General features: G+C 33.2%; 1 protein-coding gene across 12 annotated transcripts; it reads right to left on the bottom strand.

Moving 5' to 3' along the window:
- Window positions 1–11,445: 11,445 nt before the first annotated feature.
- ACR3 (ACT domain repeat 3) lies at window positions 11,446–34,489 on the bottom strand. 12 transcript variants are annotated; one of them, XM_006847160.4, is made up of 9 exons: window positions 34,145–34,489; window positions 33,744–33,796; window positions 30,271–30,372; window positions 30,141–30,186; window positions 27,426–27,540; window positions 17,082–17,149; window positions 14,669–15,274; window positions 12,266–12,370; window positions 11,450–11,959 (listed from the first exon to the last, which is right to left on the bottom strand). In XM_006847160.4, exons 3-9 carry the CDS (start codon window positions 30,345–30,347, stop codon window positions 11,636–11,638), a joined length of 1,341 nt encoding a protein of 446 aa, XP_006847223.2. In that variant the 5' UTR covers window positions 30,348–30,372; window positions 33,744–33,796; window positions 34,145–34,489; the 3' UTR covers window positions 11,450–11,635. The 12 variants fall into 12 exon arrangements, with proteins under 12 accessions (XP_011624381.1, XP_088706874.1, XP_088706879.1 ...); XM_020668828.2 differs by having other exon boundaries at window positions 30,271–30,363; XM_011626079.3 differs by lacking the exon at window positions 12,266–12,370 and having other exon boundaries at window positions 11,446–11,959.
- Between the last annotated feature and the right edge of the window lie 26,459 nt (window positions 34,490–60,948).

Below are 60,948 nucleotides of genomic sequence, written 5' to 3'. Positions count from 1 at the left end.
TCTAGTTTAAAGCAAAAATTAGATTTTATAGAAAACTAATGTTTGACTGCATTTGATTAGTTAGATCTATTAGTATTGATTGGTAAAATAAAAAAATGATATTTTGTTTGCAATATGTTTCGTATTTTTAAATTCTTACCCCTATTTTTTTTTTATTTTTTAAAATATAGTCCAATCGACTTGACTGACACTCAAATTGATTTTAACTGGGCTGGTTTAGTTTTTATTGTCCGGTCCTAATAACATTGAGTGGTACTGTTTATAAGTGGTTTAATACATTAAATTGTTGTATGTTTAGCTTCCCGTAGCCAACCATATCCGCACTCTGTGCCTTCATTTTAGATTTTTATGCATTTCAATTTTGTCAAAAGTTTTTGTGCTCTTTGGGGATCTTACCATCCGTTGCTCCCGCATGTAAAATCCAATATGCAAGTAAGCTTTAAGACCCCATATTTTAGAGATGTAATATATTATAAATGTCATCTAACTTGTAAACTAAATTCAATAATTAAAATCCAATATGCAAGTAAGCTTTAAGACCCCATATTTTAGAGATGTAATATATTATAAATGTCATCTAACTTGTAAACTAAATTCAATAATTATTTTGAGTATGTGCTTCGAAAAAACCCAAGATTGAATAGAGACTATCCAAATTCTTTGAAGGTGAGATCTAAGTGTTAAATAACTAAAATTCTAATATTTATTTTTTTAAATTAATCAGTTATTCGTAGGTGCATTTTGGAATCCCAGACCAAGAAAATCCTCTTGGCTCTGTGACCGGCAACACAAAAGATTGAAAGGCGAGGTTTGTGCATGTGCATACTGTATGCATGAGAGAGAGAGAGAGATGTGCATACATTGAATGGTACACCACGGATTATAGGGTGCTTTTGGTATGTTACACCATGGAGCATCCATTGTGCCTGGGCATATTTGTTGCCTTATTTACAAGGCAATGCCTTAATATTGCTCAAGCTTGGTTAGGGATAGAATTTTCTTAGAAAATTTTCGTTGTTTGATGATGGATGTATCGGTTTTCTATGTTTGTTTTCTAAGGAAGGATGATTGTTGTTGTAGTAAGGAAAGTTCTTTCTTAGCCTTCCTAAAACTCTACATGTTTTCTTAGAAAGCAGCCATGTACTTATTAAAGAGCAAAATTACTCTCTCAAAATGATGGTGAAGCTTTTTTAACGAGCAAATATTTCAAGAATCAACTGTACCCTTAGCCCTGATTAGATGACAATTAATTTTATCTGAAATATACTATTTTACCTGAAATTAATATACTCTATGTAATGTTATTTTCTTTCTTAGTTGGCACGTATATTGTGTTATATAATATTAGTTTATCATTTAACTTTTTTGATAATTTTCTATTATTTTTTGGCTAAAATATGCGAATTTCAGGAAATTACTTTTAATAAAGTAAAAACACATTTTTAAAAAGATCAAATTATATGTAAAATTATATTTAAGGGTAGCTGACATAATTTTATAATTGACACTACCAAACAACAAACAATTTATTATCAGAATTAATTTTATTAAAGCAATAAATTATCAGTTATAATAAGTTCATCCAAACGTACCCTGGGGACACTCTTTAAAATTAGTAGTGTAACAAGCCTTATGCATATAAGGGTGTGGTTTGTATAAGGCCGAGGCCTTAAATAATCAAAGTAAATTACACCTTAAAAGCCTTCAAATAATATTGAAAGACGACGTTTTAATACTCGAAATCTTTGTGATAGTTTAAAAATTTATTTTTACCTTTCATTATAAAACTCAAAACTTTTAAAATAGTGTAAATTGAGCAGATATATGAACACTTGAAAATCAACCATTCAAAAATGCATTACAAGATGTACTATTTCTTAGATTTGAAATCCATTTTTTCTCATGTCTGTACATCTTGAAGTGGAGATGAACCATTTGAAAATTTTTAGATAGGGAAACAACCGTTTTTTTAAGTGAATCTTTGAGGTGCACTTTAATTTGAGCCCTCACCCTTATATAAACTTTTTCCTGCATTATAAAGCTTTAATAGAGGGAGTCTAATGACTTATTAGAAAGCTTTATCAGAGGTGAATAAAATATCGATTTCTCTACAACAGGCTTACCGAATTCGTGGGATACACCTTTTTTTATGATCAAGTAGCTTCTCGGGTACATCACCCAATTAAAATGTTGAATACGGTACATAACCCTACACCAGTCCTACAAATCACCTAAACTAAGTCGGTCCCTTTCCATTAGTAAAGGGTGCGGTTTGTGTAGAGCTGAGGCTCTAAACAAAGTAAACTACACCTTCAAATAGTGTTGAGAAATGCTGTTGCAATATTGGAAATCTTTGTCATAGCTGTAAAATGACAAATTATCCTATAGGACCCTCTCCCATCTATATGTATAGGATCCTAAATGATCACCATTAAATTTGAAACGGATATAAAAAAAAGTCAAGTCTCACACCTATATCATAACTTTTCTAGATATCTGTATCAACTTGAATAGTAATCCTTTGAAGTCCTACAGATATGGGTGGGGGAAGGTCTTATAGGATCAATACTCCCTTAAAATATATTTCATCTTTAATTATAAATTTAAAGCTTCAAAAATAGTGTAGATTGAGTGGATCTATGAGAGCATGAAAATTTTGAAAATTGACGGTCTAAAAATGTATTACAAGATGCACTGTCTCCAAAACTTGAAATCCATTTTTTTCTTATGTCCATACATATTTATGTCAAGATGATCAATTTGAGGATATTTTAGTCCAATAAAATGTTTGCGGTGGGCTCTAATTTGATTGCTTAGAGCCCCTATTCTATATAAACTTTTTCCGTAATGCACCTAATGCTTATAACTTTAGTGGAAGTGAAATATTTGCCATGAGCTCTAATTTGATTGTTTAGAGCCTCCGTTCTATATAAACTTTTTCCTTAGATTCATGCACCTAATGCTCATCACTTTAGTGGAAAAGAAAAGTTCAAAAGAATAAGAGTGGGCCCCTTGGGTGCCGTCCAAACTCGAAGCCGTGATAATGGGTGAAAGAGGACACAATTTGTGCGCTGGAATCCAATTCTCTCCTGTCCAAACTCGAAGCCGTAAATGTGCCAGTGTAGGAATCCATTTCTCTTTCTCTCTCTAAAAAAATATCTCTTTTTTAAAAAAATTGCCATTTTTTTCTCTCTCTAAAAAAATCTCTATTTTTTTTTTAAATGGCCATTTCTCTTTCTCTCTCTAAAAAATTCTCTTTCTAAAAATTGGTTTGCTGTCAAGAGGAGAGAGAGTGATCCCATCCCATCTCCCTCTATCTCTACTTTATAAAGGATAAAGTTTATATAAGTTTGCAAGTCTATACTGTTGAAGTAAGGTGCACGTCAAAAATGCTAGAGAGTGTCATAGTGTTAGAGAACCCTTCAATCGATCATCTAAACCTAAAGATGAATTAAAGTGAAAAAAAAAGAAATAATGTCAAATTCAAAAAATAATGTATTTTGTAACAAGTTATTTAGACCGTCTATTTTCAAGTATTTATTGATCTACTAGATCATTATCATTTTTTAATTTTTAAAATTTATAATTAAAGATAAAAATAGATTTTCAAGCCATGATGAAGTTTCGATACCGGAACGATATTTCTAAGCAAATTTCAGAGGTGGTAGGCCTTACTTCTACATTACAAACCTCATGCAAACCTCAACCCTTTATAATTTGGGAGGAGAGAGAATGGTGCGTTGTTTAGGTGCATCTATTTCTTGAGGAAGAGAGTCTTGTTTTTAGTCGTAACATGCACCTCACACGAAATTGAGTCTCTATGCATCCTCTTTAAAAGTTTGATCCCTTTTCTTTTTCTTTTTTCTTTTTTTTTTTTTTTTCTTTTTTTGAATGGAAGGTGAATGATCATTCTTGTTGAAATTTTTAGTACTGTTTTTTAGATAAAAACAAAAACCCCCATGGCTTTGTAACAACAAAAGTGGATCCCATGCAAGCAAAAGCTGGTTTTATTGAGAGGTCATTCGCAACCTAGGAATTTCAAGACCCTGATAGAGACCTTCAAATTGAGCATCTCTACCTCAACTCGATTTGATAAAACATACATTTCAAGCTTTAATGACAGTCTATGGTGTAACAATTATAGATTCACTGAGAGTATAGCATTTTTTGAGCTTTAAATTTCATAATTAGAAGCAAGAATTTTAAGAATTTTCTAATCATGGTATTCTAAGAATTTTTTATACCGACAAGGATTTTTATATGTAACTTTACTTTTTAGCAGTTTTGTTAGATTCGTTTCGAGGTCTTCTTCATTTTGATCGGAAAAATGAAGTAATTCGTTGTTGCTTCAGCCGATTCAGAAGAAGACTTTGGAAGTTTTTAAAAAAGTAATATTAATAAAATCCATATTTACATAAAATATATATACAAAAATTGAAAATAATAAATTCAATTTAAAGAAAAAAACAATTCTATGCCTAGGCCAAAAAGCCTGAAGTTTCTGTCGAAGATGTCGAATTAGACCAAAGTGGGCTGAAATGGCCCAAAGCATGTCGAAGCAGATGTACTAGAGCTTTGCTTTGCTTCGATCCAGGCTGAAAATCCAAAGACTTCGGGTTTTTTTGGCCCTAACTAAGCGAATTTAACAACATTGCTTATTAGCATGAAACCTAACATGGCTTTTTAGCATGAAACCTGAAGGGGGGGATTATTCCTAGTAGTCTTGTCAAAGTCTTTTCATGTGGAGATGGATTATTCTCTGAATATTTGGCAACATTACGATATGGAAGAGGTAAAGTGACAGCTCAAGTTGCAGCCAATGCTTTTTAGAGGAAAAGATTAGCCTAAGTTGCTTGGGCACCCACCATGTTAGCAAATAAGATAGATAATTCACAAGTTGTATGGGCTACTACTCGAGCTTTTATTCATGACCCGGCCCTGTTTTTGCTTAATTTTGAGTCTTTTTTTTTAATTTAATTTTAGTTAGGCTTGGCACAACCTGAAATGAGCTAGGGCCGAGCTGGCCCACCAGCCAAGGCCCTTGGGCCTAGCCCTAGCGTGTTGTCAGTCCTAGCTACTGTAGGTCCAACATTATTGGTTTTTTTTTTGGAGTTTCTTGATCTTTGGAGATTGAGAGGTAGATAATTTAACAGAAAAAGAAAGATAATTAACAATAGTTCCATTTAACATCAAAGAATATTTGTCAAAATGCACCTTAGAGATGAAGTACGTAACATTTTTTCACCCTTTTTATTTAATTTCAAAATACCTTTAAAATACACATGACTTAGAATAGCTGCAAAAAGCTAAAATATTTAATAATTGGAAAGTTAAGTATATTTTGATAAATTTCCCTAACATCAATAAGCATAAAAATGCAATTTAAAAGGTGTTCCTCTTGCAATTAACCGCAGAAGAAGTTGGAATCAGTGTTCACAAAATCGAACCGGAGTGGTTAACCGGACATGGGTCGAAAGCGGTTTAATCTACTGTTTCATCCGTTCTAACCAAACAAGTCCCAGGCAGTAAAAAACATGTTGAAAAAAATTAAAAAAATACAAAAAAAAACTAAAATATGAAAAACATATAAAGAATGATTAAAACAAAACACATTCAAATGAAGTTGAAAATTAATGAAAAAATGGATTTGAAAGAATCGATTTGTATCTAGAGGTATTTTTAAATTTTTCTGAAAAAGAAGTGAAACTATAAAACTGAGTATTAAAGACCAAAACAATTTTTAATCTTACCATAATGTAAAGAATATTAAAAAATATATTACAAACAAAATTTTTTATTTTTGAGAATTTATATACATTTTTGTGGACTTTTTTAAAATACCGGTTGATCATGAAAACCACCCAAAACCGGAGCAGGTCAGTGGCCGATTTCGATCTAACTGGGCAGTTACCGATTAGATCGCCCGATTTTTCCAATAGTGGTTAGACTGTATAAGACAATAATGAAACAATATGGTTATTGGGTTATCACCCTCCCTCCAATGGATTGGGACCGATGTTTAAAACAATTGATCTGTGAGGCATATCGTCCACATTCAATCTCGGTTCGGATTGGCAATCCGGATCATTCTCGAATCATTTCGATCGGTGATCCAAAAAAAAAGTAAGAAATAAAATAAAAATTAAAATAGAGGTTTATAGGGTGAAGATTTAACAAGGACAATAAAAAATATTAGATAAGCTTAAAAAAAAGAAGCTGGAAGGGTATTTTATGGTTGAAACGAGCCAAGACCCATACCATTCTAGAAGCGGTTCGGTCTTGACCGATTCCGCATCTTGATCAATAACCTGGACTAGAAATCATCGGTTTCTAAAAACACTAGATTGGACAGTAATGGTGCGAGAGTGGTTCGCATGCATTGAACGGTAATAACTTCGGTGAGACACAGTCTTCACCATTGCAGTTCAAACCAATGATGCAATGGTGAAGAACCCCCAATTGAGTATAGGTCACATAGTATTATTGTCAAAGCTTTTTTCCAACTAATTGGAGTTAGGAATACGAATTTTGGTATGCTCTTTTACTCTATTAAGGGCCATACCCTTAGTGAGGAAGCAAATACTCTTGGTTCATGATTCATAATCAGTTTTGGTAAAATTTTACGTTGGTTTGGTTTCCTATCTACCACAACCGAAGTCCTTTATTCAGGCATAAGACGGGTTTAAAAGAAAGTTTAAGATGGGGGTGTCGAAAATGATAGATTCAAGTTTTATTTACACATGGGGACCTTTCAAATTTGGGATTGTTTCAGGTTTTTTTAAGTGCCACACATCTTGTTGACTGATTTAACAACCATTTATCCACACCTCTTGACTGATTTAACAACCATTCATCAATAAATGGAGTCTCGAAACTGCTTTTATATAGGTTGAAGGATACTTTTGTACCAATGCAAGCGTGTGAAGTGCATAATTTTCACATGGCCTGTCTTTCCCCTTGGTGTAATGAACACAAATGAAGAAAATGTCTCGTTCTTTTTAATCGGGGAAAGTTTATATAAGGTGTCCACCTCGTAGAGATGAGGTGCACCTAAAAAACCAACCGAAAAAGGTTATTTTGTCACTAGCGAAATGATCATCTTAACCTCGATATATATAGATATGAAAGAAAAAGTAATTTTGAAGTCCGAAAAATAAAGTATCTTATAACGCATTATCTAAACTATCTATTTTAAATATTCTCGAGTGTTCATAAATCTATTAGATTTGCACTATTTTCGGAGCTTTCAATTTCATTATTGGGGTGAAAAATATTTTAGGCTATGATAAGAGTTTTGATACAGAAAATACATCTTTTAATGAGATTTTAGGGTAACCTTACTGTGATTATTTAAGATTCACGCCTTATACAAACCTCACCCTTCTAATAGTTCAACATGCATTACTCTCTTTATATCAATACAAAATTTCACTTTCTAAAGACTACTCCATAACATACACCCCCTTGAGACTTATCATACGAAGAGGTAAAGATCCAACGGCAACCGGAGAGTTCCTTACACACCACGTGGATTATTTAGGGATTTTAAGAAGAGTGCGGTTTGTTTTGTGCCCAGGCTCTAAATAATCAAAATTAGAGGCTGCCTTCAAATAGTATCGGGAAATGTGGTTTCAATATTGGAAATCTTTGTGATAGCTTTAAAATATATATATATATATTTATTTATAAAGTCTAAATATTTAAAAATAATGCAGATCAACAGATCTATGAAAACTTGAAAATCTTGAAAATTGACGGTAAAAAAATGTGTCACAAAGATACACTATTTCCAAAACTTGAAATCCATTTTTTTCTCATGTCCATGCTTCTTGATGTCGAGATGATCAATTTGAAGATATTTGGGCATCAAAACACCTTCTTCTAGTGAAATTTTTTAGGTAGACTAAAATTTTATATAAACATTTTCATTTTTAATAAGAATGAAGTTTCTATAAGGCCTAGGCTTTATAAAAACAAAATAAAATGTCACCTCAAATCCTCGTTCGAAAAGCACTTTCGGTATCGAAAATCTTCATAATGATTCTAAAATCAATTTCCAACATCGACAATGAAATTTAAAACTCAAAAAATGGTATAGATCTTGTGAATCTATGAATACTTATTTTTAAGGCAAAATAGACGGTCTAGATAATTTCTTGTAATATACACTATTTTTAAAGCTTGAAATCCTTTTTTTTTTTTTTTACAATCATAATGAAGCCCAGATGATCAATTTAAAGGTTTTCCAACGCTTGAATTGCAATTTATAATGAGTTATGAGGTGAGGCTTTACTTATTTTGTGGGGCTGCAGCCTCATCCAACCATTTTCCTTTAATAAAATAGGCATGGGAAATAATAGAAAAACATGTTTTTCATTTATAAACCCTATCAAACCATTTTCCTTTAATAAAATAGGCTTGGGCAATAATAGAACAACATATTTGTCATTTAATGAAAAAGTAGAAGAGGATATATGGATGCACCTGCACAGGATATATGGATGCACCGAAAACTAAAGCCTAGGCAATAATTTCCTAATTTTCGAAGGCCTTGTATGATTAAAGATTCGTGATTTGCAAAACAGTCATGCAATTTTAACTTAAAAGCAGTGTTTAGAGTAACCTTCGTCCTAAGCGAGTGACTCAGGCCAGTCTGGACTTGCCCGAGTTTTTGTATGGCAAAAAGCGCTAAAAACGTTTACAAAATATAAAAATATGAAAAAATATAACGAAGGTAATAAAAGTAAAGTAAAACCAAAAGCAGCATTAAAAAGTCCAAATAAGCTTAAAATATATGGAAAAAATGAATCTAAACAAACGGATCTACAAATGGGGAGATTTAAAAAAATTCAAAAAAAAAAATTTAAATAAATTATAGCTAACAACATTCATCAATCATTTCCAAAAAAATCCAAATTATATAAAAAATATAGGGATTTATGACCTCTTTGAGGGTATGACCCTCAATAAAGCAAAATGACAGTCCAAGATTTATGTAGCCGATCTCAATTAGTTGGGGAAAAAACTTTGACAATGATAATGATGATAAAAGAAATTTATGAAAGAAAGACTAATGTGATTTTGCCGGGGGATATATTTTTTTATTTTTCTTCTTTTTACCCATTTTCATTTCTTTTTTTTCAACAAAAGCTCACTTACAAGTAGTCTTATTACAATAACTCTTGCTTCAAAGAAAAATAAAACTAACAAATCCAAAATCTTAAAAGCCTTGATGCCATTAAACCAATTTTCTTTAAACAAAGAAAATATCCACAATTTTTATGCTTGGAAATATAAAGATAATATAATTAAATATGACAATAAACAAAAAGAGAGTATCAGATATTATCTCAACTGGGCTTATTACACCTCACACCGAGTCACTACCATCCGCTGGCGCGGAATCAACGATCAACCCTAAATCTCAACCGGTAAAGCAAGTTTAGGCCAAACCTTCTAATGGAACTATGAACCCCTTTGTCACAAATCTCAAACCCTGAGGTGAATACCCTTAGCAACCTAGTGTGAAATAAATACTTATCTTTTTACCATAACCTTATATTCTAAAACTCCAATGAGAGATGAGAGATCATGAGATGGTTGAGAGAACCACTATGAGAGATATGATAACTCTCGATAGCCTATAATGTGGGAGAGAGAGATCTCAAAGATGAGAATGTGGGAGAGAGAGTCTCAAAGATGAGAGGATGGGGCAAGTTTCCTTTGAGATTCATGAGAGAGATAAACTTTTTTTAAGAGCGAGAGATAGAAAGATAAAGTACAGAGATTTTGGGTAGAGACAACTCTTTTTTATAAGCATTGAACAAAATTATGGTTTTTTAGGGTTTTCCTTGTCTCTTCATGTGAGATTGAATATGAACCATTGATCTTGGGTAGCTTGTGGGGTGAGAGATTTGAACCCTCCAATCCATAGATGGGCCATCAACATTATAGAAGGTGTTAGAACATTTATCCCCAGTTCCTTAACCATTTTCCATCAATAGAAATTCAATAAAATAATTCCATTCATAATATAGTGGTACCAAAATTATGCATAAGACTTCTCATGCATTCCAAAAATACTTTCAAAGCTTCCTCAAGGCAAAATCTTTCGAAAACACTTCAAAGCTTTCTCTTCAAGCCAAAGCTTGAACTAACGTAAGGAAAGTTTCATTAGGGTGGGGTGTGCCACCCTAGGTGATACTTCATGGGCCCTACCCACATGTAATGGTGGGCCCATTAATATATTGGGCCTCCCATATAATATTAAAATTGTTTATATGATTTTTAGAAATCCATAAAATCAAATTTGAATATTTAAATCTATCTAAAATCAGCATCTCAGTTATTATAAATCCAAATTTGATAAATAAAATATTTAAAGCTCTAGAAAAATTCAAATAATATTTTTAAAGTTCATATATCATTAAAACAAACATAATTAAATTCATTAGATGGGAAAATGATCCATATGATCAAGGAATTAAATAAATAAACGTTGAGACACTCTACCTTCAACTGTGGACTACGGTCCACACTTATTTTATCAAACCAACTCAGTGTTTCTCCTAACCTATAGTTCATGCAGAGGCACATTAGTGGGTCACCAAAGTCTGGCCAATGAGCCAAGGGGTCGTAATCCCAGTTTGTGGATTTCAGGTTCTCCCCTAAAGACGTACCAAGGTCATCTAGACTTGATGCGACCATAGCTCATATGGCGCATAGAGGTATCTCTCGCACATGCATAAGCTTCACCCTGAAAGGTAGTTCGCTTCTTGAAATGACTATCATATATGCATGTCATGTGATGATTCACGGATGAGGCTTTGGCCCCCATCCCTAAAGACCACCATCACACATAAGGGTCACACAGTCCCTTAGCTCACTTATCTAGACATACTCCCACCTCATCAAGGAATGACCTATTAGAATCTTTATCAGATAGTTTTCTATATCTATGTAACATAGGTTTTTTTCAACTGACTGGCCTAACTCATCAAGTTCAATCCGATATCAGCAAACGTCGTTTGTTTAGTATGGTCCACGAGGGACCACACTCCTATAGAATTCATACTCCACTATATCTTTTAATTTTACAAGCACCACACTCACCCAACAATTTATACGCATTCTTATAATGTTGTACAATTTTTTTATGTAACCCGAGTTGTACATACAACATGGGGCAACTTGGCCTCACTCATAGGGCAAATATGCGAGGCGTGAGTCTGTTAACACTGCTAAGAAACTTTTTAAAGCGCTTCCTGGCAATAAAAAAAGGTAATTTAGACACTTAATGGGGCTTTATGCCTTTATAAAGCATCTGCAAATCTCATTGCGAATGTGACAGGCACTAGTTGTTGTTTTGATCTATTTTAAAAAAACACGTTACTTTCTAGAGAAAGTTCTCACGTTTGAAAAGTCGGTTTTTGATGCAAAATCAGATAAGTGCCGCCTAAAAGTGAGATGGTTTTTTTTTTTTAATTTCAATTTTTTTTCAAAAGCCTAATGAATTACATGTTCAATCATCTTTTTTCTCACCCATGTAAAGAGATAATGGTGTCTGAAACACACAAGTCATAGTGGGTTTTATACATATATACAATATTATCATCATTCAATTTTGCCATATTTATCATGCCAAGAACCGTTCAAAGAAGCTTCCGAACGAGAATCGAAATTTCGCATCTGCATTGGAATCCGATGGCTTTGCAGATGCAGGAAGATTTTTCACATTGAGGAGCATGGCGTTGCCGATCTCTCGGCGCAAGGCCTCAATGGTCTTGGTGTCCACTGGCTCACCAGTGGAAGCATACCTCACGTAAAACACGTTCATTGCCTTGCCTCCGATCGTCGTCACACCGGCCCTCGTCACAGACAACCCGTTCTCTCGAAACACACGGGTGACATCCGACAGTAAGCCCACTCTATCGGAGGCGCACATCTCCAGTGTGAGTCCCTGGTGATTGATTTGAACAGTTAAAAATGTCCTTAGTTTCTACTGGTGGTGAAATGGAATGGAATCTAAGATGTCATTTCCTTTGGTTTTATAATTTATGGTTAGCTTCATCATCATCTGATGTTGTTCTCTAACTATTTGAGGTCGGCTAAATAATGTTCTCTAACTATTTGAGGTCGGCTAAATAATGTGTTGACTTATTTATTACTAAATTCAAATGTTCCCTATTGTGCAAAAAAAAAAAATGTTTACTGACCTTTTTATTATCATTGGTTTGATTGTTGAAATCTAGAGAGAGAGACTTACATTTGAAACTCTTCGTTGAATGGCAGCTTCGAGACACTTAATAACCCTTTGCTTTTCACTATCACCATCAAGAATGCATCCATCCTTGTGGCGTATGTAGTACTCCTGCGAGACCAAACCAAGCCTCCACGCATTATCCCTCCACCGATCGCCTTTTATACAGGGTGAGGTTTGTATAGGGTGACTAACCTTATACTATTGAAGTAAGGTGCACCTTAAAACTTCGCTGAAAATGCAGTTTCGGTGCCATAGAGCGAGCTTTGATATGAAAGTCTATTGTTTCCTCCAATTATGAAATTTAAAGTTCCAAAAATGATGATGATCAAGCAGATCTATAAATACTTAAAAATAGATGGTTCAGATAATATGTTGAAAGATTAACTATTTTTAGGAGTACAAATCCATTTTTCTCATGTCTATTAATCTTGAGGTCGAGATGATCGATTTGAGAATTTTCCATCATGAAAACAGCCTTCTCTAGTGGGTGTTTTATGTATACCTTACTCATACAGTATAAGGTTGACACCTAATATAAATTTTTTCTTTTTACATAATCGGAAAGGTTTCTATACTTCCCATATAGAAGGTATATACTTCTCCTCTTATGCAACGGTTCAATTTAGATCAAATAGGCTGATCCTTTGATCTAATCCGATACCTTAGAGTATTTTATTTTTAATTTTTTCTACAAATTATATGAATATGAAATTTGGTACGTGACATCATCTCAATGGAGCGCACCTAAAAAGAATAGTAAAAAATATTTTTGAAAAAATATAATGATTAAAATGCCCTTAAAACTTTAAGCGGTATTTTGATCATTTTATTTTATTGGGAAGACTTGTTTTATATTTTTACATGTGCAAGTTTAATAGGAGTGGACACCCAGCATTTTGTAGTGAAATATTTTGTAGAAGACTTAAAAAATAAAATAGTGTAAGGTGTGACATTGTGATTGGGGCCATCTCACCAATCCATTTAGAATGGATGGTTGGATAGGGGAAAGTATATGAGTTTTATCCAGTAAAAGAAGTATAGAAAACTTGCCCTTACATAATAGCATAGTGAGGTACTAGTAAAGGGCAAACTTTCCTTACTTCTCCTATAGTATAAAACTTATATATTTGTCCAACTGTCCATGTTAAATGGATGGCTCAGATGGCCCTAATCACAATGTCACGCCTCTACACTATTTTATTTTTATTTTTTTCTACAACACATTTTGACACCAAATTTTGGACGTCGACTCCTCTCTTAAACTTGCACCTGTAAAAAATATAAAAACAATATCCCAATAAAATAAAATAACCAAAATACCCCTAAAACACTCAGGGGTATTTTAATCATTATATTTTATTAAAAATATTATTTGGAATTTTCTTTTTAGGTTCATCCCATTGAAATGTTGGCACATACCAAATTTTATATTCATATAATTTGTAAAAAAAATAAAAATAAAATGCTATGAGGTGTTAGATCTTAGATCAAACGGTCAATGACTCACTTGATCTAAATTAGACGGCTAGTTGAAAGGGGAAGTGTATATTTTATATACAGTAGGGGAAGTATAGAAACCTGTAAAACCATATTATCACTAAGTTTAAAAACATTTCAAACTATGGAAGGAGCAAAATGTTCATTTACTCCCTCAGGTAAGTCCAAGTATTATAGGACTCTAAATTTTGGAGGTGCACGCTCCTCAACGACAACTTAAAAAAAAAAAGGTAAAAGAATTTTAAATTTTGCTTTTTCAGTGCCTGAAAATAATAACATCCTAAACTTGAGAGCATCCCCTTTTCTTACATGAGATTAAAGTGTTGAACTCGAAAATTCACTTAAATGAATCCCAATATTTTAGATTAATTTTTTTTTCCTAAATAGCATTTCACTCGAGGGAGTAAATGGATAGTATGGTATACATGCTCATCACTTAATACTCCATATCTGTACTCCCAAAGTTGAGCACTTTCACGTATACTTTTAGCTCATTAATGCAAAATGTTTGACTATGGAACAGTATTTCAGTATGGAGCCCCAGAATTATTTACTTGAACTTGTATTATGGTTGCTGCATTAAATAGAAATAGATTGATAAAATACTGTTGGCAAAAGATTAAAGCCATTTTTAGTTGGAACTACTAGATGTGTGATATGGATTATTTCTATATCATTGTTAACAAATTTACTTGTAGATTCCTAACAATATTAACTTCCCCAATCAATTAATTGAAAATTCCTCTCGTGAAAGTTTACTTTCAGAGAGAGATAATGACATTAAGTACTAGGTAGGATAAAGGAATACTCCATAAGCAGTGTACTAGTAGGATAAGGGAATAGCCCATAAGCAATGTTACTGTAACATAGACAGACATGCCCACAAAGTGAGAGAGACAAAGAGAGTACCTGTAGGGCATGTGGCCCCTGTGAGACAATGGAGGCATGGAAAACAACATAATGCATGTCTGTAAGCGTGCACACGGTGTCAAATAGGAGCTTTGGCCGGTCCTTGCACCGCACATTCACCACAGAGTACCCCCTCTCTCCGCATGTGTCCACACTCACCAAAGGAGCCTCTTCCTCCTCCCCTTCCTCCTCATAATCACGGTCCGCAAACATCATCTGGTGCAGTCGCCTATCGGTATGCATGAACCCCAACGAGAAGTTGGTGCGTGCACTTCGCCTGTCTCCATCACGCCCCTTTAACACATTACGAAGTTGCTCTTCAACTGCTGCGAGGCGTGCTGGGTCATCTAATGGGCGAGAGGTAGTACTGTCTGTCACGTACACAACACAAGCAATGCGAGTGCGGTGGGTCCACACCTCTGCAGCCACCACATTGCAGTCAAGACTTGCGAGAATGGCTGAGATCTCAGAGAGGAGGCCTGGGCGGTCGCTCCCCACCAACTCGATGGCGGTGGGGCCCCCGTCAATGGACTCTGCGACACCTGCTTGCTTACCTGGCCATGTCCGAACCTCAGTGGCACATGTTGTGCCCCTTGCACCCAAGGCCTGTGATATATAGGGAGAGAATTATCAATTGAACAAAATGAAAATAAATTTTGTAAGAGCTCAAGTAAATTTCCCTGTTTCGTCGTCGGAGGTGAATGATGTTGATGACGACAATGACGACGATAAAGATAATGATGGGCAAACGGAGAAAGAAAGAAAATCAGCTGACTTCTTTAGGAACTAAGGCAAGAAAGAGTTTTAAGAAAGAAAGTAAGGCATTTAACAATAGGATTCGTAATAAGGCATTTAACAATAGGATTCGTACACATGAAGCATACAAGCAATAGGAGATTACTTAAATTGTTTGCTATCTTGTAAAACAAGGATACTAAGAAGCAATAAGTGTTATTCAAATGATAAATTGAAGGAGATATGGAAATGAAGTATGGAGACAACAATCGTTAAATATTGCGAGCAGCATGAGAAGCATAAGAAAGCGTTGGCCTCATTTACATTACTAATATAATGCTTTATGAGTGATTAAGAATTTTCCTCATTTTGACTTACAGAATACCTAATCTGGTTTGGAGCCCGGAACCTCAAGGTTCAGACAACCTAGAGTAATAAACTTGTGGTCCAGGTGGGGTCTACCTCGACTCTTTGGGTCTAGGGTGAACCTCGAGCCCACCTAGACCCAGCCACGATTCCTCTAGGACTGGCCGTTCAACCTAGGTGCAGCCTTCGACCTCTTGGGTTGGGTCCAGGTCAAGTTGACCAGTCTTTGACTAGAACTCGACTTGGGAGATCTAAGGCTAGACCAAGCCTAATAGAGTGCAGCCCCCCTAGACTTAGACCTGACCCGACCTGCTGGGTTTGATTGGCAGGTTCAAACTCATAGCCAGGGTTGCTAGGTTGAACTAAACCAATTTACAGGCCCGTCGCGTCGACCAAACCCGATTGATAGCCCTTTGAAAATGTCCCCCTCCCATTCATGAGTTTCTCTTAAACAACCTTTCATTTCAGGACCGCTTATTCTAGAACCCATCGTCTTATTCACGATGACTGGCTACAGAATCATTATCATCTTAAGAAAATGCAAAACAAATACTAAATAAGAGAGAAAAAAAGAAAGAAAGAAAAAGATGCATTTACATGGACAAAGTAATCTCAACGTAATGGAATAGCTTGATGATGAGACGATTCCTCGAAGGTAGTTTGATAACAGATATAATCTAAGTGCATGCTCGATACATAATATAGTAAATTTAAGTTATTGCTGTTAACTTGCTATAAAATTAATAGTCTCTATAGATGACATCACTAATTTTCCGATCGATTGCATAACACACTTGGTATTGTACATGAGTGCCCATTTACAATACCAGGTGTTTCACAGCCACAAAGAATCTCTACTTCATAGGAGAAATATTTGTTTGACCACATCAAAAATAGGAAGTAGTGTAGCCCAGAAATTTAGGAAAAATGTTCTAAACCAGGTTTGCAAGAGCATTTATGTTGAAAACTAGGTCTTACTAGGCTCTAATGCAAACTTTTGGATATGGAAGTATTAGCTATAGAAGAACCCAAGTAAAAGAAAATTTTAAAACATGGACAAGCACCGAAGTTAATTTTCTCTTTTGGAAAGAGAAAGTTTAATACAAAACAAGGAACAAGAGGCAAATGCATCTAGTAAAAAATTGAGACTAAACATGAATATTTGTATGTGAAATGATCTGTTAAATGGAAAAGTCGATAAATTTTTTGAATTGTGTCATGTGAAAAGTGACAATAACATAATTTCTTTGCTAGAAGACATTTGTTTCAAAAAACTGACGCTGGTGGTGATGTGAGTAATCAGTTTTTTTACCTTCTCAATATATTCCATGGTTTTGGTGTCAGTCAATTTCTGTCCCATTTGATTAGTGACATGGAAAACTGCATCAAAGACAACAAACCATAAGCTACCATAATATTCCACTTTCTTTGTGATTCTGTGTTCTTTACGTTCTCTAAACTTATGAGCTGATAAGTGACATATCCAGCACACTACATAGGGATAAATCAAAATTCATTTCTAGATTATCTTTCTTTAGTATATTTTTTGCTCAGTATGTACATAAACAAGTGCCCCAGAGCTGACGACCAAATTGTATCGCATTATTGAGACTGGGTCAGTTTCGATGGATCACTAAATTGAGACAGATCAGTGACTCCGCCACTTTTACTTAGACACACACATCAAGATTAACAAACTAGCATTGGTGTTTTCTTTCATAATTTTTTTTGTAAAATTCCTCTGTTTTTCAATCTTAACAAAGATCCGAATCAGGAATATTCTAAGTATTACAAAGGTCCCAATTTATAGGAATAATTGAAGTACCTACATTATTATTTGGAATGTCCCTTATCCCTTAGGCATTAAGCTGAGTGTTAGACACCCCCTTGGTTTCTGAGGAGGAGCTCAAGGGTCGATTCTATCCCTAAGAAGAAACCACAAGCTGGCCTACCCAAAAGTAAAAAAGAATTGCAATCAGGTCGAATTCACAACATTCAGTGATCCTCTATTTCTAAATTTTCGAATGTTTATTGGAATCCTTGCTGATTTTACTTTTCAGTTTCCTTCACCTTCACCGACAAAATCCACCCAAATTTGAGATACGGTTGAAATTTAGCTCTCTGTTGTAAGCCAAGTCGGGGATTCAAAAGATGTAGCTTTGCTGCAACCAACTAAGAAACGATTGGACCCATCGTAAAGAGGGTCTGTATGGCATTTGGGTTTAAAACAGTATGTTACCAGCTTCTCAATAAGCCAATGGTGACGAATAACAACAGATGGTTAAGAACTGTCACCTGAGTTTTGGTAGCTTAAACCCAAACGTACAATAGTATTAGTTATGTACTAGGAAATTATCAACGGAAAAGTGTTTGGTTTGTCTTTTTTGTGCGGGCCCCGAGAGCTGCACTATCGAGTTATAGTCGATGGTTTAGATGGAACCAAAACTGCCACATCTGGATTTTCATGATAGGGGACAAAAATTTGTACCATCCTATCAATAGGGGCAGTCTAGATTGTAGTGCAGGTTGTAGGGCTCAAACCAAAGTTGGTTGACTATGGCCTGTAAATAAAAGTTTGAATGAGAAAATTGAATTGCATTCTATTGCTTTACATGGTGATTTATATAAGTTACAAAAACAACATCTCAAGATTTGTGGGATTGTGCAACATCCCTATATTTGTGGGATTATTGAGATAAGAAGTCACCAAAGATAGAAACTACAACTACTACACATAATTTAGTCAAACCATGTGTGTTTGGATAGGAACTAATATTCCAATACTCCCCTTCAAGTTGGAGCATGAATGGAGATGATGCCCAACTTGTCAGTAAGATAATTGAACCGTTCGCGCCTAAGGGCTTTTGTAAAACTATTTGCCAATTAATTGGAAGTGTGAAGATATGCCGTCTAAACTAGTACAAAGGTGATCTTTTCACGAACAAGGTGACAATCCAGATCTATATGCTTTGTTCTTTTATGGAAAACTAGATTGGTGGCAATGTGTAGAGCATATTTGTTATCACAAAACATCGTAATGGGCTGTGAGTGGGGAATACCAAGATCAGTGAGCAGATATTTTAGGGAAGTTAACTCACTGCATAGAAGTGCGATAGAGCAGTATTCTGCTTCAGCAGAAGACCGAGAAACTGTGTTTTGTTTCTTGGTTTGCCAAGTTGGGCTATCACTGAGTAGAGTACAATAACCACTAGTAGATTGTCGAGTCATCGGGTAGCTAGCCGAATCAGAATCACGATATCCAGTCACCTCAAGTTTACTGAAGGAGGATAAGAGAATGTTATGTCTTGAGGTAAACTTGAGATACCAAAGTAATCGTAAGGATGCATCAAGATGAGGTTTTCGCGGGCTTTGCATAAATTGACTAAGGATGTAGATACTGAAAACAATGTTTGGGAAGCTACTAGTCAAATACGTCAATCTGCCAAGGAGCCTCATATAAGAAGAAGGTTCTTCAAAAAGCTCGTCATTAGTAGAATTTAGATTTAGGTTTTGCTCCATGGGAAACTTTGAATGTCTTGCTCTAAGCATGCCCATGTCTTGAAATATCTCTAATGTATACCTATGCTGGCATAGGAAAAGGCCATTACTGGACTTGGCTACTTCACTGCCAAGAAAATATTTGAGTGGACCTAAGTCTTTGATATGAAATCGAGACTGGCGAAAGACATTGAGAATAACAATTGCAGATTGGAAGATTCGTTCCTATCCAAATACACATAGTTTGACTAAACCGTGTGTAGTAGTTGTAGTTTCTATCTTTTGTAACTGCTTATGTATACAATCCCACAAATATTGGGATGTTGCACAATCCCACAAATCTTGGGATGTTGGGCTTTTAACTTATAGTATCAGAGCCGGCATTTGCCATAAAGAATCTTCCAAAAGGGCCCACACCAAATCAGATCCAATATTAAATCTCTAAACAACTGTATAGTCCCCACTCATCCTATCCACCTCTGTATCAAATTTCGCTGTCAAAGATATTTGCATGTGCGCTCAGTGTATTAATCTTCATAATGAAGATATAAATTTCCTATATTTAGAACAGGCTAGATGGAGGACAATCATAATCCCACCTAAAATTTTATAGGAAAAATTACAAAAACCCCCCTCAAGTATACTTTTTATGCAACTTACCCCACAGCTAACCTTTCCTCTCACTTTTTTCCCCACACCCATCTTTCCTCGCAAAAACCCCCCCAATCCAAAACAAAAGAAAAAAAAGACTGAACTACCCCCTCTCTCTCCTCATGGCTTTTACCCACGACTCTCTTGCCATGCGCTCAGGCAGTCCTTTTAAATGCTCCGGCAATGAAGACACGCGCTCCGGCAATGTAAGGACTCGCTCCGGCAGTACACCTTCTGGAGCCATAGCGCTCCGGCAGTTGAATAAGTCGCTCCAGCAATGAGGACACACGCTCCGGCAGTACACCTTCTGGTGCCACATCGCTCCGGCGGTTGAATAGGTCGCTCCAGCAATAAAGACAAGTGCTCCGGCAGTACAAATACGCGCTCAGGCAGTACACCTTCTAGAGCCACATCGCTCTGGCGGTTGAATTGATCACTCCGGCAATACGCTACTTGGGAACGTCAATTGACTTTTGTTTTTGTAGGAAAGGATATTTCCATCCAAAAAATAACAACTTTTTACCTTGGGGGGCTTTTTGCAAGGAAAGGTGATTGTGGGGAAAAAAGTGAGAGGAAAGGTTAGCTGGCGGGTAAGTTGCATTGATAGTTTACTTGAGGGGAGGTTTTGTAATTTTCCTAATTTTATATGCAAAGCATAAATTTATATACTTTAAGAACCAAAAAATAAGCTAGATCAAGCACTATGATCTTTCTGCCCAAAGTTTTAGAAAAAGGTTTTCCATAACATTGCAAAACTTTATGTTACTCTTACATAAAACCTAAGATTGACTTGGAAACTTAGTTTTTTTTTTTTAGGTAGATAAGACCTAGAGATCTTTCTCTTCCCTAAAACCTCTCGAACCCAAAAAGTTGTTTTAGGTTACTTTTTTGCCTATACCTATAGCATCCTGTTTTTAGAAATAGTTAGGCCACTATAATTTCTAATATTGAGAGACTACCATTATTTTATTCTACAATCTCTCATGATAGGGTTTTTATCTAGTTTCATCATCATTATCATAATCGAAGCCTTTTTCTAACTAATTGGGGTCAGCTACATGAATCCCGGTTCGTTGTTCTGCTCTATTAAGGGTCATACCCTTAATGAGGCCATAATTTCCTATATTTTTTTTCCTTACTTCCAACCATGTCCTTTTGAGCTTACTCATGCCTTTTTTAGCCTTCCACTTGAACTAACTCATACCTCGTAACATGTGTTGTTTGCTATATCTCAATACACATGGAATAGATGTTACTGGTTAACAAGATACACAAGTATAACTCATCTTATATTAGACTACTCATACATATGAGCATTTCTTTAAAGTACTCAACATTGTTGGACACGTGAGACTTTTATCCTACCATGTACTAACTTTTTTGTCTAGGGGTATTTTAGATAATTAATCAAGAGTAAAGTAGAAATTATTGATAAAAAGTTAATCATTTATTGACTATAGTAGAAGATGACATTATCCACATGATGTGTGAAATCATCTACATGTAGCAATGATTGCTTCTTAACCACAGTAAAATGAACTAAGGACAAAAATACCTTTTACTCAAATAATTTTGTTTGACAAAACAAGGGGCAATAAATGCCCAAAAATGCTGAATATATTAAAAAACACTCATGTACATGAGTACCCTAACATAACCCACATAAGGGCAACTTTACATCTTCTTGAAATGCACATAATGTACATCTTGGGAATTCCTTCACATGGATCTTATCATTAGGATTTTTTGTTTTAGGTGAGTCAAGTGGGGGAGGGGGCCCCTAGCCTCGGTAGTAGTAAATATTTAACCTAAAGAGTCAAGAGGCTCATTGTGCCCCCCTTAATCTTTGGCCTAGTGGCACACATTCGAGCTTGGCTTAGGTATAGGTCCGGAGGTTCGATTCTTCGATGAACCAAACAAGCTGATTACCCTTTCCCTTCCAAGAGTTCATAGTAGATCTACTCTTTCATCACCGTGCTTTAAATATGGTACGGACATTTTTTTTGTGTTAATGTTATTAGATCGACTATTTTATCACCCTGCTTTAAATATAGCACGGACATAAATTTTCTTCCCCCTTTTTTTAGAGGTTATTGAGAATCGAAATTGAAATGTAGTGTCGCCAACATCAACGACTAACGAAAATAGCGTTGGAATTGAGAATCGAAATTGAAATGTAGTGTTGCCAACATCAACGACTAAATTTCGGGTAGAGACTCGCCATCCCTACTAAATTACCCAAAAAAAATTAAAAAAATCAACTACTAACCAATCGAGCCGAAGCATGATCGGCGCATTCCTGATAAAGAATTTGGAGAACTCGTTATCAAAAGTTTTACATATGGGGATGTAGTCCGAAAACCCTTGTCTATCGATGTAGGTGAAGCCCTCAAAGATGATTCTCTTGTGAGCCAAAACCACCATACAAAATAATTTAGTAAGTTAATAAGTTAACCCACAAAGTGGTTAATTTTTTTTAAAAAAAGCTTGAGTTAGGGATCTTCTCAATAATAATATTAAAAGTGAACAATTTGCCCTTGTTAGTAATTCTGAAATTGGGGGCATCTCAGTAACCAAATTGCTATTGTTTTATGCCAGTAATTCTGACCTACCTCGTTTTTGGATAGTTTGAGTCCTTTAAGTTAAATAATCGAAATGTTTTAGCATGTTTCCGGTTTCAAAACCTGAACATGTTTCAGGAACCTGGAAAAAGTACAGGACTTTTGGCTCTATAAATGCCCCATCTTGTCCACGGTTCCAAAGCTGGAACAATATATTTAATTCGTGTTTCTAGTAGTAATTAGTAGCCAAATTATCAAAATGCTCTCTTGTTCAAGTTTCCAAATATAGAATTAAAAAGCACCTTATTTTCTGACGAAACAGAATAGCCACCTTATTGAAATTATTTTAAAAAAAGCACTCAGCTTTATTGGTAGAATGGATGATTTGAGCACTTTGATTGAGTTTTTGAAATGGTTTCACATATTTTCCTATGGTTGTCTTTCCGAGTTGTTTAATAGTGAGTTTCTCGTGAAAATCCACCACCCAAATTTTCTCAGCAGCAAAAACGCGCAAATTCATCAAAGAGAGAACCTTTTCGCCTGATTAATTACCTACTTTCTAGAGAGAGAAACCCAATTTGTTTGCCCGGGCTACAGCCATTCACCACTCTTGCCAACAGCGGAGCAACCAATGTCTTTTAATCAACCGAGCACCCAGTTTGGTTGCTCTCGGTTGTCTACAGGGCGAAGAGAAATGGCGGAGTTGGTTTTGGGGATTTATAGAGCTCTACCGTATTTGCATTACCGGACCGCTGTTATTCGTTTAAATTAAAAAATCCACCGGTCCGGTATTCAGTTTACGAGAGAGAGAGAGTGCAACTTGGAGACAAAAAAAAAATGTCCGGAAACGGGGGGACTTATAATTGACCCCCCTCACTATGGCTGGTATATAAATTTGTTTAGATAAAAAGAGAAAAATAGATGTAATAGTTTAAAAATGCATAAATGTAGTAAAAAAATTTGTCTAATTTTATTTAGTTGGCCACTGGTTAAATTTTAGTTTTGACCTGACCCATTTGACCTATCAAAATTGATATTGATCAAATACCTGACCCGTTTGACCTATCAAAATTGATATTGATCAAATTTTGGTTTTGACCTATCAAAATTGATATTGATCAAATTTTGGTTTTGACTAGTTTACGACTAAATCTAATTTTGACTTCAGACCAATTCAAAGTTTAAAAAATCGGTAACCCGATTCGAAATCAGGCAATCTGGATCGTGTATCGTTCAGACCGACTTTAGACCAATTCAAGGTTTAAAAATCGATGACCCGATTCGAAATCAGGCAATCTGAATCGTGTATCGTTCAAACCGTCTCGAATCTACTAATAAAACAGGATCCGAGCATTTTGTACCATGAACATGTGTGCCAACCATGAGAGACTTTTTCCTTTTATAGAGCTTCATGCCTTTTAGATTTCCCCATGTGGGATAATTATCTTAAATCTTCGTGGCACACAACAATCATATTTCATCAATAAATAAAAATCAATAGCTTCGATGCCCTTCCATCCCTTCGTTTTTCTCATCAACCGTCAGTACACTCCAATCTCCAAACTGCCTTCTCTCTCTCTCTCTTCAACGTTCATCTTCCCCAATACACCATCTCTCTCTCTTTAATATTTAGATCTCTCTCTCATCAATACTCGTCTCTCTCTACCTCTGTTTTACATTGCAATCAACACTCTTTTTCCAACCCTCTATCTACTCCTCTCTTTCTCTCTCTCTCTAACAAAACTCACATAACCTTCCGGACCCCTTTCTCTTTATATAGCATTCCCCTACATTGCAAACTCCACCACCCGAAAACCAAATCTCCCAAAAACCAAACCCAAACAAAAGCTTGAAAACTGATAAAAATGGTCGTAACAGGAGCCTTGCCTTCAAAGCAAAGACTGTAATTGTAAAGAGATTACTTTCTGTCTCTTTGTAGTAATTTACAGGCAGATTAGTTTTTTTTTTTTCACCTCACTCTCTATCTCCCCTTAGCATCCGTCTCTCTATCTCTCTCTCTTTGTAGCTATTTGGGCCACAAAGTGGTGATTTTGATATCTTAATTTTAATATATATATACATATATATAATATCATAACATTAAAATTACATGGGTTTTTTTTTTGTTTTTAATTATATGATATGGAAGTATTTTCTAATAATTTTATGAATCATGTTTATTATTATACAAACATCCAAATAGAAAAATAATGTCTCAATATGCACTTATTTTGACAAAGTAAGAAAAGTATATAAATACATAATGCATCACTCCTAATTTTTTTTAAAAACTAAAATAACACTATTTTTAGATATTTATAGCGATTTTTTAAAAATAAAATAAGATAAAATTTGCCAATTCGGCCGATTTTCCAATCCGATCAACGGCTTCGACACAGGTACGAGTGTGGACAATTTGAGTCACCAATCCGTATTTTTAAACCTTGGACCAAATCAACCTAGTTAGAGGTCCCACGGGTGAGACCGGTTCTATTCAATCTTAATAACTATGCTCTAAAGCTGCCGACCCGTTTATCTCCCCATTATTTGTGCAAGGCATAAACAAGCGCTTGAATATAATTTCCCTTAAGTACGATGCATGTTTCACGTAAACTCTATAGCTAAACAAAAAATATTTTAAAGAATTAAACTAACGCGTAAATACAAAATTCATTAATGTGGGTGGAACCCTTCGACAAGAATCGTATTATAATAATAATAATAATAATAATAATTTGATCTCCTAAATCGATATTTTATAAGTAATGTCAATGCTAAGAAACCACGAAAGTTGACCTACCCATGCAAAAAACAAAGAAGTGTGGTGTATCATTTAGTCTTTTTAGATAAAATATACAAATTGCTATTTAGTCTTATATATATATATATAGATAAAATATAGAAATTGCTATATTTTAGATAAAACATACAGAAGAAGTGTTGTGTATCATGTGATCGACCTTCTTTGAGGATCAAGTAAAATGTTGAAAAGCAAGGCAATAGCAACATATGTTGATTTCCTTTTCCTTTTAACATCGTGAAACGTCACAGGATTACAGTGAACAATATTTTTTGATTGAAAAGTATATAAAGAGATTATTTATTTTTAATATAAAAATGTCACAATCATTAATGCCTATCAAATTTTAAATCAGATGGTTGTGAGTATGTCATTGAATAAACTCAAAATTCAAAAACAAAAATTTCAAAACTTCATAACACGCACATACCATCCAATTTAACATCTAATGGCTAAAGCTAATTGTAACCTCTTTATAACAAATGTAACTGATCTCATAATATACAATCCCTTTTTAAAACGCATTATTATTAAACTTGGACAAGACCATCTACTTCTTCGAAGGTTTGATCTGTATCTTGAGGAACTATAGTCCAAATTTGTTACTCATACATCAAATTCCAAAGCAGATTCCAAACTTCAGTTCCTATTAAAGTAACTCTTTTACTTGAGGGAGCAAGTAAATTCGTCTAATATTGTTGGGAACCACTCACTTTTTAAATAATTCATCTGATGTTGTAGGTGGCTGAACAAAGTTTAGAATTTTATTGCCACCCATGTTTTGTGGGGCATAATAACTAAACATGGATCGATAATTACAAAAGTGACAGCATCCAACACATTGATGGAATGGTGATGGCCTCATAGTAATGATATTTTTATAGGGAAAGCTTTCTATATTTCTACTGTATAGAAGTAATATACTTCCCCCCATCCAGTCATCCAATCTCTATAATATTAAGATTTTTATTTTATTTTCGTGGCACGTGTCCAGCTCTTAACTTTAGTTTAATAATGTAGTATAAATTTTTTCTTCTTTATTGTTATACTGTTGGAAAATTTATTTGTTCTCTTCATCTAGTTGTTGTCCTCTTTTATTATTTTTTTATGGGAAATGTTTCTATACTACCCCTACAGCATAGAAGATCTATGCTTCCCCTATCATCCAGCCGTCCAATTTTGATCAAGAGAGCCCCTCACCATTTGATCTTAAATCCGACGTCTCAAAGTATTTTATTTATTTATTTTTATACAAATTATATGAATATGAAATTTGGTACATCCTGTCTTCTCATTGTGGAGCACCTATAAAAAATATTAAAAATAATTTTTTGATAAAATGTAATGACCAAATATCCCTTGAAAATTTTAGGGGTATTTTGATCATTTTATTTTATTGAAAATATTGTTGTTATATTTTTTACTAGTGGGAGTTTAATAGAAGATTGGACGCACAAAATTTGGTGTCAAAATAATTTATAAAAAATTTTTAAAATAAAATAATGTAGGGACGTGACATTGTGATTGGGGCAATCTTAGCCCTCCATTCAGAATGGAGGTTTGGATGGGGGTGCTACCACCACAACCTAGTCTCTTCCCTATGTTTTTATTCTTGAAATGACTACATGGGCATCCTCTCGTAAAAGGATCGTGGACGTTAAGCATAAAATATCCATCATGAGAAGCTACACTTCTCTCAACCATCCGTTCAATTTAATGGACGATTGATGTTCCAATAATTACTTCATGGCCCCTTGATTGCAGATACAAAGAAGCATTAACATATTGACTGTTTGATACAAATAAAAGAACAAGCAAAACAAGAGCAAAGGCGTTTCATGAAACTTCCTAATGACAATTGTGCTTATTGGTTAAATTTCTACTTGTGCCGATCTTAATTAGTTAAGAAAAAGCTATGGCGATGTTGATGATAATCAAATTCGTACTTTTTTGTACTTTTAATCCATCTATTTTTCTTTCCTTGGATGTATAACTACTGTGATTATATGGAAAGAAATCAGTCCATTTATGTTTGTATAAAAGAGAGTGGTAAGTGTTTGGAAATGGTTATTTGTTTATGTTCAAGGGAAAGAAAGGGAAAAAGGAAAAATTCATGTTAAGAGAGAGAGGGTAGAAGAGGAATTACCATCCATGAACCATCCACCATCAGAGGAAATGTATGCTTTGGAGATGATAAGGTCCATGTCTGTAAGCACCTGCACCACCTCCAGTAGTATGCCTGGCTTGTTAGCGCTATCCACCTGCCACAATTGGCAAAAACACAATTAATTTCTCTATTCTTGTTCTTTTGAATTATGGATACGGTTTATATGAGTCAGTGTAGAAATGAGCCACCTCTTAAAAATCTATTTTTAAGTTGGATTTTTTGACTTAATTTTTAAGGATATGTAACCTTTAACATGGAAAACACGAATATGAAAAAATAAATAATTTTTAAAAATTAAAAATAATAATTCTATTAAAAAAACATTTGGATTATTAGTTTCAATTGTTTTTAGATGGACCACCTATTTGCATCGATCTTTAAGATGGATGCTTTATACCTCAAGAATTGCAAATGTAGAAATGTGGTCCCGACTGCACGAAACAATTTTCCTTAAATAATTTCGTTGCACATATCACACTCTCACTCAGAAAATGAGCAGTCTGGACCTCATCCTAGCCGGACTCAAGTTCCCATAGGGCAAGCACAGGTCTATCCCGGCCCATAATGGGCCAAAGAGGCCCTAGCCCTATCAGGGATGGGATGTGAAGGGCTGGATCAAGTAAAATTAAAAAAAAAATTAAAAATTAAAAACAACATAAAGAAAAAAGGGGTCAGGTTGAGCCGGCCCAAGGCCCTGCCATCGACCTAGTTGGAGGGCCACATTTGGTAGCCCAAGCCCTAATTTTTTAGGGCCGGGCCAGGCCACTGGCCCATTGCCACCCCTACATTCTCACACTCTCATCAGTTCTAAATGACAATACAACACATCAAACAACAATGTAAATCATTCCATTTTATCTAGAACCAGTTCAATTTCATCTTTCCCTTTCCTTCCCATTATTACTTTTCTAATACAAAAGGAACTACAATTTGTCTCTCTCACTAATCATTAGACCTTTGAATTTTGATTGAAGTGATTTCTATAGTCATATCTCTCTCTCTCACTAATCATTATCCCTTTGAATTTTGGTTGAAGTGATTTCTAGAGTCATATCGCTTTAATTGAAAGGCTTATATGCTTTCAAAAAGGTCACAAGTGCTTTTAGTGTTCGTTAGATTGACAATCAGGCGGCTGAGATTAAGCCATAAAGTTTAAAAATATGTTTTGTTTGAATCTTTGATGTTAATCAAAATATAGCTTTAGCTTTTCAATTTCAGCTTACAGTTAAATATGATTGTTTACTGACAGCTAAAGATAATTATTTACTTCTTGTACAAATACATAAAACAAATGATCTAATCGTACACCTTTCCTTAATTGAGAGCAACCATTGTCTCCATACTTCAATGTCCTACATTGTTAGTGCCTAGCCTGCTTTAATGGGAGCACATTATCCATTTACTCCCTCTCGTGAAAGAGCTTCTTAATTAGATGTTTTCTATCTAAAATTTGGAGTCCACCTCAGAATTAACAGATGAGGGTTTTCAAAATATTAGTTTGAATTTCAGTTCTTAAATACTTGTTTGACCATTGAAAAATAAAAAAATCACTATTTCATGCATATAGAGGATGTAGCTTTTTTCTTTCTTTTTTCCTTTTTTTTTTCCCTTTTTTTTTCTTCAGGGCTTTGCTAGGTCGAAAAATTATGTCCTCGAAAATTGAGGTTCTAAAAATAATCTTGTATTGGCTTTTCACCAAGGAAGTAAATGAGGAGCACATAATCTCTTAGACTACTATTTTTATTATGGATATAGTTTATGTAAGGTGTCTACCTTATACTATTGAAGTAAGATACACATAAAAAACTCATCAGAAAAATCTTTCTGATGATAGAAAAATCATCAGAAAATTGATTACCTCGACTTTGAGATGTATGTACATGAAAAACGGATTAAGTCATGAAAATAGTTAATTTTGTAATGTATTATTAAGAACATCTACTTAAAAAAAATTTCAATTATTTATAGATCTGCTTGATTTGCACCATTTTCGAAGCTTGATATTTAAAAATTAGGGTTGACAATAGATTTTTATGCAATCACAAAGCTTTCCTTTACTAAAACAACATATTTGGGCATAGTTTTGAGGGGTGCGGGTGGCCCAAGGGCCAGCCAGGTGAGCTTGGGCAAGGATCAAAACACGGCCAGCCTGGTTCAGACCAGCCCCACCCTTATTTCTTTATCATTTTTTTGCTTTGTTTTCTTTTATTTTGTTTTTAGCTCGGGCCAGGCTTGGGCTTGGGCTTGGGCTTGGGCTTGTGTCTCCTTGGCCCGAGCCAGCCCTAAAGGGAATAGGGCAGGGCTAAGGGGGCTAGCTCGGGCCCCCTGCGTTGATGCCTTGTACACACTTCACTCTTTTATTATTGTCACTACAATTATTATTATTATTATATTATTTTTATTTTAAATTACTATTATTTAGTTAATATAAGGAGACAAATCAATCTCCCTCTTCCTGTCTCTCTCTTTCTCACACGTAATTCAGGTTCTCGTATGGGCCAGTCCCTCGGTATTAATAAAACAAGGGAACATGTGAAACCCAAGTGGGTAATATGAAAAATGACAAAAGGTTCCTAATAATATGTTTGTTGTGTTGTGAATATTTTGATTGAGGTTAAGGGGAGGGACCACCCCACACAGCACAATGAGCTAACAAAAAGACAATTCATAGCAGTGCGGTTGAAAGAAACTTACCTTCACCAGAGTACAGTCGCTGCATGTAGTGTTATCAAATGACACCCTGCATATCATTTCAAAATATTAACCGAAAAAAATAAATTGACCAAAATATTTGTTTCACACAATAAAAGAGATAAAGAGACACCTTGGAGGGTTGATTCTTTGGCTAAGGTTCTCATACTCGGGATCGAAGTAAGGCCAGTGAGATTTCGCCATATGCATGTAAATGAAATTGGCACTGTGTACACTTTACACCAATACACAATTGAAAATTATGAAAAAAAGAAAAGAAAAAAGAAAAGACTTAGAAGAGTGTCATTTAAGACCTCTTTAAAATTAGCTACCTCTTTCCAACTCATTCTAAATTTTTAGAATAAAATAAAATAAAATAGAAATCAATATATCTTGAAGCATCCCTAGTAATCATGAATAGAAAGCCAAAATAATTTAACTACATAGAGAGGAATAGTGCTTATCTTTCAAAACAATTGGGTCAATTTGTGTTTGAGATGAAGTACTGACCACTAGAAGTAATGCATATATAGTATAAAAATTTTCTCTTTTTTCTCATTTTTATTGTTTGATGAAGTTTGAAAGTTTCACGTGTGTGATCTAGAAGATATAATCACATTTAATAATTTTTTATTGGCCGTGTTTTGTAAGTGCGCATCACGCATCTATCTCAAATTTGAATGATCTTATCCTTAATTATTTCCATTTCTACAATTAGCATCTTTTAAACATAAACTATAGGTAAGTTTGTAAAAATTTTTAAAATTTAAGATTTTTAAAAATTTCGGAGGTAGTTTAGTCTATTTAATTTTTTTGATCTTTTTAATATTTATTAGATTATCGTATTTTTTAAAAATAGATGCTCTAAATTTTAAGTGATTTAACTTTGTAAGGCAAAATTAAAATTTCAATACAAAATACAATCATGATCATTAGATCGACTCAGATTCAACATAAATCATTAAATATTTACTATAACTGTTAGCAACTAGCATCAACTAGCAGGCTAACCTCAACCATAAGTAGGTGTAAAAAAATATACAAAGCTACTATTTAGTCGTGTATCATGTCAGATCGTACAAAAAAAAAAGAAAAAAAAGAAATCCCTCTAGCTATTAGTTCTGAAAGAGAAATTTGCCCTTTAATTATTCAATAAAAAGAAGAAGGAAGGGATCGTCCCTTTAGTTTTTGAAAGCAAGAGCTCCTGCTTTTAAATTGTCAATATCCAAAAAAAAAAAGAATGCATTATCGGTTGCAACTTCTCTCTCCTACTGGGTTTAAAAAGCAGTACATTCCATAAAAAAGGGTTAAGCATAATCCATGCAGTGTTTCTAAAGTAGGTTGTGTATAGTGGGTATACTTCGTTTTGGTGTGGGTTTCGGTGGTAATTGTAGAGGATTGTCGAAACTTAGTGTATCATACACTCGTCACCATCCACTAGAGTTAAAAGGTTCAAATTGCACGTGGAGCCTACGTGGTCACCAACACTTTGCTTACTTTCCAAACGACATTTTACCAAAAAAAAAAGTCTAAAACCTTCCAAGGGGAACCGGCGTGCAATGAGAAAATATGTTATACTTTTTATTTTCAATTTTTTTTTGTTTGGAGCTTTGCATCTTAGTTAGTGGAACCACTGCAATCAACTGAATTGGAATAGAGTGATTGTAACTAACATTTGACGGTCCCAGTCCTCAAATACTCGGGCTTGTAAGGAGGTTTGCTCCAGTTGGGTGTCCCACTTCAGGGTATTAAAAAAAAGGAAAAAGTTTATATAAAGATGCAACCTTATAACGTATTACTACGGATGCACCTCAAAAATCCAATGGAAAAGGTAATTTTAATGTTGAAAACCCTTTGATTGATCATCTCGACATGACATCGAGATGTATGACCATAAAAAATAAAAAGATTTTAAGTCTCAAAAATAGTGCATTTTACAATATATTATCTATACCGTCTATTTTTAAGATTTTCATATGTGTATGGATCTACTTGATTTTAACTATTTTTGAAATTTAAAATTTTATAATTATATATAAATATAGATTTTGAGACAATCCTAAGGACATTTTACATCAAAATTATACACCATGACAAAATTTGAAGCTGGACCTTACCTCTACAACTACGGATGCATCCGTATGCCAACTGCACCCATTAAAAAAATTATAAAAAAAAAACATAAAAGAATCAAAAAATAAGAAATTTATTTGTGATGTGTTTTATATATTGGCAAACATTAGAAAGTGTTTTGGCCACAAATACTTATTTTTACATGTTTTCTATCTTTTTGGGTTATTTAAAAAATATCTCCAATATACAAGTTGATTTTTAAAATTTATTTTTTTTACAGCTTTTTTAATCTCATTTTGATTTGTTTTACTCAATCTTACTTTAAACAAACATTTTCTATTTTTTGGATTTTTTTTTGTAGTTTCATATTTTTGTAACGTTTTTTTGGCTGCTACAATACTCTCCACTACTCGAGCCAAGTACACGCCCTGAATAGTAGTTTCAGACACTAAGTGTAACCTCTATGTACCAAAAGTAAATAACCTATTTGCAAAATTTTTCTTTTAGTAGATCTTCAAAAAACGAGGAAACATATTATAATCCTCATGACGATTCCATACCCAAGGGGTCATCACCAACCATACGATGGGTTGGACGGTGATGGACCGAGAATGGTCCTCTTAACACTTCCCAGTTTTGAGAGTAGGCCTTGTTCTCTCAGGATAGGGGATGACCCTCGTGACTATGGATGTTGTATGATCATGATAATTACAGTACACTACTACACTTATATTGGGCAGCACTGTTACCGAGTTACCCCATTTGTGTGTACAACTCAAAATACATAAAAAAAAGTAAAAATTATAAAAATATAAGAATATTATGCAATTATTTTTTGTATATGATTTAGATGTTTTTAGAAAAAATTGATGAGTGGTTTTGTCATATTGCTTATTTTTTTATTTTTTAAGACATACCCAATTATAAATAAATTTTTCTTAAATCCATTTCTTTTGATTATTTTGACTTTTTAAGGTTGTTTTTAGTTTTATAATAATCTTTTTGTGCGACAGAGTTTTACATTATTTTTCTTACCTTTATTTTATTTTTCACCTTTTTTATTTTCTTTTTTGTTTCATTTTTTCTGGGGCTTTTGGTCACTCGACTTGGCCACTTGGCAAGAAAAGTTTCTAAACCTTGTCATGTAGTATACCATCGTACACCGTATACCAACGTGTACGGCGAATACTACATTGAGATTAACCAAAGCATAATTTGTTTTTTTTTTCTTTGGGTAAATACCAAAGCATACTGTTTTTTGTTTGGTAAATACCAAACATACTGTCTGGAACTTTAATAAATCCGCATCGTTTGTCATTGGGAAATCGACGGCAGATATCCCATCTAGTTCTTTCAAACCAGTGAAAAACAGAATGTAAAGCATAGAACAAGATCAAATGGTTGGTTTTTCTATGGTTTTCCCATCCAGTTAATCTGCTTCAATTTCAGCATTTTACTCTGAAAAAATGCGAAATAAATAACAAATTCAACTATCGATCCCGAAATCGCAAAAAAGAAAACTAAGTTACTTACCGTGATTCAACCTGCCGGTGAAGTTAACACTGCTTACAAACTGAAGGATTATCCTGAAATCAAGAACGACATTTATGTGCAAAGCTATTTCAGTATTTCCTGTCTTCTGAACGAGGAAAAAAAGAAAAAAAAAAGTTTTCATACAGAATAGAAATAGAAATACAAATAGCGAAATTATTCTAAATTTCTAGCTACAGAATGCAGGTATTTAAATCAAATTTTGCATAATTTCAGTCGTAACTGAGGATTTATTTTCTTTATTCAAATAACCCTTTCAGAGTCAAATAAAAGTCTCATACACAAAGCTTTTCGGAAATCCTAAAATTGCAAGAAGAAATGATAATTCGCGTACGAATTCTTCGGAATCGAAAGCAATAAAGCAGAGAAAGCTAGTGGCTTACTTGAGTTGAAGATATTTCTGGTTTCTTTGCAACTCTTCTCCATTGAAAGGGTCTCAGAAATCAGAAGCTTCAAACCAGGCAAAAAGACGTTCATTCCCCTGTAAAATCCCTTCAATTAACTGGGGAAAACAGAGGGAATTTCCCAAGAAAGAACTCCATGAGAGCGTTGAAACTCAAAAGCTCAACTCTAGGGTTTTCTGAGTCTCCGAAATATGTCTTTAAAATTATGGTTTTCTTCATCTCCCATGGTTGGAAGCTCTCCCAACAGAAGAGGAAATTGGCATGAGAGTTGAGTTGAGATCTTTGCTCTCTTCCCCCTTCTAATAATTCATGAAATGGCAGCACGAAATCATATGTTAAATCTCCAACTAACCAAGTTACAAAAATTTGTGGGTCCCTTTTAGAGAAATGCCCCCATGACGTTAATCGTATTACGAAAGCACCCTTTCTTTTTAGATTTTGTTTGGTTTCCAAGGCTCCCAAGATCTCAAACACCCCAAACTTTTAGTACTTTTGACGTAATTGTCAATCACTGCCTCTCTAATTAGGGGTGTGGCTCGGGCTCGGGCTCGGGCTCAGGCTCATGCAATGTTCTAAAACTCGTCAATTTTCTTATTTAATGTCTTTTTAGGTTCTTTTTAAACAATTTGAATCCCTTACCTCATAACCATCTATTTTAATTTTTATTTATTTTTTTGGATTACTAATTTTGACTGATTCAGACTCAATCTTGATCATTGATATAGCAATCTAACATGGATTTTTGGGTGAACAATCCGCCACATTGATCTGGGGCTTGAAACTCGCACTTGTATATTCAAGTGACATTTTAAATGCTATATCTCAAATTCGGTTCCTATAGTTGAACCCCCTAAAAATGAAAAATGCTATAAGGATATTTTATCTTAGATAGAAAATGGCCAAAGTTGCCCTGAGCAGATGATGTGAATCAGGCATCTAAGGAGTTGCTATATGATCTCGGACTATGGAAAAAATGACACACTCCCACCTAAGACGACTAAGGGCCACTATGATCTTATACTAAAATAAATGGTCCACAACATTCATTTGAAAACCAACAATACGGATCCGAATCGCCCTTCTGGGATCAGGAACCAAAAGTATCTGGCCGATTCCAAGCCGAAACAGAGAATCGACGGGTTCTATGAGGACTCAGCTGGTTGAGTTAACCTCCACATTATTTATTTATTATTATTATTATTTTATTGGCCAATTTTCTCAACCGGATCGATACAGGTTTTTTTAAGAGTGGTATATGGTAGATAGTATGTAATCTCTATATTTGATTATCTTTTTTCTTGAATGGTTGTCTTTTACTTTTGTACATTCTCAAAGTTTAGCATATGGCCTCACGTCTTTATCTACGATATATTTTGTTTTTTTAGGAATTTTGAATGGTAAAAAGATATTGTTATTGCTTTGTGCTTGCTTTGATAAAGTTGGTGTATTGGATATGACTAGCTATTCCAAGCACTTCGAGCTTTTTGTCCTTTTTGTATCGTACTGTTTGGGAAATATTGGAAAAGTTTTCCCTATATAAGAAATTATTGGGGGAGTGCTCTTCTTTTGGCAATAAATATTGGAGGGGTACTCTTTGAAGGCGTATGAAGGTGCATCATAACCGTCCATCATGCTTGATGGACAACACAACTTTATTGAGTGCTTCTCGAGAATGATGGGTGGTTAAAATATTTGTACATGAAACATCTTTTGCTTCTATCGCATGACATCTAATTTGGGTGCAAATATATTTTTGATCTATGGTTTTTGTGTGTCATCATCATGATCTCATCATCATCACAATTTTTTCTCAATTATTTGAGATCGGCTATACGAATCATACTTTGTCATTTTGCTTTATCAAAGGTTATATCTTCAGTGAAGTCATAAGTTCATATACCTTTTCTTATTACTTTTTATCGTATTCTTTTAGGCTTACCCCTTGTTTTTTTTGAGCTTTCTACTCGAACCAACTAGCACCTCCAAACAAATGATCTACTGGGTCTGTGTTGTATATTGGAGCCACACTTAAGTTTACTTTTTCTCAAATCTTATCACATATTGAAGCCACACTTAAGTTCTCTCAAATATCTTTATTTCGAATTCTATCCTTTATTGTCTTGCAACTCATCATTCTCAACATCCTCATTTCAGCTACACCCATCTTATGCATGTGTTATTTTTTTACCGCCCAACATTATGGCCTGTAAAAGCAATGCTAGTTTCACATTTGTCCTATAGAACCTCTTCTTCAGCTCCATTGATATGTGGCAATCACATAAAACTCTTATAGAACTGCATATATACCAAAATTATTAAAAACACTTAAAGTGAATTTATGTAATACTTCACTCATGGCTCATTACCATATAAAATCTATCAGACTCTAATGTCTTATAATTTTTTAATTTTAACGATTTTTTTTTTTATTTTTATGAATTGGATTGACATATAATTTTGTAATTATATGTGCCTTATTGAGATGTACCCAAATAAAAAATAAAAAATAATTAAATTAATAAAAATGACAAAATTACCCCTATTAATATTTTAGGGATACTTTTATCATTTTATTTTTTGATAATTATTTTTTATATTTTATTTTTGTGCGAGATAAATGTACACATGTTGGCCTAAGAAGGATGAGGACCTTAAACTTTTCCTTAGCATGTTCCAAACCCAAGTAAAGGCGGTGAGTTGTGTTAGATAGATAGCCAACATGAAACTTTATCCAAACTTTTCTTGAATAATGAATCTATATTTATGCTTATGCTGAGGTGTCCCCCGTAAATGTATTGCATTGGAGCTCATTGAGGGGACAACCCTTGATAGAGGATAATACCGGACGAGGATTCGTATAGCCGACCATAAATAATTGGGAAAAAGTTCTAATGATGATGATGATTATAGATGTACATATACCAAATTTCAGATAAATTAGATTTGTAGAAAAATATTAAAAGTCATATACTATTAGATAGTTATGCCATTCTAATAGACTTTAAGTGGTGATGAGTCATGAGTGAAATAATGTACACCTCAATAATGTATATATAAGCTACCAACCTCATATTGTAGAAGTAAGGTACACCTAAAAAAAATCTATTGGAAAATGATGTTTCGACACTAGAAAACCCTCTAATTGATTGTCTCGACATCGGGACATATGAATATGAAAAAAAAGATTTTAAATCCTAAAAATAGTTCTCTTCTAACATGTTATCTGAACCTTCTATTTTCAAGATTTTCAGGTGCTTATAGATCTGCTTGATCGACATTATTTTCATATTTTAAATTATATAATTAGGTGTATAAATTACAATAAATGATCTTGATATTTTGGATCGCAACCTTGATCCACATCCTTCATTTTCACTCTCTTGCTCTATATCTCGCTGCCATATTTCCATGCAATCACCTACAGAAGAACTTCCTGCCGTCTCTCTCTATCGACAGTTTACCATGATAACAACTTCTTCTTTTTTTTAATTTGTTCTAATGACAATTATCGTTCTACAACCTCTTGTATCAATGGCAAATTTCTAATTACTGGTTATTGTTTTTAAGTTCAACTTTATGATTGAATTCAGTATTACGAGTAAAATTGGAAGAAAATCTACTATTACACTGTTATTGTAGTTACATATTTATTAGTGGTGGAATATATATTACTTTGTTTGTTTAGTAATGGGAATGGTCCCATGGCCCATACTCAATACTACCAATGGGAAATGGTGGGCAGTTTGTTGCTCATGGTTCCCTTGCTCAGTGCCTGCAATAACAAATTTCTACTATGATTTAACTATGACTGTGGTTTATGTAATGGATGAGGTTTCTATAAGGCCTATTATGAAAACAAAATAAAGCCTCACTTAAAATCTTCGTCCAAAAAGCACTTTCAGGAATGGAAATCTCTATGATAACTCTAAAATCAATTTCCAACACTAACAATGAAATTCAAAATTCAAAACATGGTACAGATCTTGTAGATCTATGAACACTTATTTTTTAAAGCAAAATGGACGGTCTAGATAATTTGTTACAATAACCATATTTTTAGACTTTGAAATCCTATTTTTTTTTTCAGAACCATAATGTTCAAGTCAAGATGAGGTTTTCTAATGCTTGAATTGCAATTGTTTATGAGTTATAAAGTGACGCTTTACTTATTTTGATAGGGACATAAGGCTTTAGTTTTCAACAATCATTGCAAGACACAACATACTCTGCTAGAAGATGCAGTTTTTTATACTGAAAATTATTTATGACGGCCTGTAAAATCTATTCCCAGCCCTAATTATAAAATTTAAATCTTCAAAAATGGTGCAGATCATATAGACTAATAAACATTTGAAAATATTAAAAAGGACCTAATTTCTATGCAGCCAAGTCCGCATATGTAGAAATGCGGGCCTCTTAATAAAAGTATTTTTGAGATGGATCTCTAACATGGAGATTATGAATATGAGAAAATAAATGAATTTTAAAAACTAGAAATAATAATTCTAGTAAGAAAACATTTGGACCCTTAATTTTCATTGTTTTTAGATGGAACACCTATTTGAATCCATCTTTAAGACGGATGCTTTACACTTTATAGACCGCATTTTAGAAATGCGGTTCAGCACACATGAAGTGTTTTAAAAATTAAGGGTTTTAAAAATGGACCATCCATATTAAATGCATTACTTCTGGATAAATTATCTAATGATACCATTTGTTTTTGGTATAAGGTGGTCATAATTAATTTTTACCATTGGATGTAAAATTGGGTGGCTACATTTATTCCATTGACCAAGCTCAAAGTTCAAAAAAAAAATTCTCGAACTTTATGACACACCCAAGCTATTATATTTCACATAGAATGGTTATAAATAATTGTGACCTCCATGTACCAAACATAAATGATCTTATTCCATACAACCCCTTATTTTTATTATTTAAAATATTTTTTTATTTTTATCAATAAATCTCGAAGTTGAGGTGATCTATTAGAGGGTTTTTCGGCATTAAAATAACTTCTTCTATTGGATTTCTGATATGTGCCATATTGTCACAAATAAAATTTGATTTAATATTTAATTCACCATTTAGTGTAATCGGTTCAAGGTCCTCTTGAATACTAAGAATAATATAAAAAGGTTGCTTCATGTAGGGAAGTCAAATGTATTATAATTTCACATCACAAATTGGGCTAATTATATGTGCTATATCCATCACATAGCGATTATAATTAAACCCGTTTCGTAGTTTTTCCTTGTCCCACATTCATCTTGTTGGAGAAGAGACTCTCCATTTTCATGATGACATTCCACCTAACTGCGATTCATTGAGTGTGGTTTGTAGAAGGGTGAGGCCTTAAAAAATACTATCGAACGATGTCGTTTTAGTATCGAAAATCTTTATAATGTTTGAAATTTTATTTTTATACTTAATTATAAAATTTAAAGCTTAAAAATAATGTAAATCAAACATATCTATGAACACTTAAGAATCTTGAAAATTGATGGTCTAGATAATGCATTACAAGATGCACTATTTCCAAGACTTGAAGTCCAATTTGTTTTTTTACACCCATGTATTTCAAGGTCGAGATGATCGGATTTGAATGTTTTTTGACATCGAAACAACTTCTTCTAATGAATTTTTGAGGTGCTAACTTTGTTTGATTGTTTAGGCCAACCTTATATAAAATTTTTGGAGAGTGCTTTATTGTAATATGACATTCATAACCGTTATAACATATGCCAAATGGGAACTTTAAAGAAACTACATGTTAAATAATGTTCTAAATCCCATTATTACATTTATATGTTTTTCAATTATTAAATTTATAGTATACTGTCAAATAATAATTTATTTTTAAGAGAAATTTATGCTCATATCCCTTAGTTATCTGTGTTACAAATTTGTAATTACATTTGTGCCCATTTTTCTCCCATTTTTCATTTTTCTCCAAAATAACATCGCCTCATACTTTAGTAGTCCAAAGTGGAAAGAAATTCTTGAAATAGGATCTTCAAGGTCTAAAGTCAAGTTAAAAGTTAGACTTTCGATCTTGAAGGTTTGAAATCAAGAATTTTATTACCACTTTGGATCTTGAAGATCCAAAGTGGTAACGATTATTGATTTTGAGCCTTGAAGATCCTAAATGGAGTATTAAAAGTCTTGACTTCGATCTTTTAATATTAAAATCAAGATTTGGAGTTAAGTTTGAAATTTGAAGGTCTAAAGTTAGAGAAGTCATTGTCACTTCGAACCTTCAAGGTTCAAAGTGGGCGCTATTTTGAAGAAAACATAAGAAAGGAATGAAAGTAGAATACAAAATTTTGGGAGGAAAACTATAATAATAGGGACTTAAAAATTAAAATTTTAGAGGGATATAAGTGTAAATTCATCCATTTTTAAAGAATGACATACTTATTAACGGAAATAATAGGTGTTATTTTGAAAGAAATGGACATAGTGAGCGCTATAACAAATATAATCCCCATTTGTTTTCCTTTTTTTTTTTTTGTTCCCCACCTTTCGAAAACCCGGCTTGTAACAATGTCGAATAACGGTCTTTGTTTTACTTAAAGAACAACCGTTATCCTTCAATTGCATTTTATGCAGCATGCATGTTACCGTTATATAGCATAACTGGCAGTTATAACCCATATTTTCAAGAGTTTTTAAGCTATAGGCCCACTTTATGGCTTTTTTATGACACGAGAGGCCTCTAAAGTCTCAAAAAGTAGGCCCTCACAAAGTTGGGGCCATTGTTGTCATTTTAGCATTTTTGCCCTTACTTATTATAGAATAAAATTTAAGATAATTCGACTCCAGAAGAGAATTTTGGCTTTTTCTCTTCTTGAAAAGTAAGACTCGCCTCCTCCTCCCACAATATTTGTTGAAAGATACAAAAATATTGAAAAGTAATAGATGAGGTTTCAATAAAGTGTGAACTTTATGCTCTTGAATAAATGTACACCTCAAACTTATGATGAAAGATGCAGTTCGCTTTCGAGGGGGGGGGGGGGGTTTGCAATGACATGGATTATCCTAAATTATAAAATTTAAAGTTTGAAAATGATACAGATTGAACAAATCTATAAATACTTCAAACTTTTCACAACGAACGGTCCATAAAATCTATAAATACTTCAAACTTTTCACAAAGAACGGTCCATAATGTGTTATGAGATGCAGTTTTCATTTCTATGTTGTAATGATCCATTTGAGAGCATCAAGATAACCTTTTCTACTAGGTTTTGAGATGAGCCTTAGTATAAGATCAACACCTTATATTTTCTAAAAAAGAAACTTTATTATTTTAAAGGAAGGAAAAAAAAAGAGTACAAGTTGGTTGATGATTCGAATTTGCATGGTTGCTCTCCACCACATATTCACATATGCGCCACGTCAGCCGTTGCCCCAAGTTGACAAAGCCAAGCTGCTTTGAACTTATTTATATGTAGGCCAGAGGACAAAAGTCGCATTATTTTCTGAATAGAATAAAAAATTTAGTAGGTATCTACACTTTTTCTCTAACTATAATGACATCACCCCACATATTTGCAAATAATAAATTATTTGCTTGAAACAACTTTCAATAATTCTCATTTCCAATGATTTTAATATGCGGCAAACTGTGCCGGTGCTCCCAGCCTTCCATTGTCTTGATGTCTTAGATTCTTGACTTCAGTAAAGGTGCAATTGCTATGATGCACCACAAGACTATGTGTCAGGGTTATTTATATTTTGGAATTTTGTTGTCAATATACAAATACTTTAGAAATTTAAACATTTTTTTAATTTGTTTAATTGAATCTTTTGAGGTATTCATCTCAATTCCTCTTTTTTGAATGGTGAAAGTATATGTCATACCCTAAATATAGATTGGTGTTTCGAACATTAATATACACAACGATTGTCTACTCTATGTAACACGTTTGTGAGAATTACACCATCTCAACACCGGAAGAAAAGCAAATACCATGTGACGGGGTTATGAATATATGGGGTTGTAATTGGGTTGGTCTGAGCCGGGATTGACTTGTTCACGATGTTATGTCTCTCCCAAAAGCTGATTAGCTACTTCTTATTTTGTTCTAGGATTTTTTCTATTCGTGGGTCATTTGTCGCATGCGAGAAGGGCCCGTGCAGCTGCAACAAGATTCAAAAAAAGGAACCTAATAAGTTTAAGCTTGCGTATAGAAATATTTGAATTGCTATTGTTATTATTATTGATATACTTAGTGCGTATAACTATACCAAAAATTCAACATTGAAAGACTTCTTATAAAATACTTGGTGTGTATAAGTATGCAAAAAATTCAACATTGAAAGACCATAGGAAATTGAAAGATCATATGAAAGATATGCAGGTATAGAGTCGTTTCAATTAAATTATGTAAAAAACAATTCTCTCTATGAAACGAATTATGTGGCGCTGTATGAGCCTTTGATTTTGGAATTATCATATTTTTCAATTTTTTAAATTTTATTTTTAACTATTTTGTGTGTATGAGGTTTTGATTTTTGGAATTATCATAATTTTAAAATTTTCATTTTATATTTAACTATTTTATGTTATGGTAGAACTATAGGAACTTTAAGATTTGTCATGTTCATAACATAAACATATAATATATAATAATTTTTAAGATTTTAGACATAAATATTAATGACTTTGGAAAATAATGCCAAATTAAATCAGGCATTTGAATTGTTAGGAAAGGAGTCATGATATCTCTTATTTTATCATTCTTTAATTTATGAATATTTTCATTTAATTTTAAGTAATTTATGCGGTGATAGACATTTAAATTCTTCAACCATTTCTAAAGGGTGTGGTTTGCACAAGGTTGAAACCTTACAATCAAAGTAAGGAGTACCTCCAAACATTATCATGAGATGCATTTTTTATTTAAAATTTTTTAAGGATGGTGCGAGAATCTTCAAATCAAGCAGATCTATAAATGCATGAAAATCTTGAACATAGACGGTCTAGAGAATGTATTGCAAGATGTACTATTTTTAAGACTTGAAATATCTTTTTTTCTTCATATCTATATATCTCGATGTTGAATTAGATATTTTGCCAACATCAAAACAACCTTTTTTGAAGGATTTTGTAGATGCACTTTAATTCTGCATTTTAAGGTTTCAACCTTATATAAACCTTTTCTATCCGTAAATAATTTCCTATTTCTCTAATCTATTTTAAAAAAATGTAAGGTTTTAAACTATAAAATTTTTGTTTTAAAAATAATGCATGCTAATTTAAACTAAGAAATTTTAAATTTTATGAAGGACATCACATAAAATGACATCACATTGAAGTCTTAATTTGCTTGCACTTTTGAGAGAGATAACCTAATAAGAACTAGCTAAGAGTTACAGGTGGAGATAAATTTATAAAATATATTTGAAGATGGAGATTGAGAATAGAATGTGAGGAGATTATGATATGGAGTTCCAAACCTATTATAGATTGCAAGGAAATATGGCATTTTTACTGTTTGGGTATGTTTGAACGGTAATGAAATGGAAATACATTACGCGATATTACACAAGATTTCCCCAAAATCGATGAAATCGAACCGATCAAATCTATTACGCATGAGGAGAGATGAAAAATCTATTATCGCTTGACGACTAATATGTGAAATGTTTTGCACGCATCTAATTTGTGAAAATGTTTCGCGTATCTCTCTCTCTCACTCTTTCAAAACTCATGAAATCCATTCTCCTCTCTCTACTCTACCTAAGCCGTCTCTTTTCTCTCTTCCTCTGCAACCCCAAGTTCACTCACGAAACCCATTCCCCTCTCTCCTTTCTACTCTACCCAAGCCGCCTCTTCTCTCTTCTTATATAACCCCAAGTTCTTCCTGCCCGATCCCGCACTCACTCTATACCCCTTTCAAGCCCTTGAAGCTCAGATATGCTCTCGTTAAACTTCATAATTCTCTCTCTACCTAGCTTTCTTTTGGGTATCATTCTATGGACATTTTGGACTCTCCATGTCCTTTACCAGGGTTTTAGATGTTGCTTGCAATTACGAATGCATGAAGAAATTGTGAATGGATTTATGATGAAATTGCTTTTTTTAATGAATCGAGCTATTTGGTATCCATTTCGTGAGATTTTCTTTAACATTTTGATTTTTAGAAATCGATATGTTTGCCTTTTTTATTTATGTTTAGGAATCGATCTGTTTGGTATCTTTCTTTTGTTTTTTTTTTTAAAAAAAATTGATTTATTGGGATGTTGAATGCACTGTATTATCTACGTTGATGCTTTTCTCTTGATTTTTTATTATTATTTAATCTCATGAGCTATCTACCATGATGCCTTTCCTTCGTTTTCTTTTCTCTGATGTGTATGGAGATTGATCAATATAGTGTAAGATACTCAGATTTTACGTTATTATTTGTTTAATGCATATAATGAAAATAATTTCAGTCACTCATGCTCAGTTTTTTTTTTGTGTTTCTTTTTGGAATGGTGTGATGATACTTTAATTCCAAATTTCAATAGAATTTTGTGACAGAAAAAAAGAAATGATAGTTTATAGACAATTATTGATAAAATGTTGGTAATACATTTCCCATATTTCTTTAAGACATAACCAAACAGTAGCCATGTATTTCCCAGGTTGCATCAAAATAATACCCAAACAGTGACAATCCATTTGCAGGTAATGTATTACACAGTAATATATTACGCCGGTTATATATTTCACTGACAGTATATTTTCAGGTATCCAAACTGCCTTTTATAGAGATATTTTAAAAAAAATTGAAGGCAAAAGGAGTCATAAAGAAAGATTCAAAATCTCACAAGCCTATTTATGCACTCTCGGTAATGTGGACGAGCTAATGATAGGCACCTCACATTGAAGATTTGATTCACGGAATTTGGTTAGTATTATACTATAATTACTTATTTGATTTTATAGTTAAACCATTTTTGCATTGGTAAAACAATTAGATTTCTCAATTATTCTTAATAAGTGATGTATTTATGGCTTCTAAAATATTGTTTCTCTTGAAAATAAATTATTTTATTATATGTTTTAAATCATAATTAATTGCGATTCAAAATTTGAGATATGAGATTTTGGGAAAGACAATTCTCCATATTTTGATAACAATTTTTAAAATTTATATTCTATTTTTAATGAACTTATGGCAATGTAAATAAATGTATTTTTCATTTTTTTAAAAAATTCTATTATGAAATTTATTTACAGCAAAGTTTTAAATATTTCAAATTATGAATATTAATTGTTCTGAAAACATTAACGATCCATTTAAAATAATATATTTGAAATTTGGAAAGGACCCGGTTTCTATGTGTCCAAGCGCACATATGTAGAAATGCGGGCCCCTAAATAAATTAATTTTTTAGATGGATTTTAAGACTTAAATTTTAAGGACATGTAATATCTATCATGAAGATCATGAATATAAAAAAAATAAATAAATTTTAATAACTCAAAATACTATTTTTAGTAAGAAGACATTTGGACTGTTAGCTTCTATTGTTTTTAGATGAAACACCTACTTGTATCCATCTTTAATATGGATGCTTTATTCTTTCTGGACTGCATATGTAAAAATGCGGTCCAAGCCTGCATGAAACAATTTTCCATTTAGAAAAGTGATGAGATGACATAGAATTCGTCAATTAGTTTTAGCTAGAGTTGGATATAGATTTATTGAAAATATTTAGAAACAGAGATAGATATGAATATAGGGAAATTGATGCTCTTGGAATTTTGAAGGAACTCATTCCCTTTTTTTTTTGGGGGTAAGTAACTCATTCTCTCAATGAGAGACTTTAGAAAGATGGAAAAATTTAAAATTTGGGGGGAATCAAAATTCAAAATCCTAATTATTCTCCCCTGGTAATATACAATGGCCAATGGCATGTGCATTTTACAAAATGTTAATTTAATCAATATTTTTTATTTATTATTAGTTTTTTATTTTCCTTTTAAATAATGTATGTCATGATAAGTGAATTTTTGTTTGATATATATAACACCTAACATATGATGTAACAATTCTAAAAAAAAAAATTTAAAACAAATTAAGCAACTCTTTATTGTGTGATGGTCCATATAAGCATTGTGGTCTTTAAGGATCTTCACTACTCTTATGGCTTCTTACCCTCCACTTTTTCCATTCAATTGCCACGGGCCGATGACGTGGGTTTTAAACATTACATACTTAATATTAGTATTACACGTCATGTATAAGGTGGTGGAATTTAATAAAGTAATATAATATAATAAATTTTAAGAAGTTAAATAGAAAGCGGGGTGACCACTTTCACCTTACAAAACTTCCTTCCTCGCACTCCCTCTTACAAACACGGTGAACTTCAGCTCTCTCTAGCCGAATTTTACCGAAAGTTCATTCTCAAATATTATAGGTAAGTGACTTCATTATCTTGAAAAATAATTTTTTTAATAAAATTATGATATTTTATCTATTGTTAGGAATTTAAATGCTGTAAATTATTAGAAATAAATTTATTTTTTTCCTGTCTATTGTTGAGAATTTTAGATACTGTAAATTATTGAAAATAAATGTGATATTTCGGTTTTTAGTAAAATTGTGAGATTTCTTTATATTGTTTTGAACATTTCGACACTGTAAAATTCTTATGCAAATGACTTCATTCTCCTATAAAATCTTTAGTCAAAAAACTGATATTTCTACACTTGATTGTAGTATTGCCACTACTGTAAGATTTACGTGTAATTTGTTCATCTAAATGCTATTTATTTTTGTGAAATGATTAGTTGCAAATTTGTATTCCCATAAATTGTAATAATTCAGTATTTAATTTCGGGATCCCATAAGAGTTCATCTATTGATACTAGATTTTCTATCATGTTACATTTTGATAATGTCTTTCCGAACTGCTACCTTTATGAAATTATTGCCCAAAATGTTTGACTGACAATTTATAGATATTTCAATGAAAGTGATTGTTATTAATTGCTTCAAGTGAATGCATGTTAATGATTTCAATGATATTTTGAATACATGATATTGCTGCTTTCTGATGTCTAAAGAGTTTTAGAGATAATTTAAGTATAAGTAGACCTATCCGGTTACACCTGTAGAGACTAGTTGGACTCATATGGTACGCCCATGAGCTATGTTTGCACCTATAGAGATTGTTTAGACCTATCCCGTTACACCGGTAGGGACTATTTGAACTCATCTGGTACACCGACGAGGTAGGTTTGGACCTGCTGGGATTGCTTAGACCTATCCGGTTACGTCGGTAGGGACTATTTGGACTCATCTAGTACGTCGGCGAGGTATGTTTGGACTTGCAAGGATTGTTTGGACCCATCTAAGACACTGGTGGGATATATAGGTGACCTACTTGGGAAACCAGTATGGTACTTTGTGAAATTCTTTGAGTTATGCGTTTCTATTAAAATGTTTATATGTATTTCAATCATTTGGATTATGTTTAATTGTGCATTTCTGAATGTGAAATTCTTATCCATAAATGCTTTTGCTTTCATTGTTTTTAATAGATTTGAAAGTATTGATATCTTCCAACCATGATTATATTTAAGGGTTATGACGAGCGCTTACTGAGTAGCCAAACTCATCAAACTATGGTAAATTTTTTTTAGGGTAATTGCTGTCTCATAGTTTGAATGCACAGCATGACCAGCTTATAAAGAAATTGTAGTCATGACTAAATTCTCCTTTGTAACTTTGTTTAAATTCACAATTGTAAATTTTGTCCTATCAACAGATGTATATCTAAACCTTAATGTTAATATTTGTTATGAGTAGACTTTGTACAGACTCTTAAAAATGGAAAATTTGTTTTAGCGCAATAAATGGTGAAGTTTAAAATTTTGTTTTGCTATGGATAGACTGTCACATCTCAAGGATTTTAGTGTTTTAAAACTTGTGGTGTGATATTATGGTATCAGAGCAATATGTTTAAGATTCCTAAAAAAATTGAAAAGAATGTACTCTAAGTCATATTTATTGTATGTACAGACTAGTACGAGGTCAAGATCCCGAATGACTAAAGCTAATATGGAGAGAATTCATAAAGCTTAGGAAAATATGGTTGCCCTTATGCAATAACAGATGGAAAACAACAATCCACCTAGGCAGTAAGCTACGGGAAATAGATGGTGTAATATCGAACATTTAAAAAATTAAACCCACCTTCTTTTAAGGTCTTGCAGTTATGCAATTAGAGAAAATATTCGAGGTAATGAAATGTCCTGATGATAAGAATGTCGCCTTAGCAGTCTTTATGTTGTAAAGTGAAGCACAACATCGGTGGCGGATGACAAAATGAGTATTGGTCCTAGAAAATAAACCATTGACTTGGAAAGTATTTCTAGAAACATTTAATGAAAAGTACTTCTCATATTTTATTCGAGATAAAAAAGAAATGAATTTCTAAAATTAGTCCAAGGGAACAAGACGATAGCACAGTATGCGGCCATGTTTACTGAATTGGCCAGGTTTGCACCACATATGGTCAACAAAGAGACAAAAAAGGTGAAAAAATTTGAAAAGGGCCTTAGACCAGCCATCAGAAGTAGAATATCAGTCTTAAAATTAAGAACTTATGCCGAAGAAGTAGATCGAGTCCAAATTGTTGAAAAAGATTGTGAAGATTACTAAAAGAGGAAAAGCCAGAGAAGTCAGAATAGGCCCACACCACCTAATCGACAACAATCTGAAGGAGCAAAGAAAAGGCCATGGCCAGTGTCATTTTAAAGTCCACCAGAGCCTTGTAAAAAATGTGGGAAGTGATATGGGATGAAACCCTGTTATTGGGAAAGCAGAGCTTGTTTCCAACGTGGGAAGTTGGGGCACAAGATCAAAGATTGTTCTGCCTTGAAAATCCAACAACATTTGAATCTTGAAGAGGTAGCCCAGAAACCTCAGACGAAGGGGAGAGTATTTGTGATCACCCAGCAAGATGCTCAGGCCTCAAAATCGGTGATCCAAGGTACTCTTATTATCTTTCAAAAAGTTGCTCATGTTTTGATTGATCCTAGATCTACTCATTTATTTATGTCACCACACTTTGCATGCCACTTAAGGGTAAAACCAGAATAATTCGAATACATTTTAGTGGTAGCCACACCTATGGGGAATTCAATTAATACCAATCTAGTATGCAAATCTTGTGTGATAAGGATAAAAGTAAAAAAACTGTTAGTGGATTTAATATTCTTAGAAATTCAAGATTTTGATGTAATCTTAGGCATGGATTGACTCTCTACATACCATGTAAGTATTGATTGTTACAAGAAAATGATTACCTTTTATATTCCAAATCAACCAGTATTTTACCTCGAAGGTATCAAAGAAGCCTCCCCACCAATTTTAATCTCCTCCATTTGGACTAATCGCCTCATTCGAAAAGGATATCAAGGCTTTCTTGCATATATTAAAGAAGATAGAACGAAAAGATAAACTCTGACACCATTCTGATTGTCCGAGAATTTCCTGAGGAATTCTCAAGGTTACCACCTTATAGGGAAATTGAATTCTTTATTGAGTTACTTCCCGGGATAGCCCCAATTTCTAAGGCCCGTTATTGAATGGCACCTTCGGAACTTAAACAACAATTGAAAGAATTACTAGAGAAAGGTTTTATCAGATCCAGTGTGTCACTTTGGGGTGCCCTGGTATTGTTTGTTAAAAAGAAATATGGAATGATGAGGTTGTGTATCGATTATAAACAACTAAACCAAGTGACAATGAAAAATAAGTATCCACTACCTAGAATTGATGATTTATTCGATCAATTACAAGGCTCACAAGTATTTTCAAAAAATCATATTAGATCTGGATACCGTCAGCTTAAGATTAAAAGTGATGTTGTTCCCAAGACAGCTTTCAGAGCAAGGTATGACCATTATGAATTTTGAGTCATGCATTTTGGATTAACTAATGCACCAACTGCATTTATGGATTTGATGTATCGAGTCTTTAAACCTTTTTTGGATAAGTTTATTGTGGTATTCATTGATGATATTCTAATCTATTCCAAGGATCGGGAGGAATATGAACAAAATGTAAGAATGGTATTCCAAATACTAAGAGAAAAGAAGTTGTATGCCAAACTAAGTAAATGTGAATTTTGGCTTGACCAAGTGATATTTTTAGGACATGTAGTATCAAAGAAAGGTTTATCAGTTGATCCTTCAAAGGTTGAAACTGTGGTTAATTGGAAACAACCAAGTAATGTGACTGTAGTTCGAAGTTTTTTGGGATTGACAGGATATTATATAATATTTGTAGAAGGATTATATCGAATTGTAACCCCATTAACTCGATTGACATAGAAAAATATCAAATTTGAGTGGACAAAGGAATGTGATAAAAGTTTTCAATAACTAAAAGTTTGATTGACTTCAGCATCTATTTTAGCTATTCCTGAGGGGAGTGGGGGATTTGTGATTTATAGTGATGCTTCACATAAAGGCTTGGGTTGTGTATTAATGCAGTATGGGAAGATAGTGACATATGCATCCAGACAGTTGAAAGAATATGAGAAAAAATATCCAATTTATGACTTGGAGCTGGATGCAATAGTATTTGCTTTGAAAATTTGGAGGTATTATCTATATGATGAACAATTCGAAATATACACAGATCATAAAAACTTGAAATACCTCTTTTCCCAAAAAAATTAAAATATGCGGCAGATAATATAGATGGATTTCCTAAAAGACTATGACTGTAGAATCCATTATCATTCAGGAAAGGCTAACGTTGTGGTCGATGCTCTAAGTAGGAAATCTGCAAGAGTTTTAGCTCTTCTAATGATCCAAGAAATGAAATTGTTAGAAAAAATAGTGGATTGACATCCGGCTCCATCCTTTAATGGTGTGGTAAGTATAATTGCCAACATTAAGAAAGAACCCTAATTAATTCAACATATTCGGTTGGCACGAAAGGAAAACCCTCTGCCTATAAAAATTGTAGAAGAGGTGAAGCTGGGAAAGAGAGACGAATTCTCCACATGCAGTAATGGTTTGCTGAGATTCAGAGGTAGTGTTTGTGTCCCGAATGATGAGAGTGCGAAGAAAGATATCTTGGAGGAAGCACATCACTCCCATTATACTATACATCTCGGGAATGTTAAGATGTATCAGGACCTGAAGAAAAACTTATGTTGGAATGATATGAAAAATGAGGTAGCACTATTTGTATCTAAGTGCTTAACATGCTAGCAAATAAAAGCAGAACATCAGAAGCGGGGGTTGTTGCAACTCTTACCCATGCCAGAGTGGAAGTGGGAGCACATTTCTATGGATTTTATCTCCGGCTTGCTTAAAACAAGTTCAGGACATGACAACATTTGGGTCATTGCGGACCGGCTGACCAAAGCTGCCCACTTTCTATCGATCCGCACGACTTACACTTTGGATCGACTTGCCTAGTTGTACATAAGAAAATAGTGTGGTTGCATGGAGTTCCAGTAAGCATTGTATCGTTCAGGTAACCTCAGATAAGATAACAGTAATTCGAGAAAAATTAAGACAGCTCAGATTCGGCAAAAGAATTATGTTTATAACCGACGAAGAGACCTTGAATTTGAGAAATGTGGTTGGGTTTTCCTAAAGGTGTCGCCAATAAAGGGCATCATGAGATTCGGCAAGAAAAGAAAGCTGAACCCCCGCTACATCAGACCCTCTGAAATCTTGGAGAGGGTAGGAAGCGTCGCTTATAGAGTTGCCTTACTGCTCGATTTAACAAACATCCATAATGTCTTCAATGTATCCTCATTATGAAAATATCAACCCGACCCATCCCATGTCCTAAAATATGAACCTTTACTGATCAGGAAGGACCTGACCTTCATTGAGCAGCCAATTTTGATACTGGATAGGAGGGTATAAGTGTTGCACAACAAGGAGATTCCTTTGGTCCGTGTATTGTGGCAGTACTATTCGAGAGAGGAGTCGACATGGGAACGAGAAGACGAAATCATAGAAAAATACCCCTATCTTTTCAGAAATCAGGTACACAAATTTAGAAGACTAATTTTCTTTAAGGGGAAAGAATGTAACAATTCTAAACATAAATAAATAAATAAAAAACTCTTTACAGTATGATGGTCCATATAGGCATTATGGTCTTTAAGGACCATCACTATTCTTATGCCCTTTTACCCTTCTCCTTTTCCTTTCAATTGCCACGTCCTTTAGTTGACGTTGGTTTTAAACATTACACACTTAATATTAGTATTACACCTCATGTATGAGGTGGAGTTTAATAAAGTAATATAATAATAAGTTTTAAGAAGTTAAATAGAAAGAGGGGTAAGGACTCTCGCCCTACAGAACTTCTTTTCTCGCTCTCCCTCTTACAAACATAGTGAACGCCTTCGCTCTCTATTTGAATCTTATTGAAAATTTCCTCTCAAATATTATAGGTAAGTGACCTCATTGTTTTGAAAAATAATTTTTTTAGTAAAATTGTGATATTTATCTATTGTTAGGAATTTTAAATGCTGTAAATTATTAGAAATATATTTTTCCTGTCTATTGTTGAGAATTTTAGATACTGTAAATTATTAGAAATAAACGTGATATTTTCGCTTTTAGTAAAATTGTGAGATTTCCTTATATTGTTTTGAACATTTAAACACTGTAAAATTTATGTGCAAATGACTTCATTCTCCTATAAAATAATTATTCGAAAAACTGATATTTTTGCACTTGATTGTAGTATTGCCACTACTGTAAGATTTACGTATTTCTGTATTTAATTGTAATTTGTCCGTCGAAACGCTATCTATTCCTGTGAAATGATTAGTTGGAAATTTGCATTCTCATAAATTGTGATAATTCCATATTTAATTTTGGGTTTCCATAAGAGTTCTTCTATTGATACTAGACTGTCTATCATGTTACATTTCGAGAATGTCTTTCCAAATTGCTACCTTTCTGAAATTATTGCCCAAAATGTTTGACTAGCAACTTATAGATATTTCAATGAAAGTGATTATTATTAATTACTTCAAGTGAATGCACGTTAATGATTTCAATGATATTTTAAATACATGATATTGATGTTTTCTGATGTTTAAAGAGTTTTAGAGATAATTTGAGTATAAGTAGACCTATCCGGTTACATCGGTAGGGACTGTTTGGATTCATCCGGTATGTCCGCGAGCTATGTTTAGACCTGCAAGGATTGTTTAACCCATCCGATTACGCCGGTAGGGATTATTTGGACTCATCCGATACGCGGATGAGGTATGTTTGAACCTGTAGGGATTGCTTAGACCTATCCGGTTACATCGGTAGGGACTATTTGGACTCATCCGGTACACTGGTGAGGTATGTTTTGACCTGCAGGGATTTTTTGGACCCATCCAGGATGCTGGTGGGATATATAGTACTTTGTGAAATCTTTTGAGTTATGCGTTTCTGTTAAAAAGTTTATATGTATTTCAATCATTTGGATTATGTTTAATTGTGCATTTCTGAATGTGAAATTCTTATTCATAATTGCTTTTGCTCAGATTGTTTTAATAGATCTCCCTTTTTGAAAGTATTGATATCTTCCAACCATGATTATGTTTGAGGACTATGATGATCGCTTACTGAGTAACCAAACTCATTAAACTATGGTAAATTATTTTCAGGATAATTGCAGTCTCATAGTTTGAATGCATAGCAGGACCAGCTTGTGAAGAAATTGTAGCATGATTAAATTCTCCTTTGTAACTTTTGTTTAAATTCACGATTGTAAATTTTGTCCTATCAATAGCTGTGTATCTAAACCTTAATGTTAATATTAGTTATGAGTAGCCTTTTACGGACTCTTAGAAATGAAAAATTTGTTTTAGCGTAATAAATGGTGAAGTTTAAAAATTTGATTAGTTAAGGATCGACTGTCACATTTCAAAGATTCTAGTGTTTTAAAACTTGTGGTGTGACATATGAAAAGCTAAAATTTTAAATTAAAGTATTCTTTGCTTTGAATATAATTATTTCTAGCCAACAAATGAGATATCTGAGATTTAAGGATAGATTTTCATTTTTTTAGTTACCATTTTTTTTTTTTTTTTTAGAACTTATATCATTATAAAATAATTCTATTTTTCAGTTATCTATAACAATTAGTGCTGGTCACATTAAATATTTAAAGATTTCGAATATATATATATATATATAGTGAAAATTAAGTATGCCAATTTAAAATAAGATAATTGAAATTAGATATTTGAAGTCCTACTTGTTCTACACTTCTAAGAAAGAATTTATAATTAAGATGGAGTTAAAGAAATTTAGATAGAGTTATATTCATAGGTTCATCGCAAAGCTTAGAAAAAGTAATAGGAAAAAGATGTTCCAGGGATTCTAAACTAAGCTATTCTTTCAAAGAAAGATTTAAGCAACATTGAAAAGAAAGAAATTGTGGAGACGCCACTCCTATTTATTACTCCCTTAAGTGACATCGATATATTGTTGTTCAAGGGCAATATATATATATATATATATATAGTAATGATCCTATAGGACCCTCCCCTACTCATGTCTGTAGGACCCCAAATGATCACCATTACAGTTGGTACGGGTCTTTAAAAAAGTTATCACATAGGTGTGGGACTTTGACTTTTCTATAGATCCGTATCAAATTTAATGGTTATCCTTTGGGTCCTACACACATGGGTGGGGGAGGGTCTTGTAAGATCATTTTTCATATACATATATATATATACAACTCAATGTCGAGATGATCGAATAGCGAGCTTTTCAATATGAAAATAACATTTTCTGATGGATTTTTTAGGTGCCTTTTTATTTCTACATTTTAAGGTTGCAACTTTATATAAATTTTTCCATTAAATTAAGGGAAATATTTCTATGTGTTCCCAACAACATATAAGTTATATGTGACCTCACTTGTTAGCCGTTCGATCTCAATGGAATGACTATGATTGTTCATACCACAATATCATGCCAAACATTGTTTTATTTTTCATCTTATTTCTACAAAACATTTTTAGATGAAATTTTGGGCGTCCCACCATAAAATTCAAGCGAACCTGAAAAAAAAAAAAATTCTATAAAATAAATGATCAAAATGGCCCCCCTGCAATTTTCAGGGGTATTCTGATAATTTTCATTACTAGAAATATTTTTTTATTATTTTTATCATGTGTGCTCTTGTCAGATCTATGCAACCCCAAGTTTTGCTTCAAAATTATTTTTGTAACCAAAAATAAAAAATACAAAATTATGAGTCATCTGATCAATATCTGACGGTTAAGAGCTAGCTTGTGACATTGTGACTCAAGCTATCTCAGACATCTACTCAAATCTGACGGCTGAGACCAAGAGTCACATATACTGTATGTGAGTGGGGTCAGGGTCATATAGAAAGCTTCTTCATTAGAGTTTCAAATATTTTTCATAAAACCACATTATATCCTACACAAACCTATGCATCCAATATATTATGCACAACTACATGTGCGAATCCCAAGGCATCCATCATCTATATTAAAGATGGATGCAGAGGGGTGGTCCCTCCAAAAAAACAAAAAGGATTGTCTACAAAGAGACCATTTACCTTATGTATAAGGAGGAGACAATTATTCTTGTCTTTTAGATTTCAAAATAGGTTGTTGTAAGAGTATCATTGATTAGACACAAAGTTAAAAAAAAAAAATCTTGGACTTCATGGCTTACTTGAAGCCATCCAATTTGATATCTAATGAGTGAGAATAGTTGTGATTTCCTTGTACAAAAGGTAAATTGTCTCTTTGTAGACAATCCCAAAATAAAAAATAAAAAATAAAAACGAACAATCTAATTTTTTTAAAAATTATTATTTTGTTTTTTTAAATCTTTCTTTTACATATTAATGATTTCTATATTAGATATTGTATGTACCTAAATCATTAAATCCAAATTCTAGATTTAGAGTTTTGGGACTCATATAAACAGGAAAAATTAGATATTAATAAGGAAAAGTTGCGCGTCCATTGTATCGGATACTTTTTAAATTTCACATGTTATACCATCTTTTAAGACTAGTTACTATTTCACTTTACAGATTTCCTATTTGATTTATTATTCTTTGCAACGCTTCATACCGTCCATTTTAAAGATTTTTTCTTTTAAAACTAGTTATTATTCCACTTTACAGATTTCGTATCCGATTTATCACTTACTGCAACTATTTATCTAGATCGGCTATTTTAAAGATTTGTAAGTGTTTATAGATCTACTTGAACGGCACTATTTTTGGAACTTAAAATTTCACGATTAGGGTTGAATACAGCTTTTCAAGCCATCATTTTCCTTAATAGTAATGGAATAGCTGTGGACATTTGACACACATGTAGCTAATATCTCTCTCTCATAATGCATGAAATCTCTCTCTTTCTAAAAGGAAGTTTTAGAAACAATTAAGGAAGGGTTGTTAAAAAAACCCGCAAATCAATCATCTTAACCTCGAGATATATAGACATGAAAAAAATGGATTTCAAGTTTTGAAGTGCTTATATATTTACTCGAGCTACGATATTGTTTAAGGTTTAAATTTTATAATTCAAATGAAAATACATTTTCAAGCCATCAAATACATCTTTCGACACTATTTAGAGATGTGCCTTACTTTTATGGGTAAGAGCCTCAACCTTGTACAAACCAAATCCCTCTCTAAAACACACATTTACAGGTCCAGGGGATTATATTTGTGTTAGTCCAATGGATGATGAGCCTTTTGTTGATTGTGACATCAGATCACAAATAGAGGAGATGATTGGTTTATAGACATAGAAGGGCATATATTCAATGGAGAGGATACCTAAAAGCTTTGGAATCTTGCTAAGTACTCTAGCAAGGGAGAGAGAGACCTTAAAAAGCAACCTTAAAAGGCTCTACTGCTAAAGCAAAGGAATACAACACTTTAGAGAGAGAGAGAGAGAGAGAGAGAGAGAGAGAGAGAGCTTTTTGGAGGCATATTTTTTAAGGTCGCAAAGATTTGAAGATATCTAGAGAGAGAGAGAGAGAGCATTTTTAGAGAGAGAGAGGACTTATTCGAAGCAATCCAAGTAGTGGTGGTCGTGATGATTTTTTTTATGTAAAAAACTTATGTTTTTGTTTGACTATGAGACCGTGTCGTATCTGTATCAAATACTGATATTCATGGCGCATAATTGCTAATGGCAAAATATGTGGAAAACCACCTTGACCATCATTGATTAGAGGAAAGAAAAAAGATTTCAAAACAGTAAAAATGTCCACTCATTGGTTATTGATGGTTTATTTTCCAGTCTTTGTGTACCCGATTGTTGGAAATTTCATTGAAGGCATTCATAAAACGTACACCTAGTTTTTAACATCTGAACAGTTTACCCATTTTCAACTATTCCGGCTCATGGTCATATTTTTGTTGTTGGTATTTTCAAATTAAATCGTATTTATAAGATGTTAAATATTTGATATCTTATGTGTATTGTAATAAGTGTGCAGGTTCTTTTAGGTAGTTCAGCCAGCCAATTTTATTTTTGAACATTCATTTTTAAAATTGATATAAACTATTTTTAAACTAATTAAATTCGTTATTTTAAAAATAGACATATTATATAAATATTTTTTAAGTCCACTTGAAAAAACAAATATGGGATATGAGATAATTTTGACAATCTATGGAACCTTATCTTTAGACCTCTAATGTGCAAGAATAGATCTATACTAGCGCTAATATTCTTAGGTCATCGAGTTTTTATTTATTTAATAGCAACGTTAAAATCTTGTACTCGCAAAAAACCAAGAAAATCCTCTCAAAATTAATAGTCCTAATGAATATGATTTCCTTGCGTATGTAAGTATCTTTCTCTCTCCAAACAAATAAGATATTTTGAACTAGTCTCCCTTTACAGATTTTCTTACATTATTGCATTAAGATAAATTTTAAATTATCAAATTTGTTAATTTTTTATTTCTAAAATAAACAAAAACATATACTTCTTATTTTTAAAAATGTAATTAAAGCATGACATTATTTTCTAAAATTACTTATTATCATACGTTTAAAAATTAATATATCTGAATTCATTAAGTTATAATGAGTAAGTTTCTTTACATTCATAGGATGACACCGCCTACTTATACCTTCAGAAAAGCTAACTCCCTAATTTACATGAAAACATGGTTATGGGTCTATCTTCCCCACCATACAAAATAATAAGAATAATTTATGTCAATTTAAAATAAGAGGTCCTAAAAATAATATAGAATTTGTTCGGTTGCTTGGTCGCCTATGTGCGATTGCACCCTCTCGCTGCACATGTGTTTGAAATAGGTGTTTTTAGGTTATCATAATTTCAAATTTAAGCAATAATTTAAATAATAAAAACTTCACAATGAAAAATAAAAATGTAAGATAGTATCATACTTCCTTTATTTGAAAAATTAATAATCCAAATTTTAGCTTATTCATGTCTATGCAAGGCAATCTTGATTATTAGGCCATCTATAAGGATCTACATGCATTTGTCTTGAGAAAATATAAAAAAGGACTTGAAACCCCTTGTAATATCATAAAAGGGTCAAAGGATTACGACTTTCATGTAAGGGTATGCTTTTAAATTTCGATATCAGTCATATACTTCTTCAAAATCAAATTTTAGAAAATCTGAAATTGCCCCTTGTTCGGCATTGGGAAAGCTGAACTATAAAAACTATTTTGGCAATTTTATCTTATTTCATTAGAATTTGGTGGCTCGGGAAAAATTACTTTAGAAACACACAACACAATTTATTTCTTTAAAAAATCAACTTGTGTGTTCCTTTTCGGCTCAATTTAAGTTGCCCAAGCAAAATGACCTCTTTGGGCCTAGTTGTTTAGCTTTAGGAAGATGGAATTAAATTCGTTTCCTATGAAGCATTTTATTCTACTTTCCTAAAGTAGAACGACAAAGGATATTTTTTAAAATAACACAAATAACTTTATTTTTAAGGCATCTTTTAAACTACCGGCCCATCCAACTCTAACAAACACCTTAAAAATGAAGTTAGTCGTGTTATTTTTTAATGTGCCCTTTGTTGTTCCTCTTTAGGAAAGTAGAACAAAAGGTTTCATAGGATAAAATTCAATTATGTCTTCCTAAAGCTGAATAACTACAGCCTAAAAGGTAACTTTGCTCGAGCAACTTAAATTATGCAAAAAGACCAAGGTTCCCCTACAATCTAGTACTAGGAATATGAAAGTTGCATTTTTAAAGAAAGAAATTATGTTATGTGTTTCTAAAATGGAAAAAAATACGGGTAAAAAGGAAATTTTCCTAGAGTCATTGAATCCTAATGAAATAAGGTAAAATTACTGAAATAGAAATATTGTTCAGCTTCCCCAATGCCGAATAAGGGTAATTTGAGAAATTTTTAAAATTTATTTTGAGGATGTATCCGATTGACATAGAAAATTTAAAGCGCACCCTTAAATAAAAGTTGTAATCTTTTGACCTTTCTATGATATTACAAGGGGTTTGGACTCTTTTTTCGATATTTATCCCTGTTTTTTTTGGTAGATCAATGAGGAGAGGGTTCTCAACCCGTGGTAGGAATGGAACTCAAAACGTCACGTTGTGGTATCCACCACCTTGACCACATATGCATTAAGTCCATTCTTTAAGTGAAGGATGAAGAGTCAAACCCATGGCCTTGCGAGAGGTAGCTACGATCTATATGTATTTTGTATCCCTTATTCTAATTTACCAATTCGTTTAAACAACAAAAATTCATAATCAAAAAATAAGAAATTTAAGAAAAAGTGGCAAATTTATTACTATTTTTTAAAGAAAATAAATGATAAAAAGTTATATTATTCCTATATATATATATATATATATATATATATAAAAGCCATGCTACAAAGAGATATTCCTAGCCCGAATCTTCATGGTCTACTTAATAAGGATTCTCATATCGCACTAAATCTGGGGTAAGTCAATGGTAGGAATGAAGCCGGGGGATGTCCATAGCTAACAATCCCTAACAATGAAGCCCCATCTTACTAATGGAAGTACAAAAATAAAAAATTCATAAAGCAATAAATATATTATCTAGGGGCTCTAAATTTAGTATGATAAAATTTAACTCATTTATTTTCAAGGGTAATCATGAAATCAATTGAAACAGGTTGAAGGTTACAATTCCGCAATGATTGTGGACAAACAAATATCACAAAAAATTGATCATATTTTAAATGAACATTCCCATACATTTAAAGTCATCACATACCATATGGCTAGAGATTTTCTTTATTTTTTATTTGATTATTTTATTGAGGAAATTGAAGTTAGTTGGTCAATTTTTTTTTTTTTTTTCTTAGGGTGTTCATGTATTTTCTTGTTGATGTGGTGAAATAAGGTGAGGACTTGAAAGTTCAATTTCTAAAGATAGATCTGATTTAATTGCGGTTAGGGTTTCTTTCGGAGTAGCTAGGTTCTTAGATTTTTTTTTTTTTAAAATAAAAATGTAACTATTGGACAAGAGTGATATAGGAAAAAATCGATCTTTGGGTCTTACGATAAATGTTTTTCACATGCTCCCCCTTGCATACTAAAAAAGAACGTATATTTACTTCCATAAAAAAAAAAGAACGTATATTCCGTCACAATTTTTTTTATGTCTGCTATTTTTATTTTTCTTCGTAGCACTTTCTTATATGAAGAGTATCCTTCAAATGATTCATCCACCATAATGCTACCAAACCTCTCTTGTGATCATTTATATGTTGCTACAG

This window comes from Amborella trichopoda, chromosome 11, assembly GCF_054954075.1.
Source record: "Amborella trichopoda isolate Santa Cruz 75 chromosome 11, AtrichopodaSantaCruz75HAP2 v2.0, whole genome shotgun sequence".
NCBI classification, from domain to species: domain Eukaryota; kingdom Viridiplantae; phylum Streptophyta; class Magnoliopsida; order Amborellales; family Amborellaceae; genus Amborella; species Amborella trichopoda.
This window is presented reverse-complemented; position numbering and strand designations above follow the sequence as displayed.

Bases quoted from the DNA above. Each gene is read 5' to 3' on its own strand.
- ACR3 (XM_006847160.4), bottom strand. From the start codon at position 30,347: ATGCATATGGCGAAATCTCACTGGCCTTACTTCGATCCCGAGTATGAG. The intron at 30,187-30,270 runs GTGTCTCTTTAT...AATGATATGCAG, and splicing joins CAAAGAATCAACCCTCCAAG to GGTGTCATTTGATAACACTA. The intron at 11,960-12,265 runs GTAAGTCTCTCT...ATCAATCACCAG, and splicing joins TTCAACGAAGAGTTTCAAAT to GGACTCACACTGGAGATGTG.